Source organism: Rhincodon typus, chromosome 30 (genome assembly GCF_021869965.1).
Source record: "Rhincodon typus isolate 14 chromosome 30, sRhiTyp1.1, whole genome shotgun sequence".
NCBI lineage: Eukaryota > Metazoa > Chordata > Chondrichthyes > Orectolobiformes > Rhincodontidae > Rhincodon > Rhincodon typus.
This window is the reverse complement of record NC_063361.1, coordinates 19,884,213-19,956,301: the sequence shown is the minus strand read 5'-3', so window position 1 is coordinate 19,956,301 and position 72,089 is coordinate 19,884,213. Positions and strand designations below refer to the sequence as shown.

Below are 72,089 nucleotides of genomic sequence, written 5' to 3'. Positions count from 1 at the left end.
CAGCACACTTCGGGAAATGTCTGGCCCTCATTCCAATCCCTACAATTTGCAACAAAGGCGATAGAAGTGTCGATCATCCAGAACCTTAAAACTTTCAATACCTGAAGTTTCAAGGCACTTGAAGTCCTCTACAAACAAACATTGTAAAATTAATTAGAAATTGGACAGGTGCAACCATCACTCAAGACGGAGTGCAGGTTTTTCAGTTCTCTTATGGTTGCATTGGGCTCTTGTGGTGCAGTGGTAGTGTTCCTATCTCTGAGCCAGGAGTCTGGGTTCAAATCCCATCTACTCCAGAAGTGTGCAATAATCACCCTGAACAGGGCTCATTACTAATTTGAATGGAATGATGTGGCTTGCTCAGCCGTTTTAGATGGTTTTTTACAATCAAACACATTGCTGAGTGTTTGGAGTCACAGGTAAATCAGATCAAGTAAAATGGCAGATTTCCTTTTTTTTTAATTCATTCACAGGCTGCAAGTCTCACTGTTTGGGCCAGCATTTATTATGTAAAGGACAGTTAAAAGTCAACCACATTACTGGGGGTGTGGAGTCACATGTAGACTAGACAAGGTAAGGTTGGCAGATTTCCTTCCCTGGAAAGCATTAGTGAAACAGATGAGTTTTTACAACAATCGACAATTTCTCATTGTCATCATTAGACTCTTAATTCCATATTTTTATTGAATTCAAATTCCATGTTGGAATTTGAACCTAGACCACCAGAACATTGCTTGGGTCTCTAGACTAACAGTTTAGCGATAATACCACTGGGCCATTGCTTCCCCTATTTCCTACCCTCAAAGACATTAGTAACCAGCAGTTTTTTTCCCAAGAAAACAATGATAGTTTCATGGCCACCATTACTGAGACCAGCTTGGCCCTTCGAGGCCTAGTTACCATTCAATAAGATCATGGCTGATCTTAACCTAAACCCTACATTTCTTTATGTCTCTGATATTCTTTCAGTCCCCTTGGTAATCAAGAATCTACATCTGTCTTAAAAATATTTAAAGATTCTGCATCCACTGCCTTTTGAGGAAGGGAATTCCAAAGACTCTCAACTCTCTGAGAGAAAACAAAATCTTCCTCCCTGTCTTAAATGTATGATCCCTTATTTTTAAACTATGACCCTTAGTTCTAGAATTTGAATTGAGTTTGAATTCAATTTTGAATTAACCTTTTTAAAGGTTCTCTTCGTAGACTATGTTTCCAGACATAGGTGCCATGAACAATGACTGTTCAAAAAGTTGCCCAAAATGTGTAGTGGAAAAGGCTGTGGTTGGGTCAAAACTATAGAACTTTCTTACAGCACTTTCTTGTACCTGCACCAGGATGGACAACAGTGGTTGAAGAACATGGCTCCCTATTACCTACTCAAGTGCAATCAATGGGTAATAAATGTTGGTCTTGCCACTGACATCTGTAATCCATGAAGAAATATTTGAAGTAGTCTAATCCATAAAGTTGGTTGGGATACATTGTCACACTAACTTCAAAACCTGCTCCGAAATACTGGTTACATATGACAAAATAGAAGTGTAGTTAACCATGTATTCAGCTCCCTGCTCAACTAATTCCTTTAGCATTTCAAATGCACATGTGCACCAAACAAAAGTATCTGAAATTGACAGATTCTCCAAACAAGAGGGAATAGCATGTACACCTATGCACGTTTTATACTGACATAAATTATTATAAACAGCAGAAAACAAAATTTGCACAGATCTTTTATGGAATAGCCAAAATATTATCACAAGCATGTATACCAACTACTCAGGTTCAAGCATAGGTTCTACATAATCTTACAACTTTTGCTAAAACAGATATATCAGAGTGGAATATTATTAGGTGGTTCACATCTTATATGCAATATTATTTGGTTTTAAATATTCTATGCAATAATTAATTATTCTTCTGTTGGTACAAGAAGATACTGAAGCTGAGGCAATGGCTTGTTGACTTAAGTTTCAAATTATGAATTTAATCGTAAGGTCGAACACAAATTATATTTGTACTATAACATACGTGGTATAATTATGTTGCAGCTATCATCGTTACCCTGAGAAAGTGATAATGGATCTTCTTTTTGAAGTCCCATTGCGGGGTGATTGTGTTTCCACAATGGCGTGAAGGAACATCAGGATTTTGACCCAGCATGTTGAAAATGCAACAAAATGTATTTACACCAGGATAACATTAGACTTGAAGGTGATGTGTACCCATTGTCATGTAAGTGTTTCAGGACCCTGGAGCAACATTGTGATGTTGTCATGGGGTTACACATCACCAAGTATAATTGGCACAGAATGAGGGAGGAATAAAAATGCTGTAGAATGAAAGAGTCTTGAGCAGCCATGAATATAAAGACATAAATGTAGCCTAATGTAGATCAAACCCTAATATATCTGTAATAAGCATGTACAACACTGTTTAATATTAGCATATAATAACTAGTGCCAGTTTGAAGCCTAAGACTGAAGACAGTTCTTGACTTTGCCCTTTCTTCGAAAGTCTGTTTCAAACCCAGATTCATAGAATGGCATGAAACCACTGTTGATAATTTTACACATGTGTTATCTCAGTTTCCATATTTGTTATTTCCAGTGTAATATGAGACCTCATCTAGTTGTGTCGCATTAGCAACTAGCCTTCTGGAAATTAAACACATCTTTATATGAGTATAGGCCATAAAAATCATCAAGGTTTTGACTCAGATGCTAACCTATTCCATTGTCAATGCAGCGCTTGGAAAATAAGTAGGTTTTGGTCTTAGAAGGAACCAAGGCTAAACTTAAGTGAGTGGATAAGGGGACAATGGTCATCTGACATCATTAGTAGCTGTCCATGGTCATTGGCCAGAGTGGCAAGACAGATGATTGACATAGTATTGATGGCCAGCCCCCAACTAAGGTAAAGTAACAGGGACCCGAGGGGAGGAAGGGGCAAGAAGATCCAGGAGTTTCCCCATTCCAGTCCAAGGGAAGAACAAAGACTGTTGGTACCTATACCATCAAAGACCACCAGAGACACCACTTAAGGGCACAGGATCTCTGGGACATGCGAACGTGCTGCCTCTACTCCACTCTACAGAATGGATCCCGGATTGGTAAAGCATTTGCATCTGCCACGGGTCATGTATTTCCTCTCTTTGCCTAATTAACTAATGTATCATATCAAAACTGCTGCTTCTCAACAAACTATGAGAAAATTATAATAAAGCATCAGCTACTTAAATTAGATAACTGATCATGAGCTCCCTAAACTCAACACTGTACGATAAAACACAGTGGCAGAAATTAATGGTAGAGTGGAGATAAAACCCATGATTGTATCTTTCTTGATGGCAAAGCTGGTGAGGCCTAGAGCTGCTGTTGAACTTCAAGTGTAGAACTTTAAATCAGATACAAAATTTTTTATTACCATGGGATGTATTTTACTTTACTTAATTTGAACAACCAAGACATGGATTATCTCCATGCACATGCATTTAATTAAGAGTTGTTACATAGGTGAAAATGTGTTAATTTATGGTTAAAAACATAGGGCACTTGTGATGTAGTGGTAGTGTTCCTACCTCAGGACCAGGTGACACAGGTTCAAACCTCACCTGCTCTGAAGATATGTTATAACATATCTAAACTGGTTAATCTAAAAAAATTTATGGCTAAAAATGTTAGCTATATCCAAAAGATGAAAGGTCTATAAACATATAGAAAAGTCACCATTTTCCTAGCAAAATCAAATTGACTTAAATAACACTCAAAGAAAATTCAACATAAATATAGCCATAAGTCTTTTATCTAAATATACCTACAGAATTTATCATAATCTGAATATGTTGGACATTTAATGAGTTTCTTAAGAATCGGACATACTGTAGATTGATGGTCTTTTTGGACCAGATCCAGGTCATTGCAGTTGAGCATTTGCTATGTCCATATCTGCAGATTGATGTGAGGCAATAAGGTATTGTGAGGGACGAAAGGTCCTTACAAACTCCTTAAACATTTTCTATTATGATCCCTTATATTCTCCTTTCTTTTCACATATGTTAAACATTATCAAACTACCCCCTTAAATTCTCTTTGTATATTGTCTATCAAAATTTATTGACAAAATTTCAGGTCTCATGAAAGCTAGTTTTACGTATATCATCAATATTAACTTTAGCTAAAAAGTAGATGGATTATATTGTTTTATAGTCATATCCACTGCTACCAAAATTAGTTAACAAACAAAACACTACCTTTCATTTTGTAATTCATAGCCACTAATGAATGTCAGTCAGGAGCTATGTAACTGCTATGCTGCTATTGCCATCTTGTGGAACTTTAAAAAATGGTATTACTATGCAAAATTACTATCAGATGACTGTTGTCCTTTTAGTAATGTTCATTCTCTCTCTACTGGAGTCAAAAGTCACATTTGGCATTGGTTTTAATCTATACATATGGCACAAAGTTAGTAGAACAGAACTTTTTTATCTTTTAGAAAATGGCAATCAGAAAATACTTTTCTAAACAAAGACATATTTTCATTGTGTTTATGGTGTCACTAATGCATAACAGCCGGAAGATTATTCTTATAACTGGGAAAAAGCAAAATATCTTTGATATGGCATATAACACATTGCCAGCAGAATTCACAAGATTAAAGAACAATGTTTATAACTGCAAACTCCAAAAATATTACAATTACACTCAGGAATTTAAACAGTCACATAGTAGTTCAGCTAATGTTAGTGATATATATCTGAATTATACAGACTAAAAAACCCATATGTGATCTTACTGAGTGCAGTTATTTGGTCTCAGTACAAGCAATGGTATGGTTCTATATTCTAGTTGAGGAAGTGACAAGATTGGCTAGAATCCCTTATCTTTTAATCCCTAGAATTCCTAATCAATGGCAGGTGTTGCAAATATGCAGTTGTGGACATCAATCATTTCCAAAACTACTTTTCTCACTTTTGGGCATAGAATAGTCATTTCACATGATGAAAAAGATAACTGTTATACATTTCCAATGTGCCTTACCCAGCATTTACACATGACTAGTTTAACACGTCCTAGCCATCCATCACAGTTCGTCCAAATTTCTCTGAAGATCATCAGGCACCATTCAGCTCTTTGCTCTTGCCTTGTGTCATTAACACTTTTAATGGGCAGTATCTTGTTTGTGGAGACTAAGTGTGATGCTGGGCCTAAAAGTGGAAAGATGAGCCCCAGCACCCATCTTTGGTCCCACCTTGAGAATTACCTTTGAGGAGGAAGAGTTGGTATCATCTGAAAATGCACCATCGATGCCTTCTTCCTTAACCTCCACTGGTGCACAGATATTCACTCTGGTGTGTAATCTATCAGGAATAGGTTCTGCATCACATTCTGATGAACAGTGAGAGAGGGCTGCAGTTAGTACAGGAAATTTGAATCAGGTCTTTGAACACTCAGAGGACTACTGGTAACCTAAGCCTGTTGCGCCCAGTACAGATGATGAGCCTCTGGCTTTGGATAACAATGAACTGCTGGAGATGCAGAGGCAAACTGAGAAATGTCTGGCAGAAGTGCCAAAGATCATGCGCAGACTGGTAGCTGGAAAGGGGGTACTGTCTGAGATCAGGGCTCAGGTTAGTGAATGCATTGCTGCCTCCATGGAACAGATGTGGCTGTCGTGGAGAGCAATGTCTAGCAAAGCAATCAGTATCAGCCAAATATGTGCAGAGAACTTCACTCCATCATTTGAGCCCTGGGTGCTTTTATTCACTGGTTAGGTGAGAGGGGGCCAAGGCAGCTTGACTTCCCTTCAGGCATTCTATCACAGGAATGAGGAAGCTGCCATTATGCACCAAGAGGGAGGAGGAGCAACAGACAGACACCAAGGAATTGTCATCTCAAACACTCCTGTGGTGCCATGTCTTTCCATCTTTCCTCTGCCAGGAAGGCAGTTGCCTCTACCAGGTCAGGTCACAGAGGTTACACCTGTACCTGTGCAGGAGACCCCAGTAGGCCAGAGCCCTCTGGCCCTTGTACCACCACATCACATCCCCCAAAGAAATCTGAGGCACGGTGGCAGAACAAGCTCATCAGCATCTGTCAACGTAGCACCCCATGTAGCAGCAGGAAAAGAGAAATGAAAGAACCCTGAAATCACTTTGGATGCACAGGTGTCAATGTTTTGTAAAACCAAACACTGTACACAAATATAGCACTTTGTACAACATTAATATGGTCTCTTTCTAACTGCTAAAGGCTTCTGCTTGGTTCTGTTTCTCTTATAACCAGCCCTGATCACCATAGCTGCTCACAGGTAAGGATGAGAATGATTAGGTAGTTGTTTTTGAGGGGCGCACATATTGTGATGGACTGGAGGGCCTTTTTCTGTGCTGCAGATCTTTATGTCTCTATGACTGTATCCATGTGCATCATGTGAAGCTGTGCCTGGTACAGGTAATCTCAGGCTGACAATGTCTGTTGCCCTCTGAGAGGAATATGATCTCAAGAAAATGTGACCTTAAACTAGATGTATGGTTTTGGGGAGTCAATCAACATTGTGCAGCTCCTCTACATCTCTGCAATATGTACATTCCCTTTGCTCTCTGATGTTTGAGCAATATGTGCAGCCCACATGTGCGTCTGAGTAATTCCGTACTGATCCTCTGCCTCAAAAACCAAGCAGGAAGTCATTGGAGTAAAGTAGACAAAACAAATTTCTTGAATGACAAAGAAAAAGCAAGCCTAAATGTTAGAAACTAAACATTCCATTCAGGCCATGAAAACCTCTCATGCACATTTTGCTTCTCGCTCCAAGAGTTCATATATGTTAGTGCAAAGTCATATGTCCTTAAAATCTAGATGCTGTTAGGTTCTCTTGGGCCTGTTTGCTATGTCTCTGTACTGCACTAGCTTCTTCAGAAGCAACATCATCAGCCTTTTGTCTCCATCAACATTTCTGTCACTCTCCCCGTCTTACTCATCTGAGGAGACATCTCCTCCCCTCTGCTAAATTGTCCATTCCTTGTTGAGTTAGCTTGTGCAGGGTTCAACAAATAATCCCTATCTCTGGAGACATGGTGAATTCTGGCAATGCAAGAACATCTTCAATAAACTGTTCAATGGTCTGAGTGGATGCATGGGCAACATTGTATAGCTATTGAGCATCAATCTGGCATTTTGTACTAGAGTCAGTGGCCTTGTCTTTGGAGGTGCCCTTGGTAACCCATTTGTCAACCTTGGAGAGAATGAGGAGGGAACATTCACGGCATCTGGGAACAATTTTTTTTTGGTGCGTGAACCTCTACAGTCTGTGCTCTATATCGACTTTTGGAAACTGGAAGTAAATGTATTGTTTTCTTGATCAGCGTGCACAGAACCTCAGAGGAATCTTGGAGCGGCTGTGTGACCTCACAACTAAGGAGTTGCCTGGGAGTACTGCAGGATGGAAGTGTTGTGACAGATTCTTGGTAGGCAGGCACACATCTGAAGGGGCTACTGTCTATGGCGAAGGAAGGAAAACCCTTTCTGTAGAGGAACTTGGCTGGAAGATGGCAGGAAGTTTGGAGTGCCAAATGGGTGCAACTGCTCACTCCTTGGACCTGAAGAAACACGGTGAAAGCTGCAAACCTAATGGTGTGGGAATCTTGGCTCACTGGACCATGGTGAGCTGCACAAACAGTCATGCTTTCATAGAAACATAGAAACATTGAAATTAGGAGTAGGATGTGGCAGTTTGACCCTTCAAGCTTGCTCTATCATTCATTATGATCATGGTTGATCATCTATCTCAATAGCCTATTGCTACTTTCCCCCAGATCCTTTGATCCCTTTAGCTCCAAGTGCTATGTCCAACTCCTTCTTGAAGTCATACAATGTTTTGGCCTTGACTACTTTCTGTGGCAATGAATTTCACAGGTTCTCCACTCTCTGCATGAAGAAATTTCTCCTCATCTCAGTCCTAAATGGTTTACCTTGTATCATGAGACTGTGACCCTTGATTCTGGGCTGCCTGCCATCATCTTCCTGCATCTACCTGAATTGTCCTGTCAGAATTTTATAGAATCCTTACTCCAGCGAATATAACTCTAATCGATGCAAACTTTCCTCATTGATCAGTCCCACCATCCCAGAAATCAGGCTAGTAAATCTTTGCTACACTCTCTCTGTAGCAAGAACATCCTTCCTCAGATAAGGAGACTAAAACTGCACACAACAATCTAGGTGTGGCCTCACCACGGCCCTTTATCACTGCAGCAACACATCCCTGCTCCTGTACTTGAATCCTTTCACAATGAAGGCCAACAAACTATTTGTCTTCTTTACCATCTGCTGCACCTGCATGCTTATCTTCAGTGACTGGTGTTTGAGGATACCCAGATCTCAATGCACATTCTCCTCTCTCAACTTATGCCCATTCAGATAATAAACTGCCTTCTAGATGCTGTTAGGTTCTCTTAGGCCTGTTTGCTATGTCTCTGTACTGTACTAGCTTCTTCAGAAGCAACATCATCAGCCTCACCTCCATCAACATTTCTGTCACTCTCCCCCTCTTCCGCATCTGAGGAGATATCTCCTCCTCTCTGCTAAATTGTCCCTTCCTTGTTGAGCTTGCTACCAAGGTGGATTTATCTACATTTTACTGTAGCTGCCATACATTTGCCCATTCACTTAGCTTAGCTTGTCCAAATCACACATATCTGCACTCTCATTACAGCTCACCCTCCCACTCAGCCTTGTATCATCTGCAAATTTGGAGATATTACATTTAATACCTCATCCAAACCATTGATGTATATTGTGACGGCTAGGGTCCTAACCTTGATCCCTCTGGTACCAAACTAGACACCTATGGCCATCCAGAGAAAAGATCAGTGGATTCCTACTCTTTATTTCCTATCAGCCAAAGAGATTTCTACACATTCCAATCCCATGTGCTTTAAATTTACACATTAATCACTTAAGTGTAACTTTTCCGAAGCCTTCTAAAAGTCCAAATGAACTACTCCATTGACTCCTCTTCATCAACTCTACAAGTTGCATCCTCAAAGAAATCCAGTAGATTTATCAAGCACAATTTCCCTTTGATAAATCCATGCTGACACTGCTTGATCCTTCCATTGATTTCTAAGTACCCAGCTGTTAATTCTTCTATAATGGACTGTAGCATTTCCCCTCTGCTTCCGTGAAACTGACTGGTCTATCATTCCTGGTCGTCTCTCTATATTCCTTCTTAAATAGAGGGGCTACATTAGTTACCCTCCAATCTGTAAGTACTGCTCCAGACTCTACAGAATCTTGGAAGGTGATCATCTATGCATTACCCATTATTTCTAGGACCACTTCCTTAAGCATGCTGGGATGTAGATTATCAGAGCCTGGGATTTATCAGCCTTCAATCCCATAAATTTTCCAACACCGTTTCCTTACTAATGCTGATTTCCTTCAATACCTCCTTCTCATTGAACCCTGTATTCCTCAACATTTCTGATATGTTATTTATGTCCTCCTTTGTGAACACAGAACCAAAGTATGCATTTAGTTGTGCATCCATTTCTTTGCTCCCCATTATAAATTCCCCATTTTTGACTGTTGGGAACTACATTTGACTTCACCAATCTGTTTCTCTTCACATACCTATAGAAACCTTTCACCAGTTTTTATGTTCCTCACAAACTTACTCTCGTGGTCCATTCTCTCTTTCTAAATTTAGGGTCGGTGTGGACTTATTGGGCCGGGTTAGCACTGCTGCCTGACAGTGCCACAGACCCAGGTTCAATTCCAGCCTCAGGCAACTGTCTGTGTGGAGTTTGCACATTCTCCCCATGCCTATGTGGGTTTCCTCCGGGTGCTTGGGTTTCCTCCCACAGTCCAAAGATGTGCAGGCTAGGTGGATTGGCCATGCTAAATTGCCCATAGTGTTCAGGGATGTGTAGATTAGGTGGGTTATAGGGGGATGCATCTGTGTGGGATGCTCCAAGGGTCAGTGTGGACTTGTTGGGCCAAAGGGCCTGTTTCCACACTGTAGGGATACTATGAAATCCATCCTCCTTTGCTGAACTCTAAATTGCTCCACCTCCTCAACTCTGTTGTTTATTTTCCTGGCTAATTTGTATGCATCTTCCTTGGATCTAATATTACTAACATTTTCCTTGAAAGTCATGGTTTGGTCACCTTTCCCATTTTGTTTTTGTCAGACAGGATTGAACAATTGTTGCAATTCAGCCATATGCTCTTTGAAAGTTTACCATTGCCGTTCCACCATCATCCCTTCACGTAACATTTCCCAATCTATCATAGCCAGCTCACGTCCCATAACATCATAGTTTCCTCTGTCTAGATTCAGGGCAGCACAGCAGGTCAGTGGGACGGCATGGTGGTTCAGTGGTTAGCACTGCTGCCTCACAGTGCTAGGGATCCTGGTTCAATTCAGCGTTGGGAGACTGTCTCTGCGGTTTGTCTCTGAGTTTGCCTGTGTCTGCATGGATTTCCTCTGGATGCTTTATTTTCCTCCCACAGTCTAAAGATGTGCAGGTTAGTTGGATTGGCAATGCTAAATTGCCCATAATGTCCAGGGATGTGCAGGCTAAGTGAATAATCATGTGAAATGCAGGATTATAGGGATAAAACGGGGGGGCTGAGTCTGGGTGGAATGCTCTTCGGAGGGTTGGTATAGATTCAATGGGCCAAGTGGCTGATTCCACAATGTAGGGATTCTATGACCCTAGTCTTAGAATCAACTACATCACTCATTACCTTGATAAGGAATTAAATCATACTGTGGTTACTCATCCCAAACAAACATTCAATGCCTGTCTGTTTCCCTTACAATTAAATCCCCAATAATGGTTGCATTCTCACATATTTTACTCCTTCCCTCGGCAGGAGCCAATCGTGGTGCAATAGATTTGGCTGTTGCTGCTTTCCCCTGAGAGGCCATTTCCATCAACAGTATCTAAGGCAGTATACCTACTTTGCAGCGGAATAGCCACAGGAGACTGCTTGCCTAGTCCTCTGGCTCTGCCTGGTGGTCATCCATTTCCTTCTTGCCTTTGGAGTCTCAGCCTGCAATGTGGCTACCTCTCCAAAATTGCTGTTCACATCAGTCTCTGCCTCACGGATACTCCACAGTGTCCCTAGCCATTGCTCCAGTTCCAAAACCCAGGCTTCCAGAATCTGCAGCTGGAGAGACTTCCTGCACGTATGCTAGCCCTGGTACTAGAAATGTTCCTGGCTTCCCACGTAGACCAGGAAGGGTAACTTCAGAACCCAGCAAAGCTAAACTAAAACCCTTGTTCTGTGGGAGCCTGAATCCACCCGTTCATGCTGTTTCTGTTGTTCCAAATTTTAAAAAAAAGGCCTGACAACCTGTTTACTTTATTTGCTTGGACCAGACAGCTTGGCACTTACGGCTCAAAACCTCTCTTCAAACACAAGGACAAAATTACACTTCTTAAAACTAAAGTATTGTCTCTTTAGATTGTAAGCATTATGTCAATCAAGGCCCTGAAATGGGCAATGAATGTTCCATTTTAGCACCTCACCCTGTCACTGGTAGTATTCATTAGGTGGTAGTCGGGAAGCACAGAAAACAAACCTATCAAGGGTATTGGCTGGCTTCCCAAGAGGGACCACCCATCCAGAAATTCTCATTGTCTGATCAACCTTAGGGGGCTGCACTAAGAACTACCACCCACAGTTCGCTGTGGAGCCCCTTCCTGTATGACCCCCATGCTGCCATTGTTTACCTGTGGCCTAGATCTGTCAAGGATCCTGGGCCTCAGGTGGGTGCTTTCCCAGCAGTTGCCATCACTCCCTAAGTTGTTCTCACAGACTCTTCAGCAGGTGAAATCCTTGTCACCTCCATTGACTGCCACCCAATGTTTTGTTAAAATGTACAATGCTGGAAAGCCTTTCCTTCATTATCCAATATGGTCTACTTTACACTTAGCCAAACTTATTTACTCTCTGCTGCCTTGTTAATACTAATCACTGATCTGAGTGGATTGATTGCTTGCTGATAAAAGAACAGTTAAGAATCCTCCAGTTGAAATCATACTCATGCGTGTACACAAATAACAAGTTATCCTTCCCATTAATCAAGTTATTTACGGAAAAAAAGATAATGTCCTTCACAGTCTTGGTCACACCGGTGTCAGACAGATTAATGTCTGTCAGTAGCCAGCTAAATCTCCTGACTAACTAATAACTGTAGTATTGGTTTTCAGACTGTTGTGATATCGCATGTTATTTATAATCTGGAAAAAAGATGTACCTTTAAGCGAGTTAAGTGGTGACATCAGTGTTACACTATGCTCCGTGATATCCTTTTACTAAGGTCAGCTTCATCATGAACAGATACTGCTGCACATCAGGAAAGTCAGCTTGTCAACCTGATGGAACCCAGACTATACCAAAGTCTGTGATAGATTTGTAATCGCTCTGTAAATAAATCTTTTGATACTTGCTCCCAGTAAGAATTAACCCAGGCTCAGTGTTCATCTTACAAGATGTAACTAACATTAAAACCCAAAGGACACATCAGAAACCAGTTGGGCAATGTTCCAATAAAGCACAATGCAAGCTTGAGGAATAACACCTCATCCTCATTTTCTGCTCACGCACTTTATAGCCTCCAGGGATTAATATTGAATTCCACAACTTCAGACCCTCACTGTATAATGTCTGACCTTCATTTTTCTTATATCATGTGTCCCCAAAAATCACCACATCCACCCACCCTGACCATGACCATACCTTGTTTCTATCTTGTTTACTCCACTCTTAGAAGAGACAATTCATTTTCTCCCTTTCACACCTTAATTTACACCAATTTACATCTCAATTCCTCATTCACAGAGTTAGCAACCACTTTGTCTTTTGCATTGGGCCTCCATGCCATCTGTTCCCCCAGTTCCTCCTCCACCATGGAAAATGCTGGAAATACTCAGCAGGTCAGTTAGCTTCTGTGCTGAGAAACAGCATTAGCACTTCAGGTTTAAGGTAACACAGTTTGGAGCTGGAAGACCACAGCAGGCCAGGCAGCATCAGAGGAGCAGGAAAGTTAATGTTTCAAGTCGGATCCCTTCTTCAGAAATGCACTTCAGGTTTTTTGATGACTTGAGGAAAGAGAGAAACATGATAGGTTTGAGCAAATGAAAAAGAGAGAACATGGAAGTACAAAAGGAGAGGTACATGATAGGATGGATGGCAGGAGATGAAATAAGAGACTCATAGAGTCTTAGAGGTATACTGTACAGAAAAAGGCCCTTTGGCTCTTTGTTTTTGACCAGCGTTGGCTCAATCACCTATCCATTCTAATTCCATTTTCCAGAACTTTACCCACAAGATAACAAAAGATTTCATAGTACTGGATAAAGAAAATATGTGTCAAAATGATGTGTAAATAGCTGAATGGTAGCCGTGTGAGTGAATAAAAAAGAAAGAAAAACCAAACTAGAATTTAAAAGATTTCTAATAAAACATGACAGAGTATTCAGACAATATATTGGCAAAATGAAAAATAATGTGGATTAAATATTCTTGTTATTTTGTGAATACGACAGTGTATCATGAAGAAGAGATAAATGTATAAATACCAGAATCCAGGAAAATGTTGTAATGTAAAAGGCAACCACAACTTGCTGCAATTTGTCCTTTTTTGGAGCCTTGGTTACACGACAAAAGCAATTACTTTGGAATTCAGTGAGAGCTGTACTGGTAGTGACTGTGCTTTTTTTCAACTTATAGAGGTTCTTCAACAGAAATTGAAACATGTGATAATACTTAATGGTTCAGAGATTATCTACAGCAAGACAAAGGCTCTGCAATTATTCCCAGCCACAATATTGTGACCACTAAAACGCAGAGGATGTTATTTTTTCCTCAGAGAAGAATGATTCGGTGACTATTTGGTGACTCAGTTTTCAAACATACCCAGAGACTGGCTGACTCAAATGTCAGTGTCCTCCCCTGGGACAGAGAAACAGTTGAACAAAACAAATTTAGCCCACACAAGCCATAAAGCCAGTTCATACTACATCTAATGATAATGGTTCTAGGAAGCTGTGTTTAGACACTGCAAATTACTGTTTAATGAAATGCAATTAATGATGACGTCTGAACAGGTTTTAGATGCATACTGAATATTATGAATTGCACCTTAGTTTTACCTTTAACTATTTCACTTGAACAATTTTCATTATTTTTCTTTTAAACAATGTCAACCAAAAAAAGGTTATTTTATAAGTACCTTTAAATAAAGAGTTATAAATAAACGGGGTACAACCAAAATGATTTACACCATTTGTCTGTCTGTTTTCTGCTCTAACTTTCTTTCTTTAGCCTATCTTTGAAGCAAGCCGCATATGTTGAAATACAGGCTCTCAAGTGCACCAGTTCTTAGTGTGAGTGAAATTCTTCAAGTGTAAGGTTAGCTTGGATATTATATAATAACGTGTTACCGCTAACTATGGATCCTGACCCTGTACTCATCAAGCCTTCCACACAGAAATAATCACTAGCAGGATCACTAGTATGTTGCTGTTTTGCCCCTTCTTTGCTCAGAGGATTCAAATGCTTGTCGTCCATTTAGAAAACAAAAGATAGGACTGTAAGGGAATATTTCCCACTTTTCTGAAAGATGTAGCTCCAACAACTCTCAAGAAGCTTGACACCATCCAGGACAAAGCAGCTTGCTTAATAAAAGCCAAAAGAACTGTGGATGCTGTAAATCAGGAACAAAAACAAAGTTGCTGGAAAAGCTCAGCAGGTCTGGCAGCAGGTCTGTGGAGGAGAAAACAGAGTTAACGTTTCGGGTCCGGTGACCTTTCCTCCACAGATGCTGCCAGACCTGCTGAGCTTTTCCAGCAACTTTGTTTTTGTTGTCAAAGCAGCTTGCTTGATTGGCATCACATTCACAAACATTCTGTCCCTCCACCGCCAGTGCATATTTGTAGTAGTATGTATCATGTGCAAGATGTAGTGCAGAAGTTCACCAAGACACCTTAGACATCAACTTAAAAAGCCCACTTCCACAACCATCTAGAAGGACAAGGGTAACTGACACTTAGGTACACCACCATCTGCAGGTTTCCTACCAAACCACTCACCACCCTGACTTGGAAATATATCACCATTTCGTCAGTGTCATTCAGTCAAAATTTTGGGACTCCTTCCCTAATGTCATTTTGGGTCTACCTAAACCAAATGGACTTCAGTAGTTTAATAAGTCAGCTTATCACCATGTTCCCAAGGGCAACTAGAAATGAACAATTAAAGCTGGCCCAGCCAACAATGCCTATATCCCATGAATTATATATTTTTAAAAATGGGTAGTGAGCCCGAGAGATTTAGACCGGATTTTCCCCCTCATCATGGTAACTGGGAGTCAGGCCATTTCCCGATGTCATGATCCTGCCTCCTGTTCAGCAATGTTGGACTAGCCTAGTTTCCTGGTAGGATGTCAGTGGATACCTGGAATCAAGGCTGCCACCACTGGATGTTAGGCCCAAGGTGGACACAGAGGTGAATGACACAATCAGTTTAAAATGCCTGCTCTCATTTGCTGGGACATCAGCTTGTTAATGTTTGGTTAATCGCCTGGTTAAGTTTGGTAATGTCTTCATTCAAGATTAAGCAAAACAAGTGATGGTCATCAATTGTTTGATCATCTGTAAAAATGTAGCACCTGTGATACCGAGTGAGAGATGAGAAGAGTAAGACTGAGGAAGTCAATAAACCCTCCCCACAAATGAAAAGAAATATGTGTCTTGATTTCAATCTCATCAACTGGCTTGGAATCTACTAACACAGCCCAATTTTATAGATGTGTGTTAGGCATCTCTTATCTAATTTCCCACAAAACAGCTCTCACTTCACTCGACCAATTCCATTCTCCCTATATCTCCATGTCTTCCAAAATCCCCTTATCCCATAACCCTTCTAAACCACCCATGCCCTCCATATTCCCATACCTCTATATCCTCTTTACACATACATGCACTTATCCAGTATAGGCATGGAACCCATAAATACCATAACAACTATAATATTTGAGATGCTCATAACTATCACAAAGAAAAAAAAACTCAGTTAAAATTTGTTTTCCTCTTAAGATGTCATAAAGCTGTCAATATAAATAAACTCTCAATCTCCTTGACAGCTGTGCTCATAATCCTTGATAAATTGAATCCATAACTGGGTATGGGGTCAGCCAAGTAGTCATAGTAAGATTCCATTGTACAGTTGGGTCCAAAATCCTTCAGACAAGAGGTATTAAAATCTTTGAAATCATTCCACAAGCTGAAGCATCTTGTTTCATGTTTGGGGACAGCATTTTATGTGCCTGAACTGCGAATCTAAGAGCTCAGCCATTTGTTCAGGCTTTATTACAAGTAAACAGATAACTAAACTTCCAATCATTCAAAAGATTAAAAGTGGAGACAATTGAAAACACATTGAATAGGTCAATGTTGAAGAGAACTTTATCCAGTGGAAAATATACTCCAATGCATCTGAGAACTTCCATTTTCTCAAGGTTGCTCAATTTAATTGACCTTTTAACTTGCCTTTTAATAACAAGTTTCTATTATCAGTCACTGTGTTAAAAAACATATTAAATCTGTCACACAGCATTTAATTATGATATGTGAAACTAACAGCACCTTTACACCTTTCTGTCAAAACTTTCTTGATTCTGGAACAAGATTCCCCTATATTTCACAACATCTCTGAGCCGATGTGATCACTTCAAAAGCCTGCCTGACTATGAAATACTCATCACCACAATGCCAAAAGTGCAACAGGATACAGATTCACTACCCATAGCTTTATCACAGGCATTTGAAGATGAGTGGTGACAAGAATGTGGCAGAAATCCCAGGAGTAAGTCCTGCCAGAAATTTAAAAAGCCTGCCTGATGGGGATTGGCCTAGTGTCAGGATGAAAGAAGGAATCCCGGACCTTGGGGACCTAGCAGCTGCCAATATAAATTGAAGATGTGCAAGAATCTGCAGTGCAGGTATCTCAGAAAACTAGAAGGTGTTAAAGAGGCAGGGAGCAGGCAGAATTTAAAATCTAAGTAAGCACAGATGTGATCAGTGAATAGGAACTTGTGTGAATTAGGATCAAAACAGCCAAATTTTGAATGAGCTGTAGTTTCCCAAAGCTCATTAGTGCAGGAAAATGATTTGCATGTAGTATTTATGAGAATAGACAAGGATTTTAGATGAGTGGGTTTTGAATTGCTGCATCTTACCAGAGCTGACACATGATGAATGCTTACATGTAAAAGATGCAGGAAGTGAATAGGCTACTGGTGAAGTGCATTTTGAAAGTAATTTTTAACCTTGACTGGGAATGTTCAATACATACTTGTTGAGGAAGAGGCCCTAAGCTCCAATGTGGTTCTGCTGGTTCACATATTTGACTGGATCATTAGGAAGTGTATAGTTCTTGTGTGAAATCATGCATTGCCCATTATTTTTAAAAAATCCTTCTGGATATGGAGTTCTTTTTAATATCCTGATCATGTATAAAATGTACTTTTTAAAATGCTCTGTCAATTAGAAATATTCAAGACAAATGCATGAGGAAGGGTCACTGGACCGAAAATGTTAACTCTAATTTCTTCTTCACAGATGCTGCCGTACCTGGTGAGCTTTTCCAGCAACTTCTATTTTTGTTCCTGATTTGCAGCATCTGCAGTTCTTTTGGTTTTTACGTCAGATTTTGTTTATTTCTCTTTTTTAAACTGTTTAAGGTCATGATGTTTGAATCACAAGTCCTGAGTCAATTTGTGCTTATTTATTGAGGCAGATTGGAAAATGTTCATCAGCTCCAGAAAGGAAACAGCCAGCATTAAGTCATTGCCTTTGTTTAGAAACGTTTTGCCTTTGTATCCGAATGTGGCATTGATATATGCTGGATTAACTATTTGTATATTTTATTCCTAGCTGACTGCTCTTTCTGCAACACATGCTAAATTAGATCCATTGTAAGAACAGGGTGTTATTAATAGGTATGTATCATCTTGCTATGCTGAACCTCTGTAGGAAAATGTGTAGAAAAAAGGAGTAGAAGATTGTATTGAGTGGGCAGCATGGAGAAGTTGGGCCTAAGGGCCTATTTCCATGCTGTAAACCTCTATGACATGATGAAAAGAAGCAAATGCAGCAGGAGGAGGCTTATAAACACAACAATGATTGACACGGGTCAATTAGCTGAAAGTCTATTTCAGTTCTGTATGTTCCATGTAAGAACACTAGGTATAAGGCATTAAATTCTGAGATGCCTTAGGTAGTTACAGTATAGTAGCTCAGGCAGGATTCCTATGAATCAATATTGAATGATGCAGGTGTGTGTCAAATTGCAGGGAATGGGATCCTATAAAATGGACAAAGTTTAGTGGAAGTTGGGGTAACACACATATTCTAACACCAGACTCTGAGGTCCTTACCTGGGCTGGAGACCCTCTGCAATGAACATTGCTCAAAAGAGCAATTTTTTTTAACAGAATCAAACTTTTCTGAGATCTATTTCCTCTCTATCGGTGTCTACTCCTGATGCTAAGAGTAAGCTAATGTTGGCGATCAGCTGGCGTAGGTTCCACTGAGTTTGTTGGGTGGTCCTAAGAGCTGTACTTCCATGGTAGCCCGAAATGAAGCCAGATATGGTATACCATGCAGAGGGTCGGATGGAAATATTATCTCTATGTTTCTCAGGTGTAATTTGGGACATAATTCTATGGAAATTCTGACTTCTGACAGGATCTGCAGTGCTTACAAAACCTATCTGGCTCCTGGTGTGTTTTGTAGCACTCTTTGCTTTTCTGTCTCCATGAATTTCATGTCTTAATTGCTTATAACACGGGAGCATTTCAAGTTGAACAGTGATAAATGTACTTCAGATGTTAACAAAAACACATTGGATGGAACCTTTAGGGGTCTGAATGCCATGGGATTTGGCAAGATTTGTAGCAGAGTTGGATGAGCAGCCCCACGAAGCTGATCTCGACATCAGAAGCATTTTGCACTGTCTTTTATGCTTTTCACAGGCAGCACAGCCAGGCAACAGTGAGTTGCCAATTAAGTGGGATTATAGCTTGTTAAATACTTCATCGACGGTTCAACTCACCTCATTAATATTCAGCTTCCTATTTTACCAAACCTGTTAAACAAGCTGAGAAAACTCAACCTTGGAACCAGAGCAGGCACCTGGTGAAATTTGCTCACTGCTGGCTCCAAAAGGAACTCCAAGTTGGACATTGGGCTCCAACATCTCAGGGCATGCTCCATATGCTCCAGCCACATGCACCCTATATCCACAAACATTGGCATCCAACATGTGCCAGCATCTAAGAACCCTCATGGCACATCTCCCGATACATTCACAGGTCCCTTCTGCACTATAATGCTGCACCTTAGCTACTGCGCCAGTAGCTATCATCTTAAAGCTGCAGCAAGGGTGTTACATGGTCAGGGACATGCACGCTGCTCACGGAGTAGAATATCTGCTGATCGACAAGTTGTTCTAGAAACATTATGTGGTAAGATGCGGCTGCAAGCAGACATGAGAAATGCTGTGGGGGTGAGATGCGTAGATAATGAGGTAAGTTTAATGAGACAGGGAGTAAGAAAACTCACTAGATCTTGCAGTAGAACTCCCTCCAAAGAACCCAAAATAACTCGGCTTAGCCAGAATAAAAGGTATGCTTCAGCTCATTGTATACTTATATACCGTGTGTGTGTGCCCCAAATAAATCTTTCTGTCGGATGCTGGCAAATCTGGATTCACTTTTAACATTTTCTGTTATTACACTTTAACCTACTTTCTCTGTTATGTTAATTGATTGCAAGTGTTCACTGTTCTTTCAAGTCTCCAGAATCTCTGTTAAGAAATCGCTCCAAAAAGTGACTGACTTGTTTTAGAATGCAACAACTGAAAAACATTTACTTGATGATAAATGCTTTTCCTCAGGAGAACCAGATCGGGTCAGCAAATGTGCTACAACACACGTGATAACATTGTATTTCTGTTTAATATGTTTCATACTTTGTGCAACAATATCACATTCTAATTAATGGGACTGGTTTCCCCTTCAAAAAAATCCTTTTGAAGAAAATATTCAGAATATAAACAAACACGGGTCACACAATAATTTCCAAATTGTCCTCGTATTGCCTCCAGGTGCATTGGACTCAAATCAACAATTAATATCATAACATAATGCACCATTTACTCTTCGGGCTGAGTCTAATTTTTTTTATTTTGGCTGAGTCTGAATTGCATCAAGTGTTTTGGGGGGGAGTTCTGCAGCAAGGCCTGGCGAGTCTTCTCGCTGTATCTGACCAAACTTGCTATGCTAACGGTCTTGCCCATCAAGCCTTATTCTGGCTCCATTGTTCAATGGATAACTGCTGAAAGACCAGCATTCCTGGCACCCATGCCATCTTTAAAAGGCCACTGTGCACCCAGACAAGAGTTAGTAATCCTGGCATTGCTCCTCACCAGCAGAGTCATGGCACATTAGCCACAAAGTCATACTGCCCACAGTATATGGCTGACACTCCCTTGTCATCCTCTTATTGATGCCCATCCTTTTGTTGAATTCCACAGCGCTGCGATACAGGCCTCTCCATGTGTGCAATCAATGGCACGCTTGTATTAGTGAGAAGCCAGCAAATCCTACTGCCCAGGGTGCAGCACTGATCTCATTATTTAGAAACAAGGAAAACTGTGGTGGTCATGCACAGATGGTATCAATCGATGTCCTGATGCATTTTAGCGGCATCCCTGAGAGATTCCACACAGATCACCCGTCACTCCCTGGAAGGAGCCAGTCGCATAGAGCTTCAGGGTAGTTATCACATTCACAATCACTGAGAGAGAATGGCTTTCTACTTTTGCTGCTATCAAGTCCTGCTCCAATATCTTGCATCATTCTGCCACTGTGTCCTGAGACGTATGGAGCCTGCGTCAACACTGTGCCTAATTTATGGCTAAGAAATAGAGTTGGTGCCAAAAAGACTCTGTGTGGCCTGACCTCCGTGTTTGCAGCTCCCAGACCGACAGTATGCAATTCCCTTGACTGTTTGCAATGACCCTATAAGACTGACAACTGCTTAATCTGTGGACTGTACTGGAACAGATCCCCTGACCGTGAACGTCCCAAGCAGTCGACTGGCAGTTGCCAGGCCCTTGGACTGTCTGCAGACAGTGACTGTGACAGGACCCTTGTGATAGTCAGCGAACCACCCCATCACTGCACCCCCCGCCCCCACCTTGACTGCACTGAGAACTATGCCCCACCAGTTTCTGACATGACTATTTGGTTGAATGAATGTGTGGTGTTTGTGCTGGCACATGCTGTAGGAGTTATATTGATGTCTGGAGTGACATATAGCAGGATGTACATTCCCACATCCCACCCATTAAACCCTGATCAGATCCCTAACGATAAGAATGGCAAGCAGCCCATCTGTGTATCTGTGCTAAAGAAACCTCAATATGACAGTATAAGCACCAGTGCACCAACAGGTACAGCACAGCATGGTTGTTGCAAATGCGTCGATAGGTGCTAAGCGAGTGAATGCTAAGTCAGCAAGTGTACAGGCCTGGGATGAAGCATGTTGCAATCCGTGTACTGAGTCCCTGCGCATGTGTGCAAAATGTTCATCCAACAGCCTTTCAATACTTGATGCTGGTTCACCCAACAATGTGAGTCTGTGCTTCCTAAGTGGCCTGCAAGTATATTGCAGAAGTGCCATATTGGTCGTTGGGGGTTGGCACATGCCAGATGCCAACATGCATGGACGAGGGGTGCATGTGCTGATGTCTGTGGATCTTGCAACATGGAGTTTGTTTAGAGCAAGGAGCAAATTGAATCTGCCTGGTACCTGCTCTGGTTTCCATGTCGAGCTTTCTCTACATTCATCTTGTCTGGGTGAGTTTGGTAAGATACCAAACTGAATATTAATGAGGTGAGTTGGGCTGCTAACAAGACATATATGACAAGCAATGAAATCCCCTTGAGTTGGCAACTCACTACTTCCTACTGAGAAACTCGTCACTCCACTTGTGAAAAGCATAAAAAGTGGAATGAGATGCTCTAGATGTTGAGATCAGCTTTGTGAAACTTGTCCGCTTCTGCCACAAATCTCACTATAGCCAAGTAATTCAGAACACTAAAAGATTCTGCCCTTTCTCTTTCATTTTGACATAACTTTCTTGAATAATGTTTAATGGGTGGTGTAAGTCACAGGCACCTCCTTTTCAGCAATCTGCTAAGAAATAATTGATGTCTTGCTTTCAGACTGCACTGTCTATTTCACTTGCCAATTTAACATGATGCTCATGAATATATGGTAGTCATTGTGCCTTGTATATTTTTAATGATTAATGGTACCTCTGCCTACGTTATCACATTAACAGCTTTAGGTGGGAGAAAGTCCTTGTTCCAACCAGCCTAGCTACTCATGGTACTCCCTTGTGTACGTTCTTTCAACTGAATCTCAATGCTGCTAAGGGCCTATGTAATTTCAGCATTTCCAGATTACTTTCATTATAAATATGATTGCTAGTGCTTACATTTTATAAATGGCAGACAAGCTTACTTGCTTCCAATTTGGCCAAATATTTCATCATTCTAAAGAACTTTTCTAATTTAAACTTGTACCTCTACTGCAGTCCACCAGTTCTCTTCCTCCAGTTTTAAGTTAGTGGTTTGGTATAATATTTTCAGCACTGTTAAGGATCTTCAAGATGTGATAAACTATGATCTTAAATGGCAGAGCAGGCTTAAGAGGCTGAATTGCTTACCACTGTTCTTAGTTCTTATGTTCTTAATGAACTTATATAAGTTTTTAGATGACCTTAGTCTATCTTCTTCGCACACCAATAATACTTGCATTTATAAGGTACTTTAACCAATGAAACATTCTAAGGCACTTCTTGGGGCGATACATACTTAATGAGGCTGTAGTGGTAGTGTCCTGACCTCTGGGTCAGGAGGCCAGAATTTAAGTCCCACTTACTCCAGAAGTGTATCATAATGTCTCTGAACAGGTTGCTTAGAAAATGTCTAAAGACTTAGCTAAGACACTGAGCCGTATTAGGCGACATTGAATCAGATGACCAGAAGCTTGTTCAAAGTGGCCTGTTTTAACAGGTATTATTAAAGGAGCAAAGTGACATAGAAAGTGGAAGAGGTGTAGGGACGGAATTCCAGAGCTTGGGATCTTGGCAACTGAAGACTGGAGGTAGCTTCTCCATTGCTTTCTCAGAGTTCAGATCCTGACATTGGGATTCACACAGAGACAGAGGCATACAGCACAGAAACAGACCCTTTGGTCCAACTGGTCCATACCGACCATGTTCCCAAACTTAACTAATTCACCTGTCTGCACTCGGCTCATATCCCTTCAAACCTTTCCTATTCATGAACTTTTCCAAATATCTTTTAAACTTTGTAACTGTACCTGCATCCATCAATTCCCCTGCCAGCTAATTCCAACACAAACTACTCTCTGTTTGGAAAAGTTGCCCCTCATGTCCTTTTTAAATCTTCCTTCTCTCACCTTAAAAATATGCTGTTTAGTTTTGAACTCCCCAACCTAGGGAAAAGACCCTTGGTTTTACCTTATCTATGGCCATCATGATTTTATAAACTTCAATAAGTTCACCCCTCAACCTCCTACTCTCCAGTGAAAAATGTGCCAGCCTTTCCAGTCTATTTTTATATCTCAAATCATCCATTCCCAGCACCATCCTGGTAAATCTTTTCTGAACCTTCTCTGGTATAATAATATCCTTCCAAACACAGGGTGACCAGGCCTGCACACAGTACTCCAGAAGAAGCATCACCAACGTCCTGTACAAACGCAACATGCCGTCCCAAATCCTAAAGTCAAACGTCTGAGCAATGTAGGCAAGTGTGTTCATAGAATCCCTAAAGGGTGGAAGCAGGCCATTCAACTCACCAAGTCCACATTGACCTTCCAAAGAGGCTCCCACCCAGACCGACTCCCTCCCCCCTTACCTTAATCCTCTGACTGTGCATTTCCCATAGCTAATCCACCTAGCCTGCACATCCCTGGTGACTATGGGCAATTTCCAGCGGCCAATCCACCTAGCCTGCACATATAATAAAACCATAGAATCCTTACAGTGTGGAAACAAGCTATTCGGCCCAACAAGTCCACACCAACCCTCTGAAAAGCATCCCACCCAGACCCACACCCCTCCCCTTTCCCTATAACCCTGCATTTTCCATGGCTAACACACCTAACCTACCCATCCCTGAACACTATGGGCAACATAGCATGGCCAATTCACCTAATCTGCAGGTCTGTGGGAGGAAATCGGAGCACCCGGAGGAATTCTACGTTGACACAGGGAGAATGTGCAAACTCCACACAGACAGTCACCCAAAGGTGAAAGCGAACCTGGGTCCCTGGCGCTGTGAGGCAGCAGTGCTAACTCTTGAGCCACCATGCCACCCTAACAAGGGAGCACCGCTTTTCTGCCCAGTGTTAAAAGCCTTCTTAACCATCTTGTTTATTTGTGATGCAAACTTCAAAGAATTATGTATCTCACATCTTGGTATTGTTTCCAATGCTTGAATGTCTCTGTTTCTTGACAGCTGGGGACAGGGAATTGATATTCAAGGCACGTCTGATGAGAGCACCATGTATTTCGCCATTACTTCCTCTGACTCACATTCTATTGTTTTGAATGCGTAGTTCAGTATCCTATTAGCTTTGTTGATTGCTGCTCTTGTACATTGCTCATACTGCAACTTACACTCTGAAGTCTATTTCTATTTTATTCAAAGCTATTTCAAACCATTCATGAAGTATGCACATGCCATCTGTTCTTACTTGCCATGTAGGTTATTTAGCATTTTTATGTGTTAATTTTCATGTTCAATTATTTTGCTACACCCACATGTATAATAAGCATGCATAATAACCCTTGAAATAGTTCAGAAAAGATTTACAAGGATATTGCCAGGGTTGTAGGGTTTAAGCTGTAGGGAGAGACTGAATAGGCTGGGGCTATTTTCCCTGGAGCATCGGAAGCTGAGGGGTGACCTCATAGAGGTTTATAAAATCATGAGGGGCATGGATAGGGTGAATAGACAAGGTCTTTTCCCCGAGGTGTGCGAGTCCAAAACTAGCCGATGTAGGTTTAAGGTGAGAGGGGAAATATTTAAAAGGAATCTAAGGAGTAACTTTTTCACGCAGAGGGTAGCGTGTGTGTGTGGATTAGCTGCCAGAGGAAGTGGTGGAGGATGGTATAGTTACAACATTTAAAAGGCATCTGAATGGGTACATGAATAGGAAGGATATAGAGGGATGTGGGCCAAATGCTGGCAAATGGGACTAGATTAATTTAGGATATCTGGTCAGCATAGACAAATTGAACTGAAGGTGCTGTTTCCGTGCTGTACATCTCTCCGACTCTAAGTGTATATTTTCCCATCGAGTAAGTTCTGAGTTGCCTTTTCCCATTCTAGGTTCCTCGCAGTTTGACCACAATGCATTGTGTTTCTGATTCCAGTTCAAAGCATAAATTAGGAACAATTGAGCTGTCTGCAGTGTAAGCCCCTAATTATTGCACTTGATGTTAGAATCATAGAATTCCACAGGTTGGAAGAAAGCCATTCAGCTCATCATGCTCATGGTTTCTATTCATCATTTTAACATGTTTGCTTTCCATTCACACAGTGTCTTATCCATTGCTTGGGCTTAGCTGGAAGCCCCACAATTTTAAATTGAATCAATAGCTTTATGTGTGAGACCTCATTAAAAGCCTCTCTGAAGGACTAGGCACATTACTACAGTCTGTTTGTGTTATCATTTCCTTAAAGAAGTCAAAGAGTTTGGTCCAGAGGCTGGCAGCTCTTGTGCTTAGTGGTGCCATTGAGATAAGGATGGAGGTGGCTGTGGCCACTTTTGGAAGAACAGGCACTGGATTGAGGAGGGACCTGGACCATAGGTAATTAATGTGGTGTAGGTGTTTTGCTGAATGGGTGGGAGCTAGAAGGGAGAGGGGTTCAGGGCATTACCAGCAAGGGCAAGGAGGTGATTTTCATTTTCCCTTCCTCATCCTACCTATTCCAATTCCAGTCCCCTGATCAGACACATTTAGGCACTGAGTACATTTGATCAAGAGACCACTCCCTCACACATTTGGCAGGTGACCAGCTTGCTGTGTGGTTATAGTGCATGTTGTGGCCTGCCTGAAACTGAGTTAATACTAACAGTGGCAGGATGAGGCCCTTAAATGGTCGTTAGCTGCGGATGCGGTGGGAAAATTGACCATGGGCCTTTCTACCAGAACTTATCTCTGGCTGAGGTAGGAAGGTGGTGGGGTTCTGGTTTTCCTGTACTCTGTCTAATTCTTGCCTCCAGCTTCACAATAGAGAGACCCAATGAAATAACAAGACTTTCAAATGTAAAATTTGACTCACAATTGCCTTTAGAGGGAGGAAAATCTGCTGTTCTTATTTGGTCTGACTCTAGGCTCTGAACAATGTGATTAAATAGTGCATATCTCCTCCAATGGTCTAGCAAGCTGCTCAGTTGTACTGAAGCTGGTGGCACCCCATCAACTTAACAAAGATCCTGTAAGGTGTCTTGTTGGAAGCTCGGACAGCAGCAATGGGGTGATGCATACATTACAACTATAGTGCCTTGAAAGGACAAAGGAACAGAGACTATGGAAGGGAATCAAACCCAGAGACAGACAGAGACAGAGCAATGACAAACAGGAGGCTGGAAGAACACAGCAAGCCAGGCAGCATCTGGAGGAAAGGAGAAGTCGACATTTCGGGAATTATCCTTCTTCAGGACTGAAGAAGGATAATACCTGAAACAAAAGCAGACGTTGCTGGAAACGCTCAGCAGGTCTGGCAGCATGTGCGAACAAAAAATCAAAATTAATGTTTCAGGTCCAGTGACCCTTCCTCAGAACTCCCGAAATGTTGTCTTGTCCTCCTCCACGTGCTGCCTGGCTTGCTGTGTTCTTCCAGTCTCCTGTTTGTCTACCTTGGATTCCAGCATCTGCATTTTTTTTGGTCTCTCCCAGAGACAGAGGAATAGTTCTCAGGGGTAGGCCAGAATGTGGGATTCAACCCTGACAGAGGCAGATATGGGAGAAGATGCTTAGGATTTCAAACCCTGTTTACATAAGTAGAGATAAAATTGGATCTAATATTTATCGTGTATTTAGGGAATGCAAATTCTCAAAGACAAGCAACAGCTTCCTCATTTGTTGAGTTAAGATGCCCAGAAAGTAAAACCAGTAAAACTTGCAAATGATATTTTGATTTGACTTGTATACCTCAAAATAGAGGTCCAGTACAAGCAGTATATTCATTTTTAAATTTGATTCTTTTATATTGCTTTCTCCCTCAGGGTGGCTAGTCTGCCATTTACTCTGTAGAGGGGACAGTAATGCTTGTGTCTCTCCACAAGTAGAAACAGGGTTTGTACTGAAACTTAGTGGTGGAGGTTGGCTGCTCAGGGCCTTTACATTGTCCTGAATCTGTTTAGCAAAACCCCTACTTCAGTAGTTCAAAAGCTGCATTTTTTTTGGTTTGATCCTAGAAACCTGTTAGTGACTTTCCATGTTTCCCATTCTTTAATCCAAAGGATGACTGCTGGTAGATCTTGTTCAGGAAGATTGTTTCATTTGAGGCACTGAGATGGAAGGCAGGTAGTAGGTGAGTTGAATAAGTCATTATGGAGTGGTAAGTGAAGTGCAGTGCAGATGGTTTCAACTAGCAATTATTTGGGAAGATATTTATGAGGGCAGGAAGCTAAGAGAGTGGTGCTGAGTGGACAGTAATATCCAGTAAAAAATACCACTCATCCCAATCTTCAGACTCACTTTGAACATTTTAAAATGTTTCAACATGTGCTGTCTTGTGTACGGCTGGTTTGCAATGCAGGGGGATGCCAATAGTGTGGAGTCAATTCCCATACCAGCTGAGGTTACCATGAAGACTCCCCTCACCAGAGATTTGGTGAACCTCAGGTTAAACCACTGCCAATCATCTCTCACCAATGACACAGCAGCCCTATGAAAGTTTATGGCAACTTTACCTTTTTCCTTGTGTTTTAACATGTCAAAAGATTTAGGTCGCAAGGAGATCTGAGTTGATTTTGCCTCTGGTAGGATATTTAACAGATGTGGCGATGATTATATTATTGCTTGTAACATAAGAAACTGGACATGGATATCAAGATATGGAGAACCTAGCAAGCATTTATTATCGCCAGCTATTGTACACAAACATTACATTCCTCCGATACCTAAGTATCTAGGCTAATATTAAGCTAATACATAACAACAAAACAGCCTGCTTCCAGCTTTGTGTCATGCATCAAGTGATCTGAGTTAAGATAGTGTGTATATATACAGGCCATGTGATTTTTTTTACAGTGATCATATCATGAACTTGTGTCCTAAAAGTATACTGACCGTTAGACAACTAGAGTTTCTGAATACTTTTTATATATTTTGCCCATCAATTTTTGGGTAGCTGTCAATAATAATTTCTTATGGTTCCCAGAAATTTGAAATATTTTAAAATTCAAAATGATAGAATTTCACCAATTCTCAGGTCATACCATGTGTTGCAAACTGACCTATTATTTGGTACACGAACTACAGTGTAGATAATATACTTGTACACACACAAGGGCATATAGTTTATAATTGGATCATGACAGTTTTATTGCAGGTGAACCATTTTGGGGGAAGTTAAATCAAAGACAAGGCTCCAGGACATTTGAAAATACTCTTTTGGGGGTAAAGTATCAATTGAGATTTTTTAACCATGCAGCTCCCCTCAGCTTCTCCAGAACTGAACGATGGGCGGAACGTTTCCTCGGGCGCTGTGTGGTTCCGGGCGGGGAGGGAGTGGGTGGTGGTACACTACGCGGAGTGAGTCGGTGAATTTCTGCCGCCGGATTTCATTTAAAATCTAAAGAATGAGCGAGTCGGACGTGGAGCCGCTGGTGCGCGGTGGTTATCGCTGCTTATTGTGCGATGTTCGGGTCCCCAATAGTAAGTGGAGAGATCTTTTTTAAACCAGCGATCGCGGTGCCGAGGCCTAACTTACCAGGATCCAGGCGCTTCAGTTTGTGCGGGGCGGGCGGGGCGAGTCAACTCTAGCGGCTCCTGTGTTGGTGAAGCCAGTACCTCCCACCCCCCCACCCGAGCTTGTAGGGTGGGGAGCTGATTTCACTCTGTCTGATGGAACCGGAATGATAATAAAACAAAACAAGAAAGGCTGGAAATACTCAACAGGTCAGGCAGCATCCACAGAGAGAGGAAAACCCTTCAATTCCGATTATAGAATCAGAGTCACACAGCACGGAAACACACCCTTCGGTCCAACCAGGTTCCCAAGCTAAACTAGTACCATTTGCCTGCACTTGGCCCATTCCCCTCCAAACATTTCTTATTCGTGAATTTATCCAGACGTTGTAACTGTAATCCACATCCGCCACTTTCTCTGGAAGTTCGTTCCACACACTCTGTGTAAGAACGTTGCCCTGATGTCCTTTTCTTTTCCAATCTTTCTCTTCTCACTTTACAAATATGTTCCCTCCCCCCGAGTTTTGAAATCTCCTACCTCGGATGATTCTGGGTATCAGTGGCCAGATCAGATTGCTTTTGGCTATCCCTAATTTCCCAAAGGCCAGTTAAGAATGAATTCCATTGCTCTGGGTTTGGAGTCACACATAGGCCCAGAACAGGTAAGTTTGACAGATTTCCTTCTGTAAAGGGCATTAGTAAACCAGATGAATTTTTAACAACAGTCAACACTGTCATTCATAATCCTGTTGAATTCACGTTCTAACATCTACCGTAGTGGAATTTGAACCTATATCTTCAGAACATTAACCTGGGATACTGGATGACTAGTCCAATGATGTTACCACTGATATCACTACCTCCCCTCATCAAGTCAATATTAACGCAAGGGCATTGATCAGAAATTTAATTCTGAAAATTCTTGCAGGACCAGACAGTGTAGTCTCAGAGAGGATTATTGGCAGGGTGGGGAGCAATGTTCCCTCTAATATTTTGTTGTGTTCTGTGGACCACTGAGGTTCATGCATGTCAGCTCATTCCAGAAACAAAAACCAATATGTTGGCACACCAATCATTGTTTGCGGAGCCTCCCAAGGAATGTCAGTGAAGGGGTGATGCAAACTCTGGAACCAATAGACACAGTCTCAGAGTAAGAAGTAAGCCATTTCAGACTGAAATGAGGAGGAATTCCTTCATTCAGCATGGTGAATCTTTAAAATTCTCTACCCCAGAAGCCTGTGTGGATGCTCAGTTACTCAGGATGTTCCAGATGGAAATCAGTAAATTTTGAGATATTAAACACATCAAGGGATATGAGCATAACATGGGAAAATGATGTTTTGGTCAAAGATCAGCATGTTCTGTTGTTACTTCATTTTCTAGCTATACTGTGGTGCAGTACTTCTGTATTAAAACTTACTTTGCTGACACTTTTCTTTGAGGATTTCCCACCTTGAAGGAGTTCTGCCCTTTTCTCTGACATGACTTCTGTTTATTTCTTGCACTTTTTTTTTGTTTCTCACCCACTCTCTTTTTACTTGATTGAAACCTATTGCATTTCTAATATCCCAGTTCTGATGAATGGCCACTTACTTGAAATTTCAGGCAGGATTTCTCCCGTGGACTTTAGACACTTTGTTGTCATGGTCAAATGGTGGGAAAGGAGTCTCTACTTTGGAGGGAACAGTCATTTGGCGTTATTGCTATTTGCAAAGAAAAAAGTTACGAACGATGCCATTGCGAACATGTATGCAGACACCCATTCAGCATGCTAAAACATTTGCTACTGCACTAAGCAGGTATGTGAGTAACAATGTACAAGTCTGCAGCAGTTTAATCTGTGAAATGCATCCAATGAAGCTGCATCATTTGAGTTTCAAAGAATGTTTAAAACTTGTGCAAGCCACAAGATGACACTTAGCGGTAATTTTTGCCTAATTGCCCAATTAAAAGCCATTGTACAGACCTGCCATTCAACTGAGGGTGGTCGGGAAAGTCTTCAAGATCAAGACTGATCAATTGCGTTCCCCTTCAAGCCATGCATCATCCTGACTTGGAATTATATTGCTTTGCTGTTGCTTGGTTAAAATCCAGGAATACTTTTCTTAATTACACTATTACACCACATTGGTGGTTCACCACCATCTTTTTATTTAAGAAACATTCATTTTTGGAATGTGAGCATCACTGCTTGGGTCAGCATTTGTTACCTATCCCTAGTTGTCCTTAAGAAGATTGTGGTGAGCTACCACCTTGAGCTACTGCAGGCCATTTGGTGCAGGTATACCCACATTCCTTTAGGGAGGGTGTTCCAGGAACGATACATTTCAAAATCACGATGGAGAATGCCTTGGAGGGAAACTTGCAGCTTGTGGTATTCCCATGTATTTGCAGTCCTTGTGCTTCTAGAAGGTAGTGGTCGTGGGTTTGGACGGTGCTCTGTGAAGAAACTTGAGGATTTTGTGCAGTGCACCTTGTAGATAGTACACACTGCTGTAGCTGACCAGAAGTTTTGCGTGTGGCTTTGTCCAGTGGTGTCAAGCTTCTTGACTGTTGGAGCTGAACACTTTCAGGTGAGTGGGAGGTATTCTGTTACATTCCTAACTTCGGCTTTGTAGATGATGGAAAGGCTTTGGGGAATCAGGCGTTGATTTACAGCAGGATTCCTAGTCTCAGACTTGCTCTTGTAATTACATCTATAAAAGGCTAGTCCATTTCAGTTTCCTGCCTTTGGTAACCCCCTTCCCTCTGCGCCCCGATGTTGAAAGTGGGGGATTCAGCAATGGTGATGCCATTGAGGGCAATCACCGAAGTGTGATGATTGGGTTCTCTCTTTGAGGTAGTCATTGTCTGGCGCTGCAAGGCACAAATGTTACTTGTCAGTTGTGAACCCAAGCCTGGGTATTGTCCAAGTCTTGCTTCAGGTGGACATGGACTGCTTCAAGACCTGGGGAGACGTGAATGGTGCTGAACATTGTGCAATCGTCGGTGAACATGCTCACTGTTGACCTTAAAATGGAAGATAGGTCATTGATGAAGCAGCTGAAGATGATTGGGCCAAGGGCAGTCTTGCGACGAACTCCTGCAGAGGTCTTTTGGAACTCAAACCTTCTCGAGGGCTATTACAAATGGGCAGTAAATGCTGGCCTAGTCAGTGCCCACATCCTGTGAAGTAATTAGATCTGGAATTGAAGATGCAAAAACTGTCTTTCCAGGCAAGTGTGCGAAAAGGCTTCCCAAGATGGAGGCGCCCTCTCTCCCATGTTTTTAACTCGATCTTTGAAAATGACCTCAGCAGGTAAGTCCTGCCAGCATCCTGGCTAATGTGCAGGATCTGGAGACTGATTACTAAAGTCCACTTGGCCTCTAACAATAGGCTTTATTAACTGGAAAATGATTGAGGGGTGTGATGTTATGCTGCACCCCCTCCCAATCATGGTCTAAATGTTCACCTTGATAAAGTTTTCCTGTCCATGGATGCTTTTGTGTCTATCCAGCCTTCCTATTACAGAAATTAGCCCTCTTGAGGACGCCTCATTCTTCCTTCACACTTGCTGATCATGGTTACAAGTGGCTCCATCTAATCATTGGAAATTTTGAACATGTTTAGTTTTAATGGTGGGTAAGAAATGGCTGCTTACACAGGGTCTGTTCTAGCATCAAATGTGCACAGATTCTTAGGCATTTGGTAAAATGCAATGTGTTATGAAAAAGTGCCAGAGAAATTGGCACTGCCAACTATATTTGCAGTGCTGGCTTTTAAACCTGAAAAACAATAACATTTGTGATGTAGCTTACCTTTTTCAATATAACAAAAAACTGAGTCAGAGTTCACAATTGGAAAAAAGAAGAGTTTAAATGGCATATTTAAATTGAATCAAAATCTATTTGAAAGGAAAATAGCTGCTTGAAAATGAGGAATGCAGAAAGGTATGGATGCACAGAGGAGTGGGATTTGACAAGACAGCTCATGGATCCATACAGCATAGAAGGAGACGATTCATCTCTTCAGTGTCCTGGCTTATTTAAAGAATGATTCACTTATTATCATTCCTCTAATCCGATATCCTATGTTGCACCAAGTGTTGTTGATTTGTAACTCCTGTGCTTGCTCTTGGTTCAGATGTGACGTGGATTTTGAAAATTATTATCCTTTGTTTTCAAATATTCCATGGCCTTGCTGCTCTCTTTCATCCTTAGAACTCTCTAAGATCTCTTTTTTTTAACAATACTGGCCTCTTGAATACCCACAGTTTCTATCACTACATTGTCAACAGATGTGCTTTTAACTACTGAAGCCCTAAGTTCTGGAGTATCTGCCCTAAAGCCCTGCCTGTCTCTGCACCTTTCATCTGCTGTTTTAGACCGAGCTTTGATTCATTTGCCTGATAAATCCCTATGGGGCTTTGTGTAAAATCTTTGTTTGATACCTGTGAAGCATCTTGGGATGTTTTCATAAATCAAGGCTGCTATAGAAGCGCACGCTTTTGTTGCACTTCCCTACACACCTGTGATCTTTCTCTTCATGTTTTCATCCAATTCCTTTTAGACACGTATTGCTCAATCTGCTTCCACCATCTGTTCAGGTAGCGCTTTCCAGATCATACAGCTTCTTGATTAAAGTAGGTTTTTGTTTAACACCCTGCACCCCACCCTTGCCATCCCAGCCTCCTCTATTGCACCACTGCCTCAAACTTCTTTGTCAATTGTTTTAGATCTGTATTCTTTAGTTACTGTGCTGTCTACTATTGAACACAGTTTCTCCATATTTACGCTATCAGATTTTTTTCTACCTCTCATACCTTCCGTTCCTAAGAAAATGAATCCTAGCCTCTTCACATAACTGAAGACTGCCAGCCCTGGTACAAGTCTGGTAAATTTCCTTTACAATTTCTCAAGGGTTTGACATCCTTCCCAAAATGTGGTTCTGAGTTGGATACAGTACTCCAGCTGAGGCGTGACCAGCCAATTTCTGCAGGATTATCATAGAATCCCAACAGTGTGGAAACAGGCCATTCGGCCCAATAAGTCCACACCACCCCTCTGAAGAGCATCCCACCCAGACCCACTCCCCTACATTTCCCATGTCTAACCGACCTAACCTAAACATCCCTGGGCACTATGGACAAATTAGCATAGCCAATCCTCCTACCCTGCACATAGCATAGCTTCCTTACTTTTCTATCTATTCTGTTATCTGTCTATTCCCCATATTTGAAGCTAATTATTCTGTATGTTTTTAAAATAATTTTCTCAACCTGCCCCACAATTTTCAAAGGTTTGTGTACACAAATCCGTAAGAAGAATATAAGAAACAGGTCGTCAGGATCCTCAAGTTGCTCTGCTATTCAGTAAGATCATGGCTAAATTTTTGTGGACACAACTCCATAGGTCTCACTGCTGTGGCCATTAAAATTGTACTATTTGGTTTATATTACCTCCTCATTCTCCTTTTTCAAGTTCATGAACACACATCAACCATCTCTGTTACTTATTCAGCATACTCCGTCTAGTTTAGCAGGTATGATTTGCCTTTAAATCTGTGCTGGCTGTCATTTATTAATCCATATGTTTTCAAATGAGAATTATTCAAATTTGGGAATATTGCCTCCGAGATTACCCCGACTACTGATGCTCAGCTGACCTACTTGTGGTCACTACTTTTATCCTTTATCTGTTCCGAATAGGGATGTAACTGTTGAAATCCTCTTGTTCCTTGCCACATCTCCCATACTCAAGTAGGAAAAAGCAATTGAAAGTCTCTACTATCAGTAACACCAACTTCTTAAGTGACTCTTTTTATATTTAATCATGTTCAATTTTACTATTACCCCTTCCATTGCTGTGGCATTGTCAACGACCTTACTTCTGGTGAGGACCTTTTCTTTGACTAGTTTTTGCCATTTATATCTTTACAAATAACTTCTGTGTTCCTTGCCAATCTTTCTTCTTTCATAGATATTTTTAAATCAACCTGTTCAGATACAGCCAATACCACTATCAAATACCTCCTACTTGTACCCTTTAAACCACATACTTTCAATTAAAAAGTAGTTATACTTAATATTAAATTTAAATTTCTTTGCAATATACTCTGGTTTTTAAAAAAGGTGATTTGCAACCCTTATGTAATCCATGCTGTTTTATGCTTTTAGGCCCCAGTTTAAATGATCACCTTAAAGGAAAGAAACATCAAAAACTGCTGAGTGTGAGAAGTTGCAGGAAATCCCAGCAGGAGAAGAGTTTGTTTGTAAGCGGTTTCCGTAAAGGCACATCTAATCTGGAAATCACTGATTACTTTCAGAACTTTGGCACAGTGGCAAATGTGATAATGGACAAAGACAAAGTAAGTACTATTGGCAGATGACTTCAATACAGTCCTAAGTTAAATATGATGACTTGTAGCAGATGAAAAATTTACAGAGTATAGTGTGAATCTTTGAAGTAAATTGTGAAGTGCAAAGGGCAGTTTTCTGCCACTACTGTGAGCTCTAATAATGCAACAGTTTTGTGCACAGATCGTTGAAGGTGGCAGAACATGTAGAGGGAGCGGTTAATGTAGTGTATTGCGATCTTGGCTTTATTAATAGGGACATACAGTACAAGAGCAAGGAATGATGTTTATCTTTTATAAGATACCTGTTAGACCTCAGCTGGAGTATTTCGCATAGTTGCGGACACTGCGTTTATAGGAAAGATGTGAATGCATCGGAGGGAGTTTGGAAGTAATTTACAAGAATGGTCGTAGGAATGAGAAGCTTCAATTCTGAGGATAGATTGAAGAATTTGGGACTGTTCTCCTTGGAGAGAAGGAGGTTGAGAGTAGATTTAAGAGAGGTTTTCAAAAACTAGTGGACTGGATAGAGTAGAGAGGGAGACACTGTTCCCAGTCATAAGAATGAGCAGGCATAGATTTAAAGGTATGTGCAAAAGAAGCAAGGCTGATGTGAGAAAAATGTTTTTCACATGGCAATTAGTTAGGATATAGAATGCACTGCTTGGAGATGCGGTGAAGGCAGGTTCTGTTGAGGTATTCAGGAGAATATTGGATTATTATTTGGGTAGATGTAGAATGCTAAGGTATATGGAAAAAACAGGAGCTTGGCTCAAGGTAATGATTGTTTGAAAAGCCAGTCGAGGCATGATGGACCAATGGCTGCCTCCAATTCTGTGATTCTAAATTTTGAGGGCAGTAAAGTTATATGTAAATCATATTGAAATGCTGCATTCCTTGTTCAGAGGGCAGGTAGATGAATGGTTTGGCTGCAAACTTAGAAACATCAGTAAACAAAACTGTATTCCTGATTCTGATGCTTTAGTTGATTTAATATGCTGTGCAGCCTTACCAAGCCTGGTTGGGGGCATTCTTGGAGGCTAACTCACTAGATATTGTGGCCAAGCAGTCTCTAATCATGTGACATTTGCAAATTCAATTGATTTTGCTTTCTAAATGTAAGTTTCATGTTTTTGAGTATTCCTGCTTCTGGATTGTCTCAAGCAGCTTTGCCTGAAGTCCCAAGAATAGGCAGGGACAGGGTTCCTGGATACTAATTTTCCAATTTCTATCTTTGCATCTGACTCTAATCCCTGATCGTCCAGCCTTTTTCCCCCCTCAATATTTTTTCGATCTTCCCACTCAAACTATTCTTGCCTCCTTCCCCAACTCCTGAGAGTTGTCCCAGTAAGCTGCTAAAGCGTTACACTGGCTAGTTATGGCTGTCTTTTGGCAGTGACATCCTTCAGTCTGTTGTGGTAGGAAGCTTAAATTATGAAGATTTCCCAGGATAACAAAGTCCAGGTGATTTGTATCCAATTCAAGATGGCAAGTGGGCAGTCCGTGAAGGCTGCAAACCTATTTACTAAATAGTTCAACAAACAGGTGCAAAATCTCTTTCTTTTGATGGCTTGTTTTTCTACCTGTTGCTGTGGACTAGACAGACAAGAGAGGCATCTGTATTGATAATATTACCCTTGTTCTGATTCACAAGGTGCTGTGAAATTTGGTAATTTAAGAAACTTTTTGATTGTTTAGAAATTAAACTGGTTGAATAAGCTTACTGATTTGAATGTAACGTATAATTTAAGAGTTTTTATGTTATATTGCCATCTGCAGGGTCTATATGCCATTATAGAAATGGCTGATACGAAGGAGGTGGAAAAAGTGCTGTCTATTACACAGCATTGTATGAATGGTCAAAAGTTACGAGTGAAGCACAAAGAGAATAAGGAGTTCAAATATATTCCAAAACAGAAGCAGAATCCTGGGAAAAAATTGATTGATTTTGAAGAGCTGACACAGGCTCTCTGTCAGGCTGTTGATGTAAGTACTTCACCTTGTTAATGCTACCAGCTAATTAAAACAATGGTTTGTGACAATTAGTTGTTCCTTACAGGTTGGTAATGTAGAATAACATTAACTTATTAACAGTAATATAAAGATATTGTGATCAGATAAAGCTTGAGCGAGTCTTCCTTTTTTATATTTTTAGTGCTTGCATTCAAATGTAACCATTTAGGTTTTTCCTTAGTCCTGGTTTTGCTTACAGTCAATACGAGTGCAACATCATCTGAAACAGTACTGGAATGGCCATATAAATTCTCTGGCAAAAAGAACAGATCAGAGTCTTGGAGCTCTTTGATGGATAACTCACCATTGTATTCTGCAAAACCTGTCCATGTGTTCTCTGATCAAGTCAGGAGGAGTGATCTCCACTTTCATGGATGAGTACAACTCCCCCAAAGCCCTACGGGCTTGACACTAACCAGGACAAAGCAGCCTGCGTGATCGGCACCTCATCCACCACCTTCAACATTCAGTCCCTCCACTATCAGTGCACAGTGACATTGTGTACCATCTACAAGATGCAATGCAGCAATTCGGCCAGGCTGCTTTTAACAGCAGTTTTCCAAACCCATGATCTCTACCAGTTAGAAGGATTAGGGTTAGCAGATGCATGGGAACACAATGCCTACAAGTTACGCTTAAAATCACATGCTGTTCTAATGTGGAACTATAATCACCATTCCTTCACTGTCACTGAGTCAAATTCCTGGAAGCCCCCCCTCAACAACACTGTAGATGTACTTACAACATTTTAACTACAGCAATTAAATAATGCAACCCATCACTACCTTCTCAAAGGCAATTAGGAATGAGTAACAAATGCTGACATAACCTGTGATACCCACGTCACATGAAAGAATAAAACAATTACTATCACATGGTTATTAAAGCAAAATGTTTTTGTTCTATACAATCAGCAGCTATTATGTGAAGAATTCCGCACAAAAGCACAAATACCACAAAAAGCACCATTTCTTCTCCTTTGATTTGTAAATTTGAGGATAATTGCCATAATTTTTACTCTGCAATTTTCAGTAATTTTTACCATTTGAGATAGTGATGTATTTTGTAAAAGTTAAATGAACAACTTACTCTAATAAATATTGATATAAATGCATATTTTAGTTAATGCCTCTCCATCTGAAGTGCATTTATTGATATTCATCAGTATACTGGGAAAAAGGCAGTCAAACCAGATATGCATTTCAGATATAATTCTGTGATTTTAAGATGAGGCAAAGAATGAATAATTTATCCATTATTACAAGAGGAGAAAGCAATTATCAGTTTTGGAAACCACTATCTCAGGAGCTACTTAAATTGGGAGGAAAGTTGTCAGAGAACTGTCTTCAAAGATGTGGATTGCGTACTTGTTTTAAGCCTCACTAGCATGGCTGAATGATTAATGAACTAATATTGAGATCATTGGATATCTTATTAAGACAGACTTATTTAAAAAAAATTGGAGAGAAATAATACAATAAATTAAATGCCTTCATGTAGGTGTCTCTTTGTCCAAGTCCTTCATTCACTGACATTACAGCTGCCTCATATCAGTAAGGATTAACCTATCTCCAACAACAACCCATACTATATAATTGAATTTACCTGCACAGCAGTGTCAAACTTCTGCAATGGATATTCTGCTCTTCAGTTGCTTGCACAAAAAATGTTGCTCGCCTGTCACAAAGGATCATATCATTTGTTTATATATATCCAAACAAAGATTTTGATTACTTCTTATGTTCAATGGCAATTCTTTTTGTGTGACAGGTAGATGAACAAATGAAGCAGTTGCTGCAGCTGTTTGAGCTTACAGAGAGTGAAACAATGCTTAGGAAGTTGATTGTGTCACTTTTGCAGGAGGTCTTCTTAGAATTTTTCCCAAGTAAGTGGTCTAAATATTATTGCTTGAGTTTTGACCATTGTTACGTGAGAGATTTAAAATGGTGAATAGTAAGGTTTGCTGCCTTAGGTTATGGGTGTTAAGATCATTAAAAAGAAATTGGTGCTTTTGTTGCAATAAATATATTGTTGCAATATTGTTCCAGTGTACAAAATCACTAAGGCTTTTGAATTAGCTTTCACTTAGATGTATGGATTGTAGTAAAAATCTGCTGAGTAGATGTTTCACTTTTGAATCTTTTGCTCTTACTCTGAAAAGGGAAACATTTTTTCTGCCTGGGACAGTTGGTATCAATGACAAACACTATCTACACAGGTATACGCAGTGTGAATAATGTGTCACAATTTCAAATTTAGACATGTACTTCTACTACACAAGAATTTTCCTCACCTGGATCCAGACCTTGTCCCTATTTTAGGGGTAGATATTACACCATGGGCTCTCAGTGGTTCACAAAGATGTTTGTTTCTCTTTGTACTTTTAAAACCATTCCATTAATCTGGGTGGGTCCAAACTCAAGTGTCAGTGTTGGAAGGCTGGTATCTTATCCCACTGAACTATGCAATTTTTCTTTGTAGACATTATTGCAATTATATATTGATAGAACTTTAAGGGAAAGATGTTCATTTTAAACTTTTCGATATTAATTGTATTTTTTAATTTACTGACAATTGAACCATGAAGCCATTGTAACAAGCGGCTTAATATGATTTTGTTTCAGGTTGTAGAATCTTGCCCTTTGGGTCATCGGTGAATGCGTTTGGTATCCATGGCTGTGACATGGATTTGTTTCTGGATCTCGAAAACACCAAGGCTTTCCAGGCAAATGCTAGAAGCAAAGTTGAAACTGAAGTATGTTTACATCTTATGGGACTCTGGTAGTATCTGCAGTATTTTCAAAAATATTAACAGATTAAAATGTCTGTAGCTATTGTATATGCACCTGTATTTGCATACCAAGCTGTTTTTTTTTTTAAAAATCCCAAGCATCTGCAAGAGAATCAAATGCTCCAGTTTGAACTTTCATCAAAGGGACTCGCTGGAAATTTGTTTACAAATCAGTCTCAAGCATTTGCAGAATTCATTTGAATGTGATATAGTCAGTTTTGGGGAGATAAAAATTGTAATTAGCCATACCTGAGCTTTCACCAGAGTACTGTTTCCCTAGATTCAAATGGGTTGAATGAAAATGGTTTGAATCGAAGCACCACAATATTTTAGTCTTGGACAACTACCTAGCTTTAGTAGGAAAGATCCATGACGGCTTTTGAATAATTGACAGAGGTAAATGTATCCAAATTTATTGACTGATATTTCTCATAGTTATTTAAAAACAAATTTCTTAAGTGTAACCTGCATGTTCTCATTGGTTGTTACCCTTCAGTTCTTCTATTGGGAATACTTTGATAACTTCATTGTTGGTGTGAAGTACGTTCTGCATGGACAGAGACACATGTACTGGCATCCTATCTCTGGTCTTCCACGGAACTTTAACCTATGCTTTGTATCTCTGTTAAAATTCTGGCAGATACCCTAAATTCTGCCCATGATGTTTTTTTTTTAAAACGATAAAGTCTGCTGAATGGATAGGGAATCAAAAGATAACTGGAACAGGCATATAGAGATACAAACAATATGCTTTATGTAATTACAGGAGGTTAATGGAATTAAACAGGATACTCCGTCTGAAACTCAATCTGAGGACTCGATCTTGTCTGACATAGACCTGGGAACGTCAACAACAGCTGAGGTGCTTGAACTTGTAGCAACTGTTTTGCAGAAATGTGTTCCAGGTGTACACAAAGTTCAGGCTGTCACGACTGCCAGGCTACCTGTGGTGAAATTTATCCATAAGGAATCAGGCTTGCAAGGAGACATTTCTATTAATAATAGGTACAGTAGTCAACAGACTAAAATTTATATTTATAAGTTGTATATATCTAGACTATCTTGAGAGTAAAGGTAACTTTGTCTACTGAGAGTTTCACGAAAACACCTTACTGACTCTCCACCCTCGATTTCAATAGCTGCAAGATGCCTACAGACCCCTTTGTCACTATTAATGATGTGACTCATTCAGCTGGCTATAATGCTCCTTCAGCCCCTGGGCCTCCAGCCACATCTTTCTCCTTCCTGTTTTTCTCCCATCATCACCTCCTTCCTGCAGTCCATTACCATAAAGCTGCACACTTCCATTCCTCATCTCCATTCTAGATAAAATTGTAAATAGTTCTTTATTCACTGCTTCTATTTTCCCAAAATACCCATTTTGCTTGCCTTGCAAGTTATCATCCTATCTCCAACCCTTGTCTCTTTCCTTTTCAACATCCCTTGAGTAAATCTGTAATCGATTGGTTTTGTACTTGCTAAAGTTGCAGTAACATCGTCTGTGACTTTAACCGTGATTGCCTCCTGACTCCCTTGCCACATCATTCCCAATTGCTGCTCTTCTTGTTCTTTTCTGTCTTAGTGGCATTGCCTATGTATGTTTCGACTCTTGCCTTTTCAATTGTAGACACAGCAGCTCTAGCAATGGTCTCTCTTCCTAACCTTGCAGCTTTATCACCCAAAGATTTGACTTCTTCCATTCCTACATCTACATACTGCTCATTAGCACCGTTCAGAGGTCAGCTTCATCGTCTACTGTGACAACTTCCATTTCTAAATCTCTGTTCACTGCCTCCATGTTGTCAGGTAGCATGTCCAAAAGCCAGTCTTGTGATGGGAGGACTAAAGCATTGTCTGTGATCTTTGCCACAAACTCTTTACCAATGAGTTCTTTCCCTCTCCTGGATTGGTGGCTCAGGCTGCATTGGCTGCATTAGCATCGTATTTGATCATCAAAAAAAACCTGCATCGATGTTCGATCATGTTGTTAACCTCAATCCCTACTTACCGATCTGTTATTCAAATCCTTTATTGCCTCTAATGCCCAGCTAGACCAGCTCTCATCTCATAATGTCATTTATCCAAAACTCTGCTGGCTATTCCTACGCTGTACTAAGCCGTCTTCGTCAATCACCCATCATCTCAACTTAGCATGCTGTTCTTAAATCCCACAGTAATCACAAAGCTCCCTACCTGTGTAACCTCCTTCATAATGAAACTCTATTCTTTTCTGACACTGACATTTTTGTGCAAGCTGTTCTGCCGGTAACCATACCGTTTGCAGTTGTGTCTTTAGCCACTTAAGCCCTAAGCCTTCTAATTTACTTGACAAAGTACACTGCTTTTTTACGTTCTTCTCATTCAATAAAATCTTCCTTAGATGCCATGTGCTGGATTTGTGCTCCTTGCTGGAGACAGACAGAAGTGAAAATTAGTGCGAGCACAGGGTGGATAACTAATTAGGTTCATTAATGGCCTCATTGAGACCAATTAAACCTCCAGGTTTCCATGCCAGCAGAGGTTAGCTTGGGGACCTGGAGGTCTTTTGTCAGCCCATCCACTGCCCTTGTATGAATTGAGAACCTGGTTCTGTGCCAATTAAGGAGCTGCACCCTTGAAAATCCCACGAGTTATTATTGTTCCTTGTTGAGGTTGGAACCTGGAAAATGTCCCATGTTCTGCTTCATGCTCCCAGAGGGAAATTCCAACCCAGTATCGTTGACCAAGCTTTTATAACTTTCAACAATGTACTTCATGATCTGTATAAGTTAGATGTAACATTATACAGACTTACTTGCATACTTGTCATACTTATCACCCTGTCTGGGCCTTTCTCAATAAATTCATGATATTCAGTACAATTTTGTACTGATAATTATGACTATCAATATGGTTAGTTGTCTGTGATTTCCATACACAATTATAAGCTTATTTTTGATGGCTTGCTTGAAATTACAAGAATGATAGGATGATCTATTTTTATAGGTTGGCTGTACGTAACACACAGTTTCTTCAATTATGTGCTTCACTGGATCAAAGAGTGAGACCTCTTGTTTATACTGTTCGCTACTGGGCAAAACAAAAGCAACTAGCTGGTAAGAAAAGCTCTGTTAAACTGCCTAAAGCCTTAAAGTCTATTCATATGGAGTAATCTCCTAACCAGGGTTAATTAATTGAGAATGAAGATATCAAGCTGAACGAACAGTTTAAACTAATTGTAAGGCCTTCTGAATTTGCTATCCACAAAATATCACACAATATTAAAAATGCTTGGAACACTTTTTTTTTCCCCCAATTCGAAACATTAAAGCCCCCTTACTTTTTACTGACAAGTGTTTATGTCAAAGTGATTTTGAATAATAAAATTGCATACAATTTGATGTTCATCAAAAATATCTGCTTAAGTAAATGTTGTACATTTACAGTTAAGCACCATAGGGTAATGGGTAAATAAGTGCAAAATAGACCGATTGTATTGTTGTGGACAGTATACAGTGATGTTCCCTGAGAGTCAGTATTGGGGTTGCTGGTTTATTTTTATGTACAGTCATGGTATACAGAGCATTGAAATCTGCAGATGACGTGAAACTTGGAAATCTTGGAAGCAATGAAACAAAGAAAGTAACCGGCTGCTAAAATAAGCAGATATTGTGAAATAATGGATTTTATTGGAAAGGTTGAAGCGAGACAATATGACTGAAAGGGTTGGTAAGAACTGCTGATGCTGGAGTCAGAGATAACAGTGTGGAGCTGGAGGAACACAGCAGGCCAGGCAGCATCAGAGGAGCAGGAAAGCTGACATTTCGGGTCAGGACCCTTCTTCAGAAATGGAGGAGGGAATAAATAGAGAGAAGAGGGGTGGGGCTCTGGTGGGGCTCTGGAAGGTAGGTGGGATGGTGATAGGTGAGTGCAGATAGGCAGTGGTGGGGATGGGTCAGTGAGGTGGGAGGAGCAGATAGGTGGGAGAGAAGACAGACAGGTTGTGTCAGGTCAAGGAGGCGGGGACAAGAGGGTGGGTTGGTCGTGGGATGAGGCCAGGGGTGGGAAGATTTTGAAACTGGTAAAGTCTACATTTGAGACCATTGGATTGTAGGCTCCCAAGGCAGAATATGAGGTGCTGCTCCCCCAGTTTCCGGGTGGCGTCATTGTGAAACTGGAGGAGGCCCAGGATGGACATGTGTCCAGGAAGTGGGAGTTGAAGAGGGCGTTGAAGTGGTTCGCGACTGGAAGGTGTTGTCGTTTGTCACAAACAGAGCGCAGGTGCTTTACAAAGTGGTCTCTGAGCCTCCGCTTGGTTGTAAAGAGGTGCAGGAAGAGAGATCAAGTAACATGTACGCAAATATTTCAAGATGGTGTACAAGTTGAGAAAGTTTGTAAAAGCAGCCAGGGTCCTTGGCTTTTGAATTTAGGAATAGAATAAAAACTTCATAAACTGGTTAGGCCTCAGCTGGATTAGTGCGTAAAATTCTGGGTACGGCACTAGGAAGAACGTTAAAACTTTGGTGTTCTGTCCCAGGAAATGAATTGTTGGAGGATGGTGTAGAGCTAATGTTTACTTAGTCTTGCATTGTTATGCACACCTCCAAGGCAGGTGGGGCTTGGACTCAGACCTCTGACCCAAATGTGGGGATGCTACCTCTATGCCACAAGAACCGTAAAAGGAAGTGTCCCTTTCCAGTATTTGGATATTACAATTATACCTGTTTGGATATAGAAGTTCATAGAATCCCTTGTTCATATAGAGGCCATTCAACCCATTGAGTCTGCACCAACTCTCTGAAGAACGTTCCACTCTATCCCTGTAACCCCACATTTACCATAGTTAACCCACTTTGCATGCAACTACGGGGAAATTTAGTATGGCCAATCCACCTACCCTGCACATCTTTGGACTGTGGGAGGAAACCAGAGCACCTGGAGGAAACCCATGCAGACACTGGGAGAATGTGCAACTTCACACGCAGTCACCCAGATCTGGAACTGAATCGGAGTCCCTGGTGCTATGAGGCAGCAGCGCTAACCACTGAGCCACTGTGCTGTCCAAGTTGTGACACAACTCTGTCGCAGGTGGAACTTGAACCGATATGCTCAAGTGAAACTTCAGTTAATGCTGTCTACTTGCATATAATGAAACCCAATTGATGTTCAATTTACACTTGGAGAAGGTATCAAACTGCTTGATACCATTCTAGCCAAAGATGAGGAACTTCATTTATGTAGTGAGACTAAGAGAAGTTGGACGTACTTTCTAAGGTACAAAATGGGTTCAGAGAAAAATTGATTGAGATGTTAAAATCATTAAGGATTAATCATTGATGAATCAGAGAAACCATTTCCAGTAGTGTTAGTGTCAATACAGTGTGGAACTGGAGGAGTACAGCAGGTCAGGCAGCATCAGAGGAGCAGGAAAGTCGACATTTCGGATTTACACCCTTCATCACTCCTGTGAGAAGGGTGTAAACCTGAAACGTTGACTTTCCTGCTCCTCTGATGTTGCCTGACCTGCTGTGTTCCTCCAGTTCCACACTAAATTGACTGATTCCAGCATCTGCAGTTCTTGCTATCTGCAATTGGGTTAGTGTCCACCGGAAGTTAAAAGGAAGAATTTACCACAGCTAAGTATGCTTGTTTATAAAATGGCAATGAACTAACCAAAAGAAATTTGCTATAATGCATTTTAAAAGGCAGTAAATTGACTAGCTTGATTTTTTTTTTTCATAATTGAAAATACTGTTGTTTCTTTTGTTTCACTCACTTCTTTCAGCTGTACCTATCACTAGAGATACCTTTTCAGAAAAGCTTGAAAATGGATCATTTGTCCGGAGGTCTGAATGGCACAGTAGGCTGGTACATTGTCGTGTGACTTTCCATAACTTGGATTTTGAATTTGGCCACCAATAATGGGGCATATCTTATTTGACAAGGGTTGGCCAAATGCTGACCACTTCAGGGTCCACAATAAAAAATGACTTGTAATTCTAGGTCCCTTACCTCTGTATTGCCACCCTGACCAAAAGTGATTGTAGTTATAAGTAAGGGTTCTAATTCAGTGCCTTAACTACAAATACAGAAGAAAAAAGGTATTTTACTAAAGGAGGGGTGGATTTACAATTAGCATAACTGTTCGTTACTGCACACGTAGCAACGAGCAGCATTCGGTTTGATTGGTGATATTCCTCACTTTTTAAAAGGCAGAAAGATTCATCCATTAACATGAACAATGGATAAGTGTTGGAGTACAACACAGATCACTTGGTGTTTATGAACATATTAGTTTAGCTTCCTGCACTACCAGAAACTGAGATAAGTTCCTTTTTATAATGACTGATCAAATGAAGACTATGACTAATTAAGATCAGAGTGTAGCAAGTTCTGCCTTAAAAAGGACAAATACATTTGAAGAATCTGTGAATACTATTTTTAAAGTTGAAAGAAGTAAAAAGGCAGTAAAAAGGTGATGCAGTTAGGTTGTCGCTCACATTGCAGTGATTTCTGCTGGAAAGTCCACAGGCTATGATCCCAATCCCTGTCCTGGGAATGCCCCACACCACTTCATTATTCTGCTGACAACCTTGACAAAAGCAAAACACAATAGATTCTGAAATGAAAGCAGACTGCTGGAAATAATTGCTTCCAAGGACACAAACAGTGGCATATTTCTGGTTACAGGCCAATTTTAAATGTTATAATAAAATGTCAATCACCTGAAATATTAACTTTGTTTGTTTCTCTATATTTGCTGTCTGATTTGCTGAGTATTTCCAGTCCGGTATTTTTTGACTTAGATATTCTGATGGCCAGATATTCATTGCAGCACTGTAGACTGGAATTGCGGAAATTCTGCAGTCGAGTTGCCTGTAAAATTGAAAATCTTGATGATCCTGTATCTGGACAGTCCCTTAAAGTTGGAGAATTCTGAGGGTTCCAACTCAATCAAGCTTAATAATTACCCAGGAGAAGTTGGAGTTTCAATACTCTAATGTAACTGCTGAGTAACTATTAAACTGAATCCCCAACTCATGTCACCCCATCTGGATGTGACTTCCTTGCCTCCCAATCTGACAACCCCATTCCCTATGTTTTCCAGATTTGATTTTCCACTGTACGGACCTTCAAGGTCCCTGTATGCTTGCAACATCTGGAACTGCATGTCAAACCATTGCCATGTTGATTGTGTGTATGTGGAACCTCCAAGGAGCTCTGTGATCGTGCAGCTTAGAAGGAATGCTTTCGGTGAGACCTCTAACCTAGGTGTTCATTCACTTACCTGGTGCCCAAATCCCCTCACCCAATGATACCTTAGACCCCAAGCACTTGGGGCCCCCATCTACTTGACACATTGTGGACTCCAAGCCCCTACCCCACCACCCCCAGTGCCCTATCTCTCATCCACCTGTGTCTGTTTTCCCTGCCATAGTCATTTCTTAGTTGAAACCATTGTCTTCAACAGAGGAAACAGTAAAGGAGAGAGTCTGAAAAAAATGGAAAGAGCCAATTAATCCTCATCCGTTCTTGAAGGACGTATCCAGCAACTTCTCACTAAATGTTTTTAAGAATGTTTATATTTAGTGAAAAATATTTTGCTGTTGCTTTTCTATCATTACGTGATTTATATTTATTTCACTCCACAGTGCATTTCTGAGATATTTATTTAACAGCTTGCTTGAGAATGTCCAATGTGCATTGTCTGTCAAGCAGGTGCAACTACCATTACTGGGAAATAAACTCTCCACACATGAGAACTACTTTAAAGTTGCTTTCATAGTTTGCTAGCTTCAGGTTAGGCTTTACTAATGTGAACTTGTAATCTGTGAAATGGGGGAGTCCAAAACTAGGGGGCATTGGGTTAAGGTGAGAGGGGGAAGATTTAAGAGGGACCTAAGGGGCAGCCTTCTCATGCAGAGGGTGGTGCATGTATGGAATGAGCTGCCAGAGGAAGTGATGGAGGTGGGTACAATTACAATTTTAAAAGGCATCTGGATGGGTATATGAATAGGAAGGGTATAGAGGTATATTGGTCAAATGCTGGCAAATGGGATCAGATTAATGTAGAATATCTGGTTGGCATGGATGAGTAGGACTGAAGGGTCTGTATCTGTGCTGTACATCTCTCTGACTCAGAGGTCATTTCATGGCATCAGAATACACAGAAATAACCTGCAATTGAATGCTGGAGAATTGCAAGTTCAGTCTTTATTGTAAATAAACTAATTTAATTTGTTAAGTCATAATTTGACAAAGATGTTTACATTTGGTGTATAATTTATTTTTCGCTTTTTGTCTTAGGAAATCCTTTTGGAGGGGGGCCATTAATGAATAATTATGCAGTGACTCTCTTGGTTGTGTTCTTCCTTCAGAACAGGATACCGCCAGTCCTCCCAACAGTGAACCATTTAAAAGAGCTTGCAGGTATGGGTATGAAAAAGCAGATCTTGCATTCAAAACTAAGATGCAGTTAAAAGATACTTTATAAGTTTTGAAAAATCCTCTGATTTGTTGCAATGGGAATTAACCATTCAAACTTCACATTTCTTAACTATTGGAAGCTACTTAAGTTGAGTTAAATTCTAAAGAATAATGAATTTGATTTCTTATTAGTCATGTTTTGCTTGATACTTTGAGGACACCAATTACACTTGTTCTAATGCACTTTTAACTGTGCACTTTGATAGTTTTGCTGCACTATTGTCATTTTTGTAAAGTACAACAGCACCATTCTTTGGTAAAAGTGTGGTATTGCAAGATCAACAACTAGTTGGGGAGTTTGATTTAGTGGTTACAATAGAAATAGAAGTGTCACAGTGAAAAAGTGCTGTGTTTTCTGAGATTGGGATAAGACCGTGTTGGAGCAGTATAAGGAGAGCTTTCCCAGACCTTGACAGTGCATTTTACTATTAGTAATTGCTAACAATCGACAATGGGTTGCATTCCACAACACTTAACATTCCTTGAGCACAAAATTTTACATGTCTACAAATGCTACAAGGCAAAGTATAAAAGATAATAAAAGCAAAATACCATAATTATTGGATACCTGATCTAAATGCTGAAAGTTTTCAGCAAGTCAGACAATGCCCCCTCACCCACTGAAATCAAACAGAGAAGATGCTGACTAGAAACCTTTATGGAAACTGCTACTAAATAAGATAAGAGCCCATGGTGTTAGGGACAAGGTACTGGCATGGGTAGAAGTTTGACTGACTAGCAGAAGGCAGAGAGAGTAGGGATAAAGGGGTCTTTTTCAAGATAGCAGCTGGTGACTGGAGTTCCATCGGGGTCAGCGTTGGGTCCACAACCATGCATGTTATGCATTAATGGTCTGGACAAAGGAACTGAGGACATTGTTGCTGAGTTTGCAGTTGATGTGAAGATAGATAGAGGGAAAGGTAGTGTTGAGGAAGCAGGAAGGCTGCAGAAGGATTTGGAGAGGCTAGGAGAGTGGGCAAAGAAGTGGCAGATGGACTACAACGTAGGAAAGAGTGCAGGTATGCTCTTTAGTTGGAAGAATAGAGGTGTAGACTATTTTCTAAATGTTGAAAGGCTTTGGAAATCTGAAACATAAAGGGACTTGGGAGTTCTAGTTCAGGATACTCTTAAGGTTAATATGCTGGTTCAGTTGGAAGCTGGGAAGTCAAATGCAAAGTTAACATTCGTTTCAAGAGAGCTAGAATACCAGAGCAGAAATATACTCCTGAGGCTGAATAAGGCTGTGGTCAGATCGCATTTGGAATATTGTGAGCAGTTTTGGGCCCCATGTCGAAGGACGGATGTGTTGGCATTGGAGCATATGAGGAGTGGTTGAGCACACTGGGTCTGTACCTGTTGGCGTTTAGAAGGATGGTGGGGGGTGATCTCATTCAAGCTTACAGAATGCTGAGAGGCCTGGATAGAATCGATGAGGAGAAGGTGCCTTTGACTAGTAGGAGAGACTAGGACCGGAGAGCACAGCCACGGAGTGAAGGGACAACCCTTTAGAACTGAGATGAGGAGGAATTTCATCAGCCAGAGGGTGATGAATCTGTGGAACTCATTCTGCAGGGAGCTGGAGGTCAAGTCAATGACTGTACTTAAGGCAGAGATAGATAGGTTCTTGATTGGTAAGTCCAGGGTTACAGGGAGAAGACAGGAAAATGGCATTGAGAAACAACAGCCATGTTTGAATGGTGGGGCAGACTCAGTGGGCCGAATGGCCTAATTCTGCACCTATGTCTTATGGCCAAACCCTTCTATTACCTTGTATTTTTCCACCAATAAGTTAAGAATGGCTTTCACCGTGACCGAGAGCAATTTAACTGCTGTAGCCTGACTTTGTAACCATAGAAGGTGCATTACTTGGGCATTGTTTGCCTACCCCATAGTCAATAAAATAATTACCCATATTTTAGTCCATAAAGATCATTTTGATGAGACCAGGATAGCACAACATCTTGTAATGCAGTGAAAGAAAAATCTTATTGCGTAGTTGAATTGTCAATTCTTCATCAGATGTTAGTAGATAATAAAATCAACGTGATTGTCCAAACTCTATTAGAGTAAATCAAATGAGAGCACCCTTACTTTGACAGGCATGCACTGAGTAAAGTTAACATTTGTTGAGTTAACCCCTGAAGATACCCTAACTTCAGTGGATAACTGATTTTCAAAAAACATAGTTTGTACCTTGCAACTTCTATATAATACAGGCTTTAGTCATTATACTTTTTTATGTCTGCATTTAAGTTATGTGGGTTATTTTTACTGAAGTGAAAATTAATTTGAGCATTTTTTTTCTTGAGATGAGGATGACCAGTGTATAATTGATGGCTGGGACTGCACTTTTCCAAGTAATCATTCTAAAATTGAACCCAGTTCAAATTCTGAAGGATTATGTAAGTATTTAGTTACTGATCTTTTAAATTTAGTTTAGTTGCACAAGTTACATAATTATGTGCATATATAATAAAAATGTGTGCTTATTTATCAAAACGTTAAAATTATGGGTACAACCTGATATGATAAGTTAAGTACCAACCTTTCAGTTAGGTCATTTGGATTTGACTGTAATCCAAATTGATAGGATAACATTTTGCTCTGTCCTCTGACTGTCAGGCTGCTGCATGATGTATGTTCTTGCAACCTTCATCCAGCTTGAGTACAATAATTGCTGGTTTTGCACTAATTGCTGACCTAACTGAACAACCATATGCTGTTGGTATGGGCAAGTGGACAAATGATCAACATAGAAGCAAATTACTGCAGATGCTGGAATCTGTACTGAAAACAAGAAATGGTGGAGATAACAGCGGGTCAGGCAGCATCCATGGAGAGAAAGCAAGCTAACATTTCTACTCAAAATGTTTGCTTGCTTTCTCTCCATGGATGCTGCCTGACCTACTGTGATCGCCAACATTTTTTTTGTTTTCAAATGATCAACTGACATTGGAGGTCTAACTGCTTCACCAAACTTGTGGTACCCATTGGTGGATGTGTGAAGTGGAAGGGTTTTCATTCACCAGCATCTAAAACCACATGAACAATTTCTTTAAATAAATTTTAACATTTTAACTTCTTTATAAATCTGTCTCTGGGTTTATTTTTCATGATAGGTGAGCTTCTGGCAGAGTTCTACAAGTTTTATTCACAGTTTGACTTTGCTGGAACTGTAATTTCGCTGAGCGAAGGTAAAGTTCATCTTGTGACTGATTTCATTGGTTCTGAGTCAGAAACAAATCTCCGACTTGGACCAATTAATATCCAGGATCCGTTTGAGTTGAGTCATAATGTTTCTGGAAACATTAATGAAAGGACAGGACAGAAGTTTAAACGACAATTAGATGAAGCCTTCAAGTACTGTCGTAGCCTGCAGTATCAAAGAAAATCAAACAAAGGGAAGATCTGGGGCATAGTCAGATTGTTTCAACCTCTGAATAGTACTGACTGTTCCCCAGCACATTCTCCAGAATTGGATTATAGTTCAGTCAACGAGTTGAACCATGGTGGGAATGTGTTTACTATTCCTTTCAAATTATCTTGCCTTTCAGAGCAAACAAGGGAAAAGTTGCATGGATCTTCAGATTTCAGGGAAATTTGGTTTAACGAGGTGTGTCATGCTGTCCTGTATGTGATGGAGACTGTTCTGAAATGTAGTTGTACATGTATTGAGGGGAGTAATGTGCAAACTGATGATATAAAGATCAGTAACTTTGGTGAAAATAGGAATGACAATGAAGATAACACTGCATTGAAGAGAAAACATCTTGTAGAAGAAATATCCGAAACATCAAGCACGAAGAAAGCAAGAATTGAAACTGTACAATACCGGAGAGAAGTGACCTGGCACTGTGCAGTTTGGAGCAGAGTATGGGTTGGACGGAGAAAAATGAGACGTCAGCTCCATTTTAGAACAAGTAAACCTGATGCAAATACAGATGTGGCGATCAATTCCTTAGAAGTTGAAGAAAAGGTTACTGAAGGTATATTGCAGCAGGAAGAGTGCGGGGATAAATCCAGCCCATTAATAATGTTTACGCTCTGTGCCTTGCTGGTTGGAGGTAATGAAGACACCAGGGCAATGATCAGAGTCACCCCCGTTCAACACACTACTTTATTTACAGAATTCTTTCATTTTCTAGAGTCGTTTGTTCCCAAGATGACTGAAAAGTGCTTTGAAAAATCTGACTAATATATCATGATTGCTACAATGATTTGACTTCAGTTTAAAGATTTTTTTCATAAATAGTAAATTGAGTTCTGTAATATTACTGAAAGATTTTATTCTAAAACGGACAATGAAGTTGTATATTTCTTTGAAAAACTTTGATTACATCTGAGTAGGAATGTATTTGTAATATAAATGGTATAACTACTAAGTCTAGGTTCAAAATAAAGACCTTCATTAGACAGAAATATGCTGGATGTGACACTGATGATGATGCTTATTATTACACCAACTTCCTGCAGCAAAACAATGACATGTGCCTTCTGTATGTATAGTGAGCAGTTAACTGGATTTATCTGGTGTGAAAAGTAGACATGTTTCCTCTAATTGAGAGAACACCGAATTTCAAAAGATTTATGTTTGTTTCCTTGTTTTGCAAATGTGGTGAGTTTGATCTTGACAGACTAAATTACTAAGTGTAAATAAACTGTTTGATCTAATACATGAACTGTAGTATTATATAGCAACATGTACTTGTAGTGTTATACTCAGGGAGTCATTGACTGTGAATTTTGTCCTGCGGGCACTGTACATTGTATAGTCTATTCACGACTAGATTTTTATTTGCATTCTGTTGAAGATTTTCTCCTTTGAATTGATCTGCTTGATTTTATTCTTGTACTGATGTGGCGAAGGCTTTTTAATTGTGTTTGTTTAATCAATAAAATATTTTTAGGCACAGATATCAAAGATAACATTTTAACATGGCTATGAAGAAAATAGACAAAAGATATTTCCTAAAAACAGGTGTTTAGTTGGTGTACACTATCTGAGCATTTTATAATGATGCATAAGTACAACAATACGGGAGAAAAGTTATTGTGATACAAACTGTTATGGTTGAAAGAGTGATGTGATTTTTTTTTTCTCCTCCCTCTAATTGTTTTACAAACGTGGATATCTTTCATCAAAAACATTAAATGCTGGTAGTCAAACATGCTGTTAGCGTGTAACAAACTGCTTCATAAATTTGCGAACTTTGAATTCATAATCTAATTAGAGGGTTCGATGGCAGTTATGATTATATGTTAGAGCAGTGGGAGGGATCTTTTTCTGATGGCTGCAAACAGGCAGACAAATTGGAAGGACAGGAGAAGCACCTTGCTGAGTACCATTGTTCCATTATTAAAAAAAAATCTTGGGGCTGAATTATCACAAATTTTCATGCTTGGCAACAGCGTATGTGATTTGGGAAAACATTTGAAACAAATTTAATTAACACCTTTAAACTGTAGTGTGCCAAAGCCAAATGAAACACAATGAGAATTGGTGATCATGTGGCTCCTGGCATTCTGCAGTATCAATTTTGACTGTTCCCATTCTCAGAACAACATTGTATATCTGAGAAATGTATAGTTTTGTGTTTTCATATTCCAGGTCCTGATGTATGTCCTTTCTTTAAAATGAAGACATTAGTTTTATAGTTAGTACATGCTAGTAAATGTCCTGTGCTAATGCTCCTAATGGGTTTGATGAACTGTTGGTGTCAAAATGACTACAGCACATACATTATAATGCAGTATTATTCTGTTAAGGTGCAGCAGTTTTGAAGATGGCCTTTACCTTTAAAGCCACAAAATCTAGTTGTGGTTTGGTTAGTTTGCTGGTCAGAAGGAAGCTGCACATTTGCAGCACGATAAAACAACATGAATATCTTGATTTCATTCTCTCAATTTTCACACGTGAATGTGATAGTTGAAATGTGATGGATGTGCTCAGATTTTATGCCTGTGTTTTACTAAAATTTAAATTTGTATGAGAATTCTACAGTATATTTTAAACTTACCTTAATTTTAAAAATAGTTTTCTTATTGGTTAATAAACTTTTTCATTTTCACCTGTGGTATTGAATATCATTAGCTTAATGCAATTCAATGAAGCTTATGTGGAGACAGGCCACTTATTGCAGATTATGCTAAACATTTATGGCACTGATATTTAGTGTCAATTATTTACATCACAGAAGGAGGCCATTTGGCCTGTTGAGTCTGCTACCTTTCTAAAGAGCATCTCAGCCCCAATCACCTGCTCTATCATTGCTGTGGTCCTATGCAGGTTTATTTCCTTCAAGTGACTGATGTAATCTTCTGGCATTATTGATTATTTCCACATCTGCCACCCTGATGGGCAAAATCACTCAGGTTATTACTGCTCTTTGTATAAAACATTTTCCTGTAATTCCCCATGCATCTCTTGCCCAAAACCTTAAATCTGTCTGCCCTGCGCATTATAACGTCAGCTAGTGGGAACAGTTTAATCCCTGTGTACGTTCTCAGAACCTGTCATAATCATTGTACACTGTCCTTTGCTCCAAGGAAAGCAACCACAGCTTTTCTAAACTTATGACAAAGAACCCCATCCCTGGAACCATTCTGGTGAATCTCTCCGCACCTTCTCAAGCACCCTCATATCCTTCCTAAAGTGTAATGACCAGAACTTGATGTCAAGCTGAACCACAGCCTAGCATTTAGCATAACTTCCCTGCTTTCGTACTCAGTCTCTGTTTATGAACTCCAAGATCTTGAGTCTTATAACCTCTCATAATGTCCTGCAGCCTTCACACATCCATGCACAGGTTTGGAAAATATTAGCAGCTGGAAATGTTGACTACACATGGTTCCCCCAAGTTCCTACGTGGTGCAGAAATTGTGAACAAGAAATTGGAAATGCTTATTCATGGAGTTAAAGAGGTATTAGATTTTTTTTGAACAATCTACTTAGACTATTTAAGCTATTTATTTTAGTTCATAAACTTCATACTTCATCTGTATTCTCATTCATTACTATATAAAAACCAAAAGAACTGCGGATGCTGTAAATCAGGAACAAAAACAAAGTTGCTGGAAAAGCTCAGCAGGTCTGGCAGCATCTGTGGAGGAGAAAACAGAGTTAACGTTTCGGGTCCGGTGACCCCTTCCTCAGAACTGATGTTGGCTGGGAAAGCATCAGTTTATAGGCAGAAAATAGGGAGGTGTGTGGGTTAGAGAGTAAACGATAGGATAGAGCCCAAAGAGAGAAAGACAGTTGGACAGACAAAGGAGTTGCTAATGATCAGGCTGGGAGGGTGAGTAGTTGTTAATGGGGACTGTTAGTGACTAACAACAGGGGGTGTGTAGTGGCAGGCCATGTGGTAACAAGGCCTGGTGTGTGGGGTGGGGGGCTGGGACATGGGAGAGTTTAGGCCCTAAAATTATTGAACTCAATATTGAGTCCGGAGGGCTGTAGGGTCCCCAAGCGGAAAATGAGGTGTTGTTCCTCCAGCTTGCGTTGGGCTGTACTGGAACACCGTAGCAAGCCGGAGACAGAGATGTTGGCCAGGGAGCAGGGTGGTGCATTGAAGTGGCAGGCAACAGGTAGTTCAGGGTCTTTTTTGCGAGCAGAACGGAGATGTTCTGCAAAGCAGTCGCCAAGTCTACGCTTTGTTTCCTCAATGTAGAGGAGACCACGTTGTGAGCAGCGAATGCAGTAGACTAGATTCTTGGAAGTGCAGGTGAAGTGTTGCTTCACCTGGAAGGTATGTTTGGACCCTTGGATTCTGGGGAGGGAGGAGGTAAATGGGCTAGTGTTGCACATTCGCCGGTTACAGGGGAAGGTGCTGTGGGGAGGTGTTGGGGGTGAAGGAAGTGTGGACCAAGGTGTCCCGGAGGGAACGGTCCCTACGGAATGCGGACAAGGGAGGGGAGGGGAATATGTGTCTGGTGGTGGCATCTTGCTGGAGGTGGCGAAAATGGTGTCTGACGATCTTCTGGATGTGGATGCTGGTGGGATGGTAGGTTAGGATAAGGGGAACCCTATCGCTGTTGTGGGAAGGAAGAGAAGGGGTGAGGGCAGAAGTGCGGGAGATGGGTCGGACCCGATTGAGGGCCCTGCCAACAACGGAGCTGGGGAATCCTCGGTTGAGGAAGAATGTGGACATTTCGGAGGCTCCCTTGTCGAAGTTGGCCTCATCTGAACATATGCGACGGAGACGGAGGAACGGAGAGAATGGGATGGAGTCTTTACAGGGAGTTGGGTGTGAGGATGTATAGTCCAGGTAGCTGTGGGAGTCAGTTGGTTTGTAATGGATATTAGTGATCAGTCTATCCCCAGAAATGGAAACAGAAATGTCAAGGAAGGGAAGGGAGGAGTCAGAGATAGACCAGGTGAAAGTGAGGGCAGGGTGGAAATTGGAGGTGAAATTGATGAAGTTTTCCAATTCTAGACAAGAGAAGGAAGCAGCACCGATGATATCATTGATGTATCGGAGAAAGAATTGTGGGTGGGGGCTGCCGGAATAGGACTGGAACAAGGAATGTTCCACGTACCCTACAAAGAGACAGGCATAACCACTTCAATGCACCACCCTGCTCCCTGGCCAACATCTCTGTCTCTGGCTTGCTACAGTGTTCCAGTGAATCCCAACGCAAGCTGGAGGAACAACACCTCATTTTCTGCTTGGGGACCCTACAGCCCTCCGGACTCAATATTGAGTTCAATAATTTTAGAGCCTAAACTCTCCCATGTCCCAGCCCCCTACCCCACACACCAGGCCTTGTTACTACATAGCCTGCCACTACACACCCCCTGTTGTTAGTCACTAACAGTCCCCATTAACAACTATTCACCCTCCCAGCCTGATTGTTAGCAACTCCTTTGTCCAACTGTCTTTCTCTTTCTTTGGGCTCTATCCTATCGTTTACTCTCTACCCTACCCACCTCCCTATTTTCTGCATATAAAGTGACGTTTTCCCAGCAGTTCTGAGGAAGGGTCACCAGACCCGAAACGTTAACTCTGTTTTTTCTCCTCCACAGATGCTGCCAGACCTGCTGAGCTTTTCTAGCAACTTTGTTTTTGTTCATTTATTTCTATGCTGTGTTCCTAATGCTGACTGAAATTTTTCATCACCCAGCCCTGAATTTGAAAGATGCCCTAGTTCTAAATAATGTTTGATCATTTACTTTCTACCTGTGATTCATTCCTTGATTTTCTTTAGAATACAGTTGCTCATCTCTGAACCCACACACCTCTCCACTGAGCACCATTTTATACATGCAAACCAAATCGCTGTACTCTCTCCCAGGCATGTAACAGCACGGTTACACAAACAAGCTGCGTCAGCTCGCCTATTTCAGTACTTGCATGTGGGCAGGCTGACTCTTTGCACAACAGTTTACATGAAGACTGATGCAGAGTTTTGGTTTGAAGACACTTTGTCAACCTCATTTAACTATTCTTTCATAATGTCTCAGTAATAAGTATAGATATGTGAATCTGCCTGCCACCTATAAAAGAAATAAGTTTTCTGAACTGAGGATGCCTGGTTTGAAAGGAATTAGCAATTGTGAGGTGGAATTAATGGAAGAATGTACAACATTGGATCTTGGGTAAGATAAGTCTCTGAGCTGAAGCGGACAGAAGGAGATCTAGGAATAAAGAGTTGCCCTCTGCTGCTTCATGTGGGAAGAAAATATGAACTCAAATTCTAACTATGTCAAGGAGAGCAGCTAACTGAAACCATCCAGGTAGAAGGAGGATGATTTTACACATTTGAAATCAACTTTTGTTAATAGAATCAAATTGCTGCTCAGCAATGAATGCCAACAGTTGATGTTTTTTTCAGTAGAGCTGTGCTTAGAAACCTTTATGTTGAGAGTTCAGAGTGATGAATGGAGATTAGGTTAGCTTGGGGGCATTGGATGACAGGCATGAAAAACAGAATTGTATTTCCATACAATAGACAATTGGTATAACAGGAAGGAAAGCTACCCAGGAGGTAATATGAGGTATGCTTGTTAAAATGTTGTTATTTCACTGCAAAAGGGGCAATTTGGGGCACATGTACAAAAATAACAACCTGCACACTTCCTGTTGGCAACATCTTGGACGACGTTTGTGAGCAGTCGAAGTCTGCGTTGCACGTTAAAAAAAATGGATGTTACAGAACTCTTTCCTCCCTTAAAAAGTTTTAAGGTGGAAAATTTACTTGAGGATCGAACAATATTTGCAAGACATGCAGGTTTATTGGTTTTAAGTCACCAACTGTACTTGCAAAGTTCCTGTTTGAAGTTATCTAATTTGCAACAAAGATTTATCTGCATTTAAATTTAGTGATAGAATGCTCTTAAAATTGTACAATCACATTAGTGAACAGATGGCACAAAAAGAAATTGTTACTGTCTTCAGTCAGCATGACCTGCACCTCAGTCAGATGACCTGGACCACATTCAGGCTTGAGCTGAGAAGTGACACATTTAATTTGTGTCAGTCAAGTGACGGTGAACATCTTGAGAGAGAATCTAACTATCTCACTGACCTCCATGGCTTTGCCATTGCTGAATTTCACATCATCAACATCCAGAGGAATTGCTAATGACCAGAAAACTAGCTAGACCAGTTACATAAAAATACCATGCATATAAAAGTGGTTCAAAGATTAGGCATTCTGCAGCAAGTGGCTCACCTCTTGACCCCTCACAACCCTTTCACAAACACTCCAAAGTGTGATGGAATACACCACAGTTGACTGGATTTGTGCAGCTTCACACTCAAGGGGTCAACATCATCCACGACCAAGTAGCTCACTGATCGGCGCCTAATCCAGTACCTTAAATATTCACTCTCTCCACAACTGGCTGTATGTTGTCCTGAAGATGGCCTTCAATTTGCCAAGCTTCCTTCAACAGCACCTTGTGTTTCTCTGACCTCTACTATCCAAAAGAACAGTGGCAGTAGGTACATGGGAAGAGCACCACCTGTAAATTCCCCTGCAAACTGTACACCATCCTGATGTGGAACTATATTACCGTTTCCTCACTGTCGCTGGAACTCCCCTCCCAACTGCACTTTAGGTGTGCTTATATTATAAACCACAGCAGCTTCCCAATAAATAGTGGCTTTGCCAATGATACTCCCATTCTAGGAACAATTTTTTAAAAAAATACATCTAAACGGATACAAAGAATGCAACAGTACAGGGGATACTGAGCAACCATGTTATCATTTATCTGCTTTCATAGGTGCAAAATACATTCTTGATACGCAACATAAAATTCCAGTTATTTCTTTGAACCTTAGTTTCTAATTAATATGATTCTGTTTCATGCTGAATAAGCAAGAAAGTCATTCATCAATTTTTAAAACGTGGAGGATAGTTTTTAAGTTCGTTTGTAGATTAGATCCATTAATTTCTTGTTAGATACATATGCAGAGAGCCTTTGTGTTTTGTTGGCTAGGTTAAAATCTAGTAGCTATGAGATCCTGAGCCTCAAATTAAAAGGTTGTGAAAAGGTGGATGGTGTAAAGATTCTTGAATGATTTTGGAGCTGCACCCATCCAGGCTTGTGGGGAGTATTCCTTCACAGTCCCCACTTGTGCCTTATAGATGATGGACAGGCTTTGGGGAGTCATGAGGTGAGTGATTGACTGCATTACTCCTCGCCTCTGGTCTGCTCTTGCAGCTACTGTTTTTGATTTGAGATTTATCAGTTAAGATTCTGATCAATGGTAATCACCAGAATGTTGATAGTAGGGTATTAGGTGATGGTAATTCCAACGAATGTCAAGGGGCAGTGTTTAGATTTTCCCTTATTGGAGATGGTCATTACATGACATTTGTGTGGTGCGAATGTTACTAGCCACTTATCATCCCAAGCCTGGAGATTGTCCAAGTTTTGTTGCGTTCAAACATGGACTGCTTCAGAATCTGAATGTTGTACAATCATCGGCAAACTTCCCCACTTCTAACTTTATGATAGACGAAATGTCATTGATGAAGCAGCGGAAGATGGTTGGACCTAGGACACTACCCTGAGGAATTCTGCAGAGATGTCCTAATGACTGACCTTCAACAACCACACCATCTTCCTTTGTACCAGGTATGACTCCAACGAATGGGGAATTTGTCTCCTGATTCCCGTTGATTCCAGGTTTGCTAGAGCTCCTTGATACCACACACAGCAATCTTGATGGCTCACTTCACCTCTGGAATTCAGCTCTTTAGTCCATGTTTGAACCAAGGCTATAATGCAGTCAGGAGCTGAGTGGCCCTGGTGGCACCCAAACTGGGCATCACCGAGCAGGTTATTGCTGAGCAGATGCTGCTTGATAGCGCTGTTGATTACACCTACTTTCACTTTACTGATGATCAAGAATAGACTGCCAGGGCAGTCTTTGTTCAGGTAGATGCCAATGTTGTAGCACTTCTGGAATAGCTTGGCTAGGGGTATAACTCACTCAGAGATAGTAAGAACTGCCGATGCTGGAGTCAGAGATAACACAGTGTGGAGCCGGAGGAACACAGCAGGCCAGGCAGCATCAGAAGAGCAGGAAAGTTGACGTTTTGGGTCAGGACCCATTTCTGTTGAAGGCTGAATGGCCTGATTCCACACTGTGAGGTTTCTATATAAAAAATTTTAAGAAGGTAACCTAGACTCTAACTTTTTCTTATTTTAAAGGTATATGTGAAGTGCGTGTTCCAGATGTGATGCCACTGGTCAAATCACTCAATGTTAATCAAAACACAATTTATTTAGACACTAGTTAAAATACAAACGAAAGAAAGAGGAATTTAGAATAACAATTGGAAAACTTAACTGAATAATAGATACAGTACCTATTACTAATTAACTGTTCCAATGTTCCATAAATACACCCCTTGTCAAAAAGGTAAATTCAGACACAGGTTCTCCAGGAGGAAACAAAATCAAGAGAGATTTCAGATAATGTAGCAGCTAGGAATCATTTTTACTGAAGTTCCAATTCTTCTGGGACCCAAAAGCTTCTGATTGCTACAGCTAAAAAAGCTAGAAAGCTTGATTTGTGAGAACTCGCTGCTCCCCTTCCATTGTTTCAACTGTTTTAAAAAAAACCTAAAGGCTTCCTCTGCTGATTTAGGCCTTCTCCCTTAGCCAGTTTAACACCTCTGCCTTTACAGCCTCTCTTCAGAAAAAAACTCAGGACAAAATAACCCTTTGAAAGTGACAGCATTATCACATTAAAAATGCTAAGGCTCTTATTTAAATAACATGCCGATGCTGGAGTCAGAGATAACACAGTGTGGAGCTGGAGGAACACAGCGGGCCAGGCAGCGTTAGAAAAGCAGGAAAGTTGAGGTTTTGGGTCATATTTATGCAAACATGTTTTTCCCTTTATAAGTAGTGGTCAATGATTAAAGGTGCAAAAAGTTTTAGTTTGCAATTGCCTTATGTTGTTAATATTATGAACAGATGACTGTGCAACTTGACCACTGTTTGGACAGAACTGTACAGAATAGCTGGTGTGTGTGATATGTTTTAAGGGCACCTTTATAAATGATACCCATGGTCATGAATTATGACTAGTGCCCTGATTTGCAACATACCTGGCTGACCCTTATGTGTATGGGATGTGTAGGTGATAAGGATTGTTAATCTCAGTGGGTTAAAACATTTCTAAATAAACATGTAATGAATGGAATAGGCAACATGTAGAAAAACTGTAGTGAATTTATTCATTTTAATGAATAAACTTCGTGAAAAAGCAATTGCATAATAAGATTAAAGATTTGGAGATTCCATTCCTATTGCAAAGCCTGACTTGATGTGGGTGCAAAATTGGAGACAGGTAAATATACTCAATTTACAACATGTCTGATTTTCAAATTGTTTATTTCAGCGACTGGATAATTGGAAGTCCTCCATTAGAAGGGGCAGATCTCTCCTTCTGACTTGCTGCCTGGCACTTCTTCCAAGCATGTCTTTGCATTGACAGATGAACCTCTGCTCCTTATGGATGTTTGCAAAGGTTATGGTGGTTTTGTTCAAAAATATTGTGCTCAGTTTAGGTCACCATGCCACAAATAATTCACATGAATGATTTACATCTCGAGGTTCGGACATGCATGCAGCCAGATTTTGAACAAATAATAACAGCTTAAATTACAGATATCAATGACAACTTTGATTCTAAATCTTAAATGGATCCATTGTGAGAAAGGCATTGTATAGTGTAAACTAAAAAAAACAGAAAGCAACTGAGTAAAGTTGAACATAACGACATAAACATTTGTAAAGACACATCATATTTAATATTGCTTGGAGGACTTCAGTTTTGAAGGATTATGTTAACAATGTTTATTTCAAGTTTTTTGAACTGTACCTGGTGTTATTTCTTTAAAAGAGGTAATTGAAAGTTCATTGTGTACATTAGAAATTATTTTAACAAGCCTTCCTGTAAATCATGTGAATGGTGTTAACTACTTGAATTATTGTGGACCATTGCTAGGACTATGAACCGTGACAGTCTTGGACAAGGTTGTCTTGTATCTCGGTCAGTGGAGGAAACTCTGCTGAGAACAAACCAAATGAGAGGAAAGCTTACCAAGAACAAGCTGTCCAACTAGTCCCTCTCATTTCTAGAAGAATGCTCCCTTGCAAACATATGAAATAGAAGCAGGAGTAACTCAAATGGCCCTTCTAGCCTGCTCTGCCATTTAATAAAATTATGGCTTATCTGTTTCTGTTTAGAATTCCACATTGTCTTTCTAATAACCTTTGATTCTCTTGCCTGACAAGAAACTATCCACCTTTGACATATTGAATGACACAGGTTCAATTCTATGACACAGAGCTCCAAAGTTGTACAACTAGTTGAACAAGAATCACCTCACCTCTGCTTTAAAAGGGAAACCTTTTAGAATTTAGTTTTAATTAATTAATTTTAAGACTACACTTCCTAGTTTTGGACTCACCCACAGGAGAAAGCACCCTTCCCATGTCCACCTTGTGAAGGCCATTCAAGACCTTATTCACTTCAATCCAGTCATCCCTCATTCTTCTGAGCTTCAGGGAATGTAAACCTAGTCTGTCCAACCTTTTTTCATAGGACAACCTATTCATTCCAGGTATCAACCACCTCCAATTCATTTACACCCTTTCTTAAGTCAGAAGTCACATGACACCAGGTTATAGTCCAACAGGTTTATTTCACTTATTTAATTTCACCTGTTGAAGGGGCAGCGCTTGAAAGCTTGTAATTATTGGACTATAATCTAGTGTCGTGTGACTTCTGACTTTATCCACCCCAATCCAACAACGATATCTCCACATCATGGCATCCTTTCTTCAGTAAGGAGACAAAAACTATATAAAGTATTTGAGATGTGGTCTCCACTGCCCTGCATATCTGAAGCATAACATTCTTTCTTTTAAGTCAGTTCCTCTTATAATAAAGGATAACATCCCATTAGCCTTCTTGATTCATGCTATACCTGCATATTGACCTTTTGTGACTTATGCTCTAGAATGTAAAAATACCTCTCCTCCTTGAAATTTCACTGTCATTCTTCATTTAATTAATACCCTGTTTTTTCACTCTTCTTTCCAAAATGAGCAACTTCACCTTTTCCCACAGTGAGCTCCATCCACCAGATTTTTGGTCGCTCACTCAATTTATTTACAGCAAACTTTGTATTAACCTGCACCTATGGGACCAGGAGTGTGCTGGTTGATCAAGTATTCTGATTATGTGGATCTCTTGATTATCCAATGTAAAAACATACAGTAAGTAATAGAAATGTAATGCAGTAGATAAACATAACACTGTTATATTTTATTTACAGCATAAATCACTTAAATAATAATGCAACTTTGCCTTAAACAAAACCGACTGGCAGAAAGCCTTCTCACTTACACCCTCAACAAACGAAAGACATTGTGGTAGATCACAATATTTGAGGAGAAATTGACTTGAAATTAAATCAACTATTGATCTTTCGTGTGGCCATTCAATTAAGCAACAAGTATATTTACATTGAAGTAAATAAATTAAAAAAACTATAATAACTGGACAGAGTAATACAGTAACATTTGGTATTTGAGGTCTGTAACTTTTGCCAGTTTATCGAGAGTGCCAGTACTAAGGTGCCAGTTAAAAGGGATTCAAACCCATGTCCCCAAGATCCAGATTATTGCTTCAGTGACGTTGCCACTGCATCGTAACCTCCACATTTTCTGTTTTTGCCATACCAGCCCACATTCTATCCATGCTAATATGTTACCCCTAAATGATGAGCTTTTATTTTCTACAATAACCTTTGATGTGACACTTTATCAAATGCCTTCTGAAAAGACAAATATTAAATGTCTACAGGCTGCCCTTTGTTCAAAGTTCATGTAATTCCTTTCAATAAATTGGCAAAACATGATTTCCCTTTGACAACCGTGCTGACTCTTATTGATTACCTTGACTATTTCTAAGTGCACAGTTATAATCTCTTTAAGAATCAATTCCAACATAACGAATATCAAAGTAACTAGCCTATAGTCTCCTGTTTTCTGCCTCCCTCCTTTCTTGAAGAACAGAGTTATATTTGCTAATTTCAAGTGTTATGCTCCCTTCCCTGAATCAAAAGTATTTTACAAAATTAACACCAACTCATGTACTGACTTATTTTCTCCACCTTTTTTAAGACCATGGTATGAAGTCCCTTGTGATTTTAATTTCACTGTGTCCCTTGTTCTCTTTCAAGTTTGGGTTTAAAGCTATTACTGGATTTTTTGTAATTTCTATGGTGAGGATACAAAAATCCCCTGTTGGGTTCAGGGTGAAACCTATTTGTTCTCTAAAGAGTGATTGAAGAAACATGTCAAGATTGTATTTCCAGGGAAAGCCGTGTCTGCAAGATTTCAATGACAACTACACATAATTAGTGACTTGGTCAGACCAGCCAGAACATCAGAGCAACAGGCTCTAGAACGTTCTGTACTTTGTCTCTTTGTCTTCAATAATAAACCATCAGGCAGAATCTTTTGTATGTCAGAGGGCCAATCTCTGCCAAAACAATCTGTTCTTTTTTTCTCTTTTCCTGTAGAGAGAGATTTTTCTAATAACTGAGTGTGTATGTTAACCAGTTATTTCATCTTTATTGAATACATTTTGGCTTGATAATAAATAATAATTGATACAATTAAGAAACTTGATTGGTAAATACTTTTTCTTAAAACCTGATATAGGTAAGGTGTTGGATTGGTCATCTTAGTAACAAGAATATTTTAAATTTTATATTGTGACCTGTGACGTTGATGGACTCCTCCAGCCTCTGTTGTAACAAAGCCTATTGGCAAACAATAGTTATATCCAGATTATTGGCTGAAATTTGACAAGAAAAGTGAAAAGTAATAAATGGAAACCACTGCAAATAAGAATTGAATGGATATTCTGCCTCAAAACTCCCTTTATTCAACAAATGATACGTGGTTAAAACAATCAACCAAGCAATAAAGCCAAAAAACATCATCGTTTTTGAAGTCATTTAAATACAATGGTGACAGGTTAGAGTTAATTTACAATAGTTTGACAGTGAAAGTTGGTTCCTTCTGGTACCTAGACTGCAGCAATAACAAATATACAGCCTTAATCTGGAGTCAGAGTCTAAACTAAACCAGAGTGAATCTTATAGTAATTCCATTGATTCCCTCATTGCTAGAATGGAGTACCTCCATCACTTTGTTTTGCTGTCAGATCAGGTCTTAACATACAATAAATACTGCGCAAGATTAATGTTGCAGCTAATTAATAATCACTTTAAATGATTCAACAGTTGTAGAATAAATTAACATTTATTGCAAAAATAAGCTTTAACAGACCAAACAACATTTCTCGTTTTTGACTTTCTTTTATTCCTCTGAAATATAATATTACACAATTCTCAAAATAAAAGGAAAGCTAATTTAAATGAAAATGAACTTGCATACTGGCGAATTAACTTTTAACATGAAATCTGTTTTTCTACTTAAAGTAGAAGTATGGTTCCTTCCTGCGATTGGCTGGAGCATCATAATCAACAGGTGAAGAAGCAATATTCATCTCATTGATTATTTTGTGGCGCGCAGCATTTTAAACAAAACATGAATGTGCTCACCACTTTCCAAGAGTTCAATCTTTTGGCTTCAAACAAGAAATGCTCATCTCAAATCAATTCTACTTGTGCAAAGAGAAGAAACAAATTTAACAAATGATGACAGCAAAGGCAACTGAGCCCTTCAGTGTTTGTATTGGGCGTAACATTTAAGCCAATTTTTGAAGTGAACCAAAGCAAGACGAGATTTGAATTGACGCTTATTTGCATGTCTAAAAGTTGCATATCTCCTTTCAACATTCTTCAGTGATTCCTGTGTTTGTTTTACTTTCTTCTGGTGACCAATGCGGACGTCAGTACATGATCCCACAAGTAAACTACCGAGGCCATCAATGAAAAATTCTAGAAACGATACAAAATAAAATTTACTAATCAGTAATACTGCATTATAGAAGAAAAGTCTGATGTTGAGATGATGAATAACAAGAAAAACATCTTATCCAAAGTGAAATTCCAGAATGTCTATGCGTTGAAAAATACTCATTTTACATAACCTTACTGTCAGTAATCCACACTTGAACCCAATTTGGTGAAATAGAAGCCACTATATTCTATGGAGTATATTTTTATTTTAGATTATATTTCTAACTTTCATTTCTGCTTAAACATCTGTTATCTTGCAGACTGATAAACCAACAAGTGTATTTGCTCAATACTGCTGGCAGTGCCTTTTCACTGCCTGAAATAGTCTTACTAACTTAAAAGAAAACAGACAATTAAACACATTCACTGTGGTATTAAATAGGATCCAGGATCCAGTGATCCTCTAATATACAGAGATGTTCTGAGAGCATTGAATAGGTCAGTTATAAAAATTGAAGCTTGAATAAAGAGAAGCGTCCTTGCTTGGATAAAAAAAATGAACAACAGAAATTATAAACAAATTATTTTGACACTTGGACACCAGAGAAAATTTCTGGACATATAAAAACTGTGTGGGTTGCCAAATAGTTAGCTGGATTACTGAAAAAAGAAGCTCATGAGGTCAGAGACAAAAAATAGAGGATATATGAGGATAGGCTAGTGTGTGGTAGGGAAATTATTGAACTTCATTACCAGACTTAAAATAGCTTTCATTTGGAAACATATGTTGATCACTGCCATGGTTTATTTTAAAGGCAAATTATGTCTGCCTAATTGGATTAAAATCTTTAATGAGGTGTAGAGATGGTTGGTCAGGGTAATACAATAGATGTAGTTAGGGATATTTTGAAGACATTCAAGAAAATGTCTTACAGTATGATTATTGAGTAAATGAACGTCCATGGAATTAAGAGGAAATTGATATTATCAAGATAAAATTGATTCGATGACAGGAAGCAAGGGCTAATGGTAGATTAATGTTTTGGGAGGTTTTTAATAAAAATGCTCCCTGAGAGTTTGTTTTGGATTCATTACTCTTTTATAAAATTATCTCGTTTCAAGTGTACCCACCAGCATGATAAAGTTCACACAGGATGGAACATTTGGAAAAGTAATGGTGATCACAAGGATAATTAATTTTCAGGATGATATAGGCAGGATGGCGAAATGTGCAGAAAATCCAAATAAGTCTAATACAGAAAGGTGTGAAGTGTTGCCTTTGGTGGGATTAATGGGCAAAGCCAATAACTTCACGTCAAATCAAAAATGTTGTTGAGTGGAAAGACATCTGTGCTCAGAAAAATAAATCAGTAGAGATGGTAAGACAAGGTGATAAGATGGCTAACATGCAATTTGATTACTTAGCTTATAAATAGAGGAATATTCAAACAAAAGTATTAATTCTGCAACTTCATAAACAGGAGTACTTCAGTTATGAGAAGGGATCGGGAAAGTTGGGACTGTTATTCTTGGAACAGAGAAAGATAAGAAGAGACTTGATAGATGTTTTCAAGATCATGAGAATTCTGGTCAGGTGACTAAAGATAGATTATTCCTTCTGATGAGTGGACCAACAATTAGATTTCTTGGATACAAATTATTAGGAAAACATTTGGGGGGATAAAACATTTTTATCAAACTTGATAAAAATCTGGTTAATACAGCCAGAACCGTGAGTGTAAACATACAGAGGGCATGAATGAAATTACCTGGGTGAGCTACCCTTGACAATCGTGGGTCAAATCCAACACTCCATACCTTTTGTGTCCTGGCCAGAAAGAAGTTCACCACAAGACTGGTAACTACACAATGTGGAAACCCATCCAGTGCATGAAAACTGCCAAACTGGGAAAACAAGCAATCCCCATCATCATTTCCTTTCTCATACCACAGCTTGAATTGAAATCGACTTCCACTCACAGAGGCTCCAACCTGTGGAAAAATAGTACTTGTTATTTGAGAAATGCTACATATGCTATGAACCTTATTTGAAAATGTTACTTTAGTTATAGTCTAGGTGTCATGGTCTGATAATATATGTTTTGTATTATTTTTAAAGGTCCTTAACCATTTGAAATAAATACGTTGGCACCTGCATTAAATACAAAATAATTTTATAAAAACATGTTAATTATTGACACAATTCTATCAACAACAATAATTAAGTTCAGTGCTCCAAAAAAAGAGAAGTCTGCAAATGTAAAATTGTTTTCATTAGAAATAAAAAGATTGATCAGGAATATCATGTGATTTGGAAAATACTCTAATATAAATCCTTCCCTCTAAATGATTTCCTAATAATTTGTATGGCCCTTTTCAACATACTTCTTATTTATCAACATATTTCTGTTGTCCAAAAACTCGTTGAGCAGTTTAAAACTTGAGTATTGTTGAAAAAGACATATTTTGCTGAAGCTTTTAACTTTGCAATCTTCAGAACAATTCACAAGAATGCCAATCTAATACCTGAGAGGAAGGTGCTGATTGGTTTGCAAGTGGACTTTGATTCATGGAGGTACTGCTGTGGAGAATGCACCCATGAGTGAAGCTTGGCAGTTAACTGTTTAAGTTTTATACTAGGTAGGTTGACGTTAATTGGTCAGTGCGTGGCTCTGAAAAGTGAACCACAGATTGGCTGTCACCTATTTTGTTGAGTTGTACCATTCCTTCTCACTCCAAGGGACTGGCTATGGTCACTCAAGTGTTCAGTCCAGTCAGGATTCAGGAATCCATGTCCTTTTGGTTCAGAGATTGGGTCAAGGCTAATCCCACAGCTTAAGTCATACCAGTCTGTTGGAGATCTGCAGAGACATCTATCAAGGGGCTGGACTGTGCTCAGTTGGGTCTATCCTGGCAAGTCAATCCAGAACATGGGCCATGGCCAGTTGGGTCCAGTATTAAGAAGTTAACATTGTAGATAATAACATAAAATTTGCTGGGTTAGCTGAAATTAAGTTCAATGGAATGAGAATGAGAAAATATATGAAACCTAGTGATACCTAACGGTTGGAAGGGTCACTGGTTTTAAAGTGTTTCTCTGTTTTGCTGAAGAAATGTATATATTTGTTTATGTCAAGCATTGTAACTCAGCTGGAACGGGCTGAACTATCACAGTAACTCTGGAAATGCTGATGTTTTGTTAAAACAGACAACTGAATCCAATGTGATAATGTAGACTATCAGCTGAATTTGTGATGGCCGTAGAATTGTGTTGTGTAAATATTATATGACATTTAGATAATTAGAGGACTTAATAGTGGTCAACTGTGAGCAGAAGCTAAGCTGAGGTCAAAGTTCATTTGAAGTAAGTGATAAGCCACATCTATCAAAGGAGGTTTGAGCAAGTCTTAATGAGATAATTGATCAAACACGGAAAACATGACATACTTCTGATGTTTGTCAATGGTTAAATAATTTGCTGGAGGCAATAGTGTCGAGAGTGTCAATGCATAGCATCTTTGTATAGAAAGAGGATAAAAAACCTTTGCCTCACAGCACAATTAGTTAGCTTGCAATCATTTGATCAACAGCTAGAAGTTGGGACAGAGCATGCTGATCATCTGTTTTTGTCTGATCTTCAGACAAGTCCATGCAAAAGGGTTCACTTGTGATTTCAAGCATTGTATGGGTAAGATTTTGCAGTTTTTTAAAGTAAACTTTCCAGTTGGTTAATAAGTTGGTTTCTTTTGAATAAGAGTCTCCCACATGTTGACGTCTATGTTGCATTTCTTGAGGGAAGCCTTCAGGGAGTCTTTGAAACACTTCCATCTTTCTTCCTATCATTTGTGTGCCTTCCTGGAGATGGGTGAAGATGAATTACTTTGGTAGTTGGAACACAAGCATCCTAAGCGTGTGGCCACCTAGCGGAGTTGGTTTTGGATGATCATGGACTTGCTGCTGGTGTTATTAACTCCTTGAAGGATGCTGGTGTTATTACACCTATCCTTGTGGCTGATGTGGAGAATCCATTGGAAACTGCATTGATAGCACCTCAAAGCCTTTGATGTAGCATGTATACATAGTCCAAGTTTCAGAGTTATACAGAAGAGATTGAAGAATAGCTGCCTTATCCACAAGGATCTTGAATCAGCATGGATGTCATGGTCATTGAAGATTCTTATTCTCAGGTGGCCGAAGGTGGTGCTTGTGGTTTGGATATGATGTAAGACTTAGATGAGAGGTAACTTCCAAGGCAGGGATAGTGTTCCATGTTGAGGAGAATTTCTCCATTGAACCTAATGGAGGGATGGATAGAACCTCACCTTGGATGAGTTGGTAAACAATTTGAGTCTTGAGTTTAGGCTGAGGCCAATTTTTTGAATACTTTCCAAGAAAGCATTAAGTCAGGCTTAAAGATTCTCTTCTGAGACAGCAGAGATGACATCATCCACATACTGAAGTTCCACAAGTGACGTAACTTTGTTGCTTGATGATAAATCCCCTTTACTTCACTGGTGATACCGTTTCATGTGATAGCTATATAAGACTAGAAGTCATAGGAACAAAAGTAGGCCCTTCAGCCCACTGAGCATGCAGCACCATTCAATGACATCATCATGGCTGATCAGATAATCCTCAATTTCCAGCCTTTGAAAGTGTTTCTGTTACATTGCTATCTTATTTGTAAAGGGCTAAGAACTAATGTTTAAGTGAATGTGGATTTCGGAGTGTCACATTCATTGCCACACTGCAGTTGAAATCAGTATCATTCAGCACAAAGAGAAGCAAGAAATATGCTCAATGAATCACCAGCATGTTGTGCTTAAAGTGTGAAAAATCCCTTACCACATCCAAGTTTGTTTTTTCCAACACATCAACCAACTTTTCTAGCTTTGTTTCCTCCGTGAATAAAAAGTCCTCATCCACCCACAGAAGGTATTTCGTTGTGACCTGAGAAGCTGCTAGGTTTCTCCCA

General features: G+C 40.0%; 2 protein-coding genes across 4 annotated transcripts in view; one reads left to right on the top strand and one right to left on the bottom strand.

The window, feature by feature from the left end:
* Positions 1–28,908: 28,908 nt before the first annotated feature.
* On the top strand, positions 28,909–54,776 carry tut1 (terminal uridylyl transferase 1, U6 snRNA-specific). 3 transcript variants are annotated; one of them, XM_020530691.2, is made up of 10 exons: positions 28,909–29,069; positions 35,258–35,448; positions 37,216–37,422; positions 39,220–39,334; positions 40,074–40,204; positions 41,007–41,245; positions 43,226–43,335; positions 48,527–48,649; positions 51,016–51,108; positions 51,826–54,776. In XM_020530691.2, the coding sequence occupies exons 1-10, from the start codon at positions 28,994–28,996 to the stop codon at positions 52,899–52,901; spliced, it is 2,361 nt and encodes a 786-aa protein (XP_020386280.2). In that variant the 5' UTR covers positions 28,909–28,993; the 3' UTR covers positions 52,902–54,776. The 3 variants fall into 3 exon arrangements, with proteins under 3 accessions (XP_020386280.2, XP_048470666.1, XP_048470665.1); XM_048614709.1 differs by lacking the exon at positions 28,909–29,069 and adding an exon at positions 30,722–30,901; XM_048614708.1 differs by lacking the exon at positions 28,909–29,069 and adding an exon at positions 32,354–32,400.
* Positions 54,777–66,935: 12,159 nt separating this feature from the next.
* The window catches only part of LOC109931404 (beta-1,4 N-acetylgalactosaminyltransferase 2-like), a 21,925-nt gene continuing 16,771 nt past the window's right edge, over positions 66,936–72,089 (bottom strand). Inside the window, exons 5-7 of the mRNA XM_020530700.2 lie at positions 71,960–72,089; positions 68,884–69,106; positions 66,936–67,153 (exon numbers count right to left, since the gene is read on the bottom strand). The exon at positions 71,960–72,089 is cut by the window's right edge and continues 11 nt beyond it. Coding sequence (XP_020386289.2) covers positions 66,936–67,153; positions 68,884–69,106; positions 71,960–72,089 — 571 coding nt within the window. The remainder of the gene's footprint in view (positions 67,154–68,883; positions 69,107–71,959) is intronic.

What these genes read in the sequence shown, in the direction of transcription:
- tut1 (XM_020530691.2), top strand. Translation starts at nt 28,994, where the DNA reads ATGAGCGAGTCGGACGTGGAGCCGCTGGTGCGCGGTGGTTATCGCTGC. An exon ending in TGATAATGGACAAAGACAAA is followed by an intron (nt 35,449 to 37,215) that starts GTAAGTACTATT and finishes TGCCATCTGCAG; the next exon opens with GGTCTATATGCCATTATAGA. An exon ending in TTCAAATTCTGAAGGATTAT is followed by an intron (nt 51,109 to 51,825) that starts GTAAGTATTTAG and finishes TTTTCATGATAG; the next exon opens with GTGAGCTTCTGGCAGAGTTC.